The following is a 63,089-nucleotide window of genomic DNA, read 5'->3' on the forward strand; positions in this document are numbered from 1 at the left end:
ACTGTTCTCACCAGCTGAGAAACACACAAAATGTGTATTTCTTATTTCTATTGTGTGAATAGTCTAATAATCATGTAACTTATATTGTTAAAAGAAATAGGCCTTTGAGTTATAATATGCCTTAGCTTCATAATTCTTCTTATTAATGGTAGTGTTTGTGATGTTTGAATAAAATTCATAATTCAGTTCATGAAGGCTACACTTAAGATTTGTTTTCCATGTATTGATTTTGTGTGTAAAATTCTGCACACTCAAACATCCATCACTTTAAATACTACTACCCCTAATAATTATAATGTCTGAAACGTCTAAAAACTACATGAACATGTTTCTCATATCTGAACTGACAGTGTTACCTCTGTTCCACTGTCACATGGTGATATTGTGTTTGCCAGGTGAGAGGCTGGCCCGACTAATCAGTAAAGGCAGAGTAATTTGCCTGCAGACATGTTCCAGAGCACAACTCCCTGGTGCATTGCTCAACCTGCTATACCAGGTGGCTTCAATGCTTGAATGCCCCTTTTACCTGCTCCAAACGACATGGCCAGAAAAAAGAAAAGAAAATGAAGAAAAACACACGTCATAACAGGAAACAGGAACAGGAAAGAGACTTGGCGAACTCTGCAGAGGCCAGGTGCAAAGTTTGGCTTGACTCCCCCTCTGCTCTCTGGCTCTGCAGGCAGGAGGGTGTTTGCTGGTAGCAGAGGCTAAGCTTCTTTATCAAACCCCTGGGTCTAGTTTGTTCTCCTGTTGCTTTCTGTTTCTTGGTGGGTTGCCGTTATAAATTAGAGTGCAGGAGATGTCGGGGAGCTCCCAGGCGGATCGCTGCCTGACAACTGCTCACACAGAAGGTCAAGTGAAATATTAGCTACACCGTTCATTTTTTTAATTACAAGGAGCCAGCTCGTAAAAGTAGCCTCATGAGCCAGGGTGGTACCGTTTTCTCTTTTTGTGTTTTTCTCCATATCTTGCCTCCCTTGCTGTTTGCTGTGTCTTTCCAGACTTGCATTGCTCAAGGATCTTTAATCACCATGTTGAAGGGAAAATGATGGTTTGTGTAACTTCAATTTATTTGACCCATCACAGGAGGCACACTCACTAATGATTCCTTCTAAGATCTCCTTCATCCTTTCCGAGCTTACTCTTGGAAATTTACTGCTCGAGTTCACTGTCTGTACAGCGAAGGGAACAAATTAATTTACAGTCATGCTAACCAGTTTAGAACATGATGACGTTTGGGGGAAAGAATTAATTTTAGCTTGCCCCTAAAAACCACACTGTAAAACAGTGTGAAAGATCACATACTAAAATTGCTCATTCTAAAATTCGCCAACATCTAATGCTGAGTTGTTTTTTTTTTTAAATATGAAGATGCATTTATTGAGAATATTAACTCTAAAAGGTATGCACAATTAATTATTTGCATCCCCAGTAAGAGGGTGTTGTTTTTGTTTATTTTTGTTTGAGTGGTTGTCGGCTAAGTTCGTCATTCAGAGCCCTTGTGGCCACCTGGGTGGCCGTGGCCCATGCCAAAGATGCCCCCGCCGTGTTTAATCTTTGACATTTATTTGTTTGCTTTGTGAATGAATATGCAAGCTGGAAAAATCTATTAGTTCTAGTGCATCCTCATTACAGGGGGCCGTTCATTCAGCTAGACTGTGGTTGGTCAGGCAGCCGTTCCTCCAAACCAATGTCCAGACACCGCATGGCAACCTCGCCTTTAGCCCGTGTCCATTCACTTCTCACTCTCCGTGTCCATATACCGTCTGGCAACCGCCGGCACAACGGGGCTCAGCTTGAAGCCACACTGGCATCACAGCAGCAAACGGAGCCTAAAATTAGTTCAATGTTGTTCAATCAACATTTAAAAAATCCCAAAACTGAAAATTTCAATAAACCACCTAAATAGAGAAGGGGTTGTGATGCTTTTAAATATTTACTTTTTTATTTGAACATTTGTTGTTGTCTTTCATAACAGTTCGAGCGGCTATTGCTTGTTTGTGAATGCATGTGTGTGTTGCTTGTCTGTAGCATCCACTAGGCCTCTAGGAGCTGGCCTCATCTCATCTGGCAGGCATTACCTGCACACATGCTCCTGTCTGAAGGTTGATCTGCTGGGTTAAACAAATCCAGGCAGCACGGCCCGCTAGGAATCAGCTCCATATATCAGCTGTGGAATAGCCAACATGACAGGGTTAGAGTTGGCTACCGTTAGCCGCACACTATCACTGATCTCCCAACGCCAAATGTGCTTGAAAACGACAAACTCAGTTTAGTTCAGGTGCTGGATGCGGCGATCAAATATACTAAGATATGTGGCTTCTGCTGAGGGTTTTGAAGGAGGGAAAAGGCTCTGGAGTTTCCTTCTGGAAAGATGTGACACGTATCATTTCTTATGTATGAAGTTCCAAACTAAACAGGCATACAGTATAGTCTCGGTGTTGAATGTGGAATTCGGTAATTATCTGCAGCAATATGCTTTATCCAGCATTTTGGTGTGAGGCGAGGCATAAATGCATAACTGTCTCTCAGCGTGGACGGCACGGAATTGACAATTCAACCAAGTTTGTGGAGTCTGATTCAATTCCGTGCCCAATCAAAAGTGCTTGAGATTCCATTTATGTTTATTACATTTCCTGTTTCTCACTTCATCACGTCGGAATTGAAACTGACAGGGTAATTATCATTTCATCCTAAATTGATCCCAATCCATGTGGGCTGGCTCCAAACATAGAGACACGAGAGGGGGAAAAGGAGAGATGGAGGAAAGAGAAAAAAGAAGGATTTTGGGAGCATTTGGCGATGGTTCAGTCATCTGTAAGACGTATCGCTTCAAGGGTGGGGAGAGATGGAGGGAGAGAAGCAGGGAGGGAGAACAGGGAAGGGGAGACGTTTGGAGATTGCGTTGCGGGTGTTCTCTTGATGTCCCCCTGACAGGAACCAGATTTGGAGGCGCGCTGCGTCGGCGCTTTGGCTTTTTATTTGTCTGGCTCCACCGGGTTTTTCCTGGCCTGAGCAGGCTTGGTTCGGAGACACTGTGGCCCACTCGTGGAGCCAGCCTGTAGTTTAAGTGAGAATAACAAATGCTAGAAAAAATCATAGGCGTGCAAAAAGGAAAAGAGACAAGCAGCACAATCCTACTATTGTTCTTGGTAGCTAGGCAGAAAGCACAGTCGAGCCACGTCTTTGGGACATTTTACTGGCTATAATAAAGAGTGTGTGGTCCCTGTTTCGGAGGGGTCTGCCAGACTGACAGACATGCTCTACAGTAGTATTGGATGGTTCTGTATCATGTATTTTGAGTTGTGTTACTTGGCACAGCTCAGATGAGACATGTCATTCACCATGCTTTTGCCAAGCTGAAAGTAGTGTTCTGAGTTGCTTATGATGGCATAGAGAGTAAGATGTTGAATAAGAAATTTTAAAGGTGGTTGTGGATAGTGGCAGACTAGGTGATTTCACCTCCACCTCTAAGAACTAACACGTAAAATGACAAAAATCCTCCAATTTGAGTGGCCTGTTTAACTTAAAGCAATGGTTATGAAGACAAAAATTCATATACACGTCACAGAAATAAAGTTATTTAGAGTAGACTGAAAGTATATATACTCAGCATCAAAGATTTTATTGATTATATGTAATGTGTAGCTTAGCAGCCGGGGGTACGCAGTTTAACACTAAACATATTTGTGTGGATTTATTTCAGAGAATGTAAAAGCAATAAACTTTGAGTCTTCACCCTTTTTTTAAATTGCTGTGTCGCCGTACTGCATTTAGATTATTCTCCATTCTTTAGCGTTTTAGTGTTTAATATTATTCAGCGTTAATTCCTGGATATGTAGCACGCACATGCGCTCATGTTCCTGGCTTCTTCTGTGTGGGGTACAGGAACACAGTTTGGTCTGTGCTTAATCAGTTCTGTTTTTTAAGTGTTCTCTGCTTGGTTTTCCAGCACAGCCTTGTGAAAGAAAAACGTCTGGTCGTGGGTGGCTGAGCTGGGTCACTGAGCCCACAGAGTAGAGCATTTCATAAGAAAGAGCCCACTTAATTCTGAACCATACATCGCATTAGCTGATTTACATGTGGACAGCTATCATTTTGTGAGAAGTTTGACATTGATAAATGAGGTGTTTTACCTAATAGGTAATAAAAACAAATTACAGGTCTTAAGAGAAAGGATGTTCTTCATTTGGTTCTGTTTTCTGTCTCTTGGAGGGCAAGGGCCAGATTGTTTCCATATGATTGTAGCCTTCATTTGTTAAGTCCACAGACAGAGATTAATAACGGCATTTTCTGATGACCAATCCATACTTCTCCTTGGGGTTACTGAAAAAGAAAAATGGTAGGAACAACTGGACATTCAGGATAAATGATTGTTTTCATTCGCACACTTGCAGATTTTTTGAAGTTACTATTAGTAGTACATTTGGACTGTTGATGAAGTAGGTTATTATTTCACTCCCTCTAATTTGCAGTCTTTAAATCGCCTTTTACACTGTTTGCACAAATTACATTTTATTAATTACAGGAAAGTGAAATCCCCCATCGCCACTATAAAAACGTGAAATTAACACATAACGGATATTTATAACCCCCAGCTGTATGTTACACACAATAAACATTTCTCTGATTAGCAGGGCACAAATGGTTAAAAAGCCATGATGTTTTCACTATAAGCCTGTTAATTATGGAGGGTATAAATGCCTCGTTGCAGTGATTATATGGCTGCTGCTCTTGTCCATGATCCATCAAATACCCTGAATTCAAATTAGTGAAACCATAAACAATCTACTTATGGTCAGTGGGGATTCACAGCGTTTTCACAGAGGGCGAAATGCTGACATACAATGTGAAATGACAAATGACAGTCCAGAGACGAGAACAAATCAGTGCTCTGACCAGAGGTTTTTTTTCCAATGAAAAAATATTAGCCCAAACAGTACTTAGTAGGTGAGGGTGTGTTATTCTTAACCAGTTTGAATCACTACTGGACTCTGCGGGTCCCACAGAGCTCGTATATAAGCTCTCTCTAGTTTCTTCAGCTAGGCGTGAAAAGGCTTCCCTTCTGGTGTAATGCAAGCCTGACAGAGGACAAGTCTGCCTCTATTCCCCATCCCGGCAGAGTCAAACACAACCCAAAAGGATGAGGCCGACACATCCACAGTCAGGCCATAATTTTCCACAACCTAAAAGATCTTACATTGTGAAAGCCATTCAGGCAGGTGTGATTCTTCACCATAGTGTACATCTGCGGGTGGCAATAAATTAGCTTAATGCACTGTGGAACTTAAAATAAAATCAAAATACATTTAAATCGGTTATCAAAAACTCCACTCATGTACAGGTATGATATGTAATGAATACAATATATATTTGCCATATTGTAAAATGGAAAATCCATATGTGCATGTTCAGTTTTAGAGGCCAGAGACAACGAATTTAACCTTGAAATTAGAGTTATGTTTTGTCACAATCCTGCAATTATCGTATAGAAAAACAAAGACGATACTTTCCACGTGAATTGAATTTTGCCGTACCGTCTTGCTTGTAAATGATGCAGGCGTACGTAATGACTGCGCAGTCAGACCAAGGTAATTTCAAGTGCCACATCCAATCAGCACTATCACCACAAAGCATCACAGCTTGGAGTGCAGTCATTCTCTCTGCAGGGCCCTCAGCTGAGGTGATACTCAACCGCTGAAACACAGTAAAAGTCACCGATATGGAGCAAAAAAGAAAGGGTGAGGAAAGAGAAGGGGGCAAGAGGGATCGGGGGTGGAGGGGGTGAAAGAGTCTTGGATCCTGTGGTAAGTGCCAGAGGGACACATTTTGTTGGAACACAGAGTGTGTTGAGTGATGGGAGAACGGCTACAGCAGTGTTTAGAAACACCAGTCGGCCAGTCTATTGCCTAGGAGCCTGGGTGTCTGCGCTGAGCTCTCCCCCCACCGCTCTAAGTAGGATGGTACATGCAGCCTCACTGCATACCGCTCTGCGCGCCGCTAAAATTAGCCCCCCTGGAACCAGATGGAATCCTAAACAGAATAAACTTTTCTTGACTTGATTATATTGAGCCTTTCCAAGCTCCGACATTAAAAAGAAAAAGAGAAGGCAAAGAACCAGGGGGAACCTTAGAAGCTAATTGCCGTGGGTCTGGCGTGCACATTGGGCATTGTGTTGAGTCGAGACGCTGCAGTAATACCGGAGCCTTTCCCCGGGCCGTGTCTCCCAAAGGGGGAACTGTCACATCTTCCATGCGTTTGCGGTGGGCTTGCAGCTCCACACGGAGTGCATGTGAAGCCGCTAATTAAAAGCAAGCGATCCGTAACTGTCTGGCTCACCAGGCCGTGCTCATCCATGTGGCCCCCATTGGCTCCCGGGGCCCCCCTGGCCCCTGACGAAGGCTGTTCGGCCTCTGTGTGGGAGTGATTTTCAGAAAACTTTACATGACTCCCTTCTAAAGCAACACTGGCAGTATTATGAACTTAAACTTTTAATGTTGTGGTATTTATTTACCCATCTGGTCTGACCCTGTATTTTTAATCAATGTTGTCGTCTTTGTACTGTATGTCAACTTCTTCGCTACTGCAGCAAAACTAATCGCCCCTCGGGGACAAATAAAGGTCTTGAACTTGAACTTATATTGTACTCATGAGCTACAATTAGAAGGATTCTGTCGCCAACCTCACCTATGTCATGGTACAAAAACATTTTAACAGATTTAACTAAATTTGGTAACCAACTAATTTTTTTTACATGAATGAAAGAGTCTTTCATTAGTCCAAATTAAAGCACAGCTGGTGATTTTTACACAATTTTCAAAACAGTTTTCTCTCACATAACGTAAACCATGAACTCATGAGATTTAAAAATAAAAAAAATAAAAAGAACTTGTAAGGCAGACAATAGCTGTAACCTAACATAGATTTGTAAACAGAGGAAGCTAAAGAGCACTTAGAATACAATATATATATTCCTTTAATGAAACAACCCATGGTATGAAAACAAGATGGAATGGTACTTCGACTCGCTCCAAACAGTGACTTTGATTCCCAAGATTAGTTTGTTTCCACAAAATGACAGCTAAAACCCCAAGTCCTTCTCTAAACCAAAGTCTCGCTCCACTCCATCTCAGCCCAGTGGTTGGCCACCTACAGAACAACAAGAAAAGAAAAAAAAGACTAGGGGAAAACCCCTTTGTATCAAAGACTATCTTCTGGTGACTCCCTGGCCTGTGTTTATTGAACGCTGATTTTAATGCTCCATTTTTATCATGGCGATTAGCATTGTTTAGTAATCAGTCAAACCGAGACTTCCCCTTGTCCGTGCGAGTGTAAACACTTGTCTTTTCAAAACAGCTTCATTTGGATAAAAGAGGACAGCAATGTGAATGTGTATGTTTTGTATTGTTTGCTAAAGCAGAAGCATATGATGCAATGCTAGTGTTTATGGTTGGAAAAGCTGTAATTTTAGCATCAGTCATATGTGAGCCCTGACACATACGTATGACCACCATGAATTGGCCTTTCCTCTTTGAAATCCGTCCCATCACAGTTTTTCCAGCACTGGCTGGCTTAGTCTCTGCCACATATTTTACATGATCCTCTTTTTCAATAACCTCAGTTTGCTTTGATTACTTTAATCACTTTTGAATATAATCAATTTTCTGAGTTGGTAGTATCTCTTCCCGTGCCTACTTGGTGGCGTGTGTGTGATTGGGGAGTGACACCGAGCATCGCTGCAGTAGCTCATTTGAGCAGGAGCTGAGGAGTTTCCTCGACAGTAGGAAGGAAAACCTTTGCGAGAGGGGGGTGGATGGAGGTAATGTGAAGGGAACAGTGAGGGAGCGACCCAGACGGTGACTTGGCTGGGGTCAGGTGTAAACATATGCACAGCTGGCAAGCAGATGTGCTCAGACGAAAGCCAGTGACCATGTCTTTGGTTCCTTCCTCCCTGCTCACCTGATGTTCAGCTAATTCAGCGAGGAGAAGCAAAGAGTGAGCCGCAAAAAGAAATTCACGCACATGTAAAATCATGTGCAGACATTTTGAAAATACGCACAATGGGTCAGTAAAGGTGGGGGGGGATCAAAAGCTCTGGTTACTCCAGAAGTGGACTCTGCTACTCTGTTCCTTAGCTAGTCCAGCGAGTGTGTGGTCGATGAGAGAGAAAGTATAACATTTCCCATTTTCTACTTTACTAGAGTAGTCTGGGAGACGCATCGGATGGGATTTTAAAAAGATCCTTCAGTGCACCGACATCCATGAACACGCCATGATTACATTCCTTTCACCCATCGCTTTCTTTTTTTTCCTGCCTTTATTCGCTATGTGCCAGGCCAAAAAGGACAGACAATTTTGTGCATTTTTGTGGATTTTCTGAGACCCCTAATCAAAGTTTCAAAGAAATGATCTCATGATGTAATGGACTGAAGAGATGCAAGCAACAACAAAACAAAACTCTCCTCTACTGCTACAGCAATAACCAAATGTTTACACCCCGGCAAACAGTTTAAATATTTACCAACCTTAGTAAAACAGTCGGGGATTATCCTGTATTGTTATAACACTGAGAAAAGACCCTCATACTTTCCATATTTTCTGCTGATTCCATGAAGCTGAAAACAAGGAGAGGGATCAGATTAAAATCTCTTTGTACATAAACTACCCATTGACTCACGGTCTTCCTGTCGGAAGGAGCAATTAGCTCTCCGAGACAAAGATCTCAGACATGTTAAACGGCTGAAAATAAATAAATGTGGGTATTGCCGTTAGGCCCTGTTTCAATTAGAGCAGAGGCCGTGGTCTGTGTCTCTCCCTGAGCTGCTGGCTCCTTCAAGCTCTGCTTCTATGGGGACTTTTTAATTGCTATGTTTTAGCTGAGAGGGAAACAGAGGGGGGAAATGTACTGTATTCATCTTGGCCTCCCACTATGCTTCACTCAAGAAGGCCTGGGGTGATTTGTCTCTTTAACGCGGAATGCCGTACAGTGAAGTACAGTGCTGCTCAGACAATGCATTCATTCTTCCCATCATGAATGGAGATTTTCTTCCACAGGTCTTTTTCTTTTTCTTTTTTCTTTTCAGCGGATTGATTCATGTGACATAATTTATTATGACCATCTACCCAAGCGCCTTCAATTTCAAGAGGTAAAATGATCTGGAGATTTGCTAAAATCACAACACCTTCAATTTAAAAGCTTTTGACAAAGTCTGCACTTGATATTCATCATTAGATTAGTGGTTGGCATCTGTTAAGCCTTATATAACTGATAAAAGTAGTCTGTGGCTCTTATTTTAAGGATTGCATTCCTTTTCAAACATTCCACACAATCTGGTGAAGTTGGTTACACTTTCGATGGAGCGTAAGATTTCAAACTCCTCAGTCTTTTGCTTTTTCCATATCCAGCTGATGGCAGCCATGTCAACTATCAAAAAGAAGAGCCTGCTTACAGATATGACTGATGAGCGATGGTAGCCAGATCTGCGTGTGTGCTCTCTCACAGCATCCAGACATGTGGGGCATAGAGAGAGACCAGATACACACCTCCTGATCTCGCTGCTGTCAGATCAACACTTTTTGTCAGCACATCTGTGTTGCTCTCTCTCTGTGCTGCTCTCACACTCTATCTATCCTGTCTTTTCACTGTCCTCAGGCATCCCATCAATCATTCTGGTTCTGCGCTTCACAACCCCAAATCTCTCTTTGCGACTGCACCGCGCCGGGACAAGAATGTTTAAAGGTCTCTTTGTCCCTTTGAGTGTGGGAACAACGTGAATTTTCTTTCTCAGATGCGATAATATGATGACGGTCACGCTATTTTCGGGGACGCCGCAGTCTCTTATTTGTGTCTCTCAACACTCATAATAAGCAGCGTGTGCCTTCCGTGGCGACGGTTATACCTTTCACCCTCCCCTCTCTCTGTGCGTTGCGTGATTACACACAGACAGATGGTTTGAGTTTGTGCTCTGCCGCTGCGCGCTAATATCAGACATGCTTTGAATTTATCTCACATCTTAATGGACGACAGGGTAGACAGGCAGTTTGCAAACTGCCGAGCCATTCCTCTCGCCCTCTGTTTATTACCGTATTTATTTGACTGGATTCAAGGAATGAGGAAAATTGGCCCCTGTGAGAAAGAGACAGAGAAAGTGAGAGGAGTAGGAGCTCTACAATGAATGGTCGGACATTTAACTGTTAAGACTGCGGTCATGAGAGCTGTCAAATGCCTGATAATAAACCTCATTACAGAGTGATCCGAACAATCAAACCATCACATTTCCTCTTAGACAACTTGGGCCTCTCCCTCAGGTACCGAAATCTCTTCCTGCGTCATGCAATATTGGATCAAAGTACTTTTTTCTCAAGCGTCCAGGCTGATAGTGATTCATGATTTTCATCAGCCCCAGGCCTCTGTTAAAGAACATCTTCACACAGTGCTTGACCCCAATGGCCACAGGAACACATTGAGATACTTGTGGTCATTTTTATTTTTATGTCGGGCCTCTGCAGTAGTTGTAGTATCACATTTCACTACAGTGGCCCACTCACTTACTGAAAGATAAACTCCTTTTGTTGATTTAAAGTGCTTTGCTTACGCTTCATCAATCGGTCGGTTGGTCAAGCAGTAGTTTTGGGAGGGGAGGGGAGGCGGAGGCGGAGGCGGAGGTGAAGGCGAACGGCTCCGCAGAAGTGGCAGGGGGAACAAAGACTGGTTTATGGCGTGTGGCCATCAGACAGGCTACATAAACACTGTTCGTCAGGGCCCAAGAATAGTGCAGAGGGCTGAATCAGCCTAGCAGCAGTTACCCACAGCAAGGGGAAGAGAAGGAGAAATGTGTGTGTGCTTGGCCAGATGCAAAGGGAACGAAAAAGGAGAAAGGGGGGGGAGAGAAAACAACCCAAGGTTCTTGTTAAAATGGGATTGTTAAGGTTTCCTGCTGTGGGATTTACTTTTTTTGTCATCCACCGTTTGACTCCATGACTCCACTCCTGACCCTGTAGCACACAAACACAAAATGGGAAATTTGGCCTCTATAAAGGCCCTGTTTACTGGAAATGTTGCTCACTAGGGTCAATAAAGACTTATGATGCATACAAGGCTCCTGCCGACTTTTGCTGTCGTGGCCTAATGTAACTCCCATACCCACAAATGCATGTGTATAATGCACACACCAAAAGAAAGAGAAAAAGGTAGTAAACAACATACGCATGACTTTTATAACTAGATAGAAAGAGCAAACGTTTACTGTCCTTTAATGACGGCAGGAATGAAAATTTTGTCGGTTCAAGGGTTCAGTAAAAACCCACATTAAACGTTCAGGGAATAGGATTAGGTGCAGATACAGAAAAAGGTATACCTATCATAATAGAACCATGTAAACACAAAATTTATGGAGCTACTGTTAACTGCAAGAGGACCCGGCGTTGTCATCGACCTAACACTTAGGGCGTTGGAGGGACGAGCTGTTTATTTTGTTTATCACTTCACTCTATCGACTGCATATGCAGCATGTATGTGCGTGTGCACGTGCACTTTCATTTGGAAGTGATCTCCTGTGTTTTTCCTGTTGCAGAGCACAGAAGCGTGTGGTGTGGAAGCTCAAAGCTCTCGCCCACATCAAGAGAAACCATCCGGCCTTACAGCCACAAGCCCTCCCTCTTCTCCCCCCTCTCAGGCGTAATAACAGAGCCATCAAATAGCCATATTTATAATCTCCGAACGGGCCAATTTTAAAGTGGTCAACTCCAGAGGTATAGGAATTGTTGAGAGCAATTTGCGGTTTTCATTCTTAAAGAGGCACCATCCCAGTGGCAAATGAAATAAAGTCAGTATCCTTTTTTTCCCCATTTGTCAATATTAAAGCTGGGTTCAATTATATCTTTGGCTTTATTCTGATATCACTTCAAAATGATTTATTTAAATTGGGTTAGGCAAAAAGTATTTTATTATAATAATGCTCCGCGTTTGTGTAACACAGAAATTAGAGCATACAGTATATCATATTCTAAAATGCAATGACGAGATTGCGCCAGTCTGGTACAGCACGCTGTGCATGGTACTAATATAAGAGAAGTTACTGTATATCTTTACTAGAAAGTACTGTGTGTAGCAGTATTTGTTATCATTCATCTTGAATTTAGATGGTAAATGGACTGATTCACTCATACAAACATCTTCTCAACAAACCTTTGCATTTACAATGTTCATCAGTGTTAAAACAGCAGTTTTCAGAGGCGGAAAAAAAAGGTTGAATGCAAGCAAATAGCATCTGGTTTAGCAACATATTGTGAGCAGAACCAGCAGCAGATCAGCATACATGAATACATTTCATCTGGTCATTACTGTGCAGTTATGGAGCCAAGCACTCCAGCCAGTTTCCAGCCTCCTGTCACTTGCCGGTATCTGACACTGATGAAAAATGCAGTGTGTTTCGATCACCACAACATTACCATTCTGTTTTCTCTATATGTTGAGATCAGATGACTCCCAAGTGTTGATCTAGTATGATAAATGTAGTGCTGTGTAACAGACGACTGACTTTTTTTGTGTCTGCATTTATGGCTCATTATAGTAGATGTGTGACCTACCATAAACCAATCATTTAAATATTGGAAGATTTAACCAATTAGAAATTAAGTTCATTTATACTTAAACACTGTACACATACTGTAGCTGTAGCTTGATAAAGAGTTCTGGATTACCAACTCGGAGGCTCCAGGAGAAAAAAACAGCAGCGGGGCCCCCATTCAGATCCCTGAGATAGTTTGTAATTGGTGGTGATCATTTAATTACACACAAACTTCTCAAATAGTTACAAATAAACTCAGTTTGGTACATATTAGCAAACAAATTGAATTAGATCCAATTACCACAAACTAGGCCTAAATGTCACACAGTGCACCTGGGGCGTTTGAGAACCCTGTTGTCTGGGGCCCTGGGTGCCCTTGGTAGTAAAAACATGGACTCTTGAACAATTAACAAGTTAAATAAGAATATAAACTTCTATCATTGAAACTGCTCTTTAAAAAGAAGTGTGTTTGTGTGTGTGTGTGTGTGTGTGTGTGTGTGTGTGTGTGTATGTGTGTGTGTGTGCGCTTCTGTCTTTGAAATATCTCATGAGACCTTCATCGAATCTACTTTACATTTGGTTTCCTGGGTACCCAATGAACTTGGGGTTTGGAGTATTTGGAGCAATTTGGACAGCATTGGATATTAAAAACTGGGAAGAAAACTAAACGGCCGAACAATAAACTGCTGGCACAGCACGCTGTTGACCCGCTCTGGACCGAAACGGGGGTGGGGGAGGTCCACTGGCTTGGACTGCGGTTCAATTTTTGGTGCTTCTAGTGTAACATGATTGCTGGATATACCAAATACACTTTTCCTGCAACTTGAATGGATAGCTGACAGGAAAAATCGCACCTTTTGTGTTGAATAAGGTTGAGAAAAAAGGCGCTACGTAACGCTGACTTTTCCGTGTCTATTATTTGGCTAAGAGGAAACTCAATAAAAAGCCATTTCCCAACACTAAATATAAAAAAAAATCCAGACACTATATTGTCTTAAGTTGAGCTGTATATTCACCACTTCTAAACAGTTGCAGAACAACCTAATCTTGGAGCATTTTCCTCCACAGCGCTATTCAGCGCTATCCATCACTACACGTTGATTGACACATTGAATGCCCCTCCACCTTTTATTTTCAGACACACGCACACAAACACAACTACTAGTACTACTACTCGGTTCTGGGGGTTGATTAAAGCAGATTTTTTGCTGATTGGCTCCCATAACGAGCCGGATGGGTAGCACACTGCCTTGAGTCCATGAGGCAAATGTCTGATTCCTCCACATTTTATTTGTGGTATTTTGTGATTAAAACATGAATCTGCCACGTTCTCTGTCAAGTAAATGTAGTAGTACAATGTAGTCATTTGATGTAGAAGTACACTATAAGTCAGTAGTAGTCAGTGTACAATGGGGTTGCATATTAAGTGGTCATTTTGGGGTAAAATTTGGTTCTGGAGAATTCTACAAGCAGCACTACCACAGGCCAAGCAATCGGCCCATCCAATCAGGCATATTTTGAACTGGCACCAGATAAATAAATGAGGAGATTGGGTTAATATTACTGCAAAGCAATGCGACAAACTACTAGGATGAATATCTTGGGGGCCCCGGGGCCAATGGTTGCATCACATTCTACATCATCAACCTACAGTCCCTGGTTCTGGTTCTGCTGGGGAACTTAGTTTCCTGTCACACCCCTCTCTCTCATTTGTTTCCTATCAGATTCACAATGGTCTGTCCAATACAAAAGAGTGCTCATAAAAATTAAAATTAAAAGATGAATATCTGTCTATATTATTTATGAGTGTGACTGGGGTCCGCGTGTGCAGTACACCCAACACAGTCTGACACAGAAAAACTCAAATTTTCCAAATACTAAAAAGGTTGTTGAAAGGTTTTCCATTTCTCTGGCCTATTGACCATTTTTCTCTAAATATATTATATACTGCGTATTATTTTGGAAAGCAACACAGCCAGTGTATTTTGGAAACACAGACATCTGCAGTTTCAAACTACACTAAAATCCACATCTAAAGGCTCCACGGAATAAAGGAGCAGATGCTTTTGACCCTAACGGCTAATTATTCAATTTTTTTCCCCCCTGACTTGAAAATGACGGAACTACTGAATATTGTAACCGTCTTAATCGCATTGTTTACCGATGCTGTACCCTCACAGACCTCTGTGCGTTTTGAATGTGATATGCAATGCCAGACCCATCGCTATTAACTCCAGCCTCCTTTCATCTTTCTCTCCTTTCTTTTTGCGCTCTGCCCCTGAAGGGTTGTGCTCACGCATGCCACCCTCATAATCAGCCATTCTGATATTCAAATAAGTACAGAAAAACATCATTCGAACATGACCAGAATACATCAAGGGACAGCTGGCATGAAAATGGCCTCACATACTGTATATATATATTTTTTTACTTTTTAAAGGTGGCGATTAAAGTGGATAGAAGTGAGGCATAAGGAAGAAATATTAGGGAAAAGAGGCCAAACACAGGGAGCTGTAGAGCTGTTAAAACATAGCTAAATTACACCACTGTCTGAGCAGGAAGGAAACCAGGCTTTATACACTCCTCAATAACTTCCTGTTAAACATCCGCAAATCACAAACTCACAAAAGGATTTAAAAAAAAAAGTATACCAGAGACCTAGTGTCATCTAAACACTGGTTGTGTATTTATGTGACTCCACTTGTAGGAAGTTGACCACCACCAGGTTCCTCTGAGTGTGTGAGTGCATGTGCTGGATGGGATGTGTGTGTATCGTATAGGGGAGGATGTTATCAACATTGCAGTGATGAGAGATGAATGGCGTCCCACGGGGCCGGCTAAAGCCCCTGCACATGTGCACAGCACTACCACCCACTAAAAATATGACTCCTGGATACTTTTCCGACTTCTGGCTCTGTTCATAAATCAGCAGTCGGACATGGGGACTTGAACTTGGCAGAGTATCAGACGAGTCTCCAGTGACTAGGCCTGTCCGTCATCCTGCCACTGCTGCCTCAAGCTGCTTAATTAATGTGGCAATTGAATGCCGCATATCATAATGAACACACAGCACCCTCTATCTGAGCCTTCCTGGGCTTGTTATTCTTGGTCCCCGTTAAGGACACGTCCCTGTGTATGTTTGGATATTTATAGGTAATGGATCTATTAAAATGCATGAGAACGAATTAAAAAACAAATAAATGCAAAGGTGCTCAAACGAGCTTGGAATGTTTGGGAAAAAATATTTTAGGTTTGATGTGTTTTCACAGCGTAGATGTCAAATTTATCACTTTCACTTTTGTTGGTGTTACTTCGCAGCCTCATTTTATCATGAAGAACACACAGGCCGGGCCTGATGTAGAGATTTTTTCATTTGAATGAGGATTCCTACTCTTTGCGGTGTAAAATATGCTCAGGAAGCTCACTTAAAAAAGTTACATAATCTCTCCAACAGCCTATTTTCAGAGAAAGGAAATTAAAAAGGTTTACTGTAAACAATCAAGTGATGGCAGAGAGCTTAATGTAGCTCTATTACACTACTGAATAACCATATAGAATATCTAACCTTGATGCAGGGTTAGAACCCTGAATCTGATCGCTCAGCCTCAGATGATTGTGTCGTTTTAGAAAACTGTATCAGTCGGACAGACACGGGTAGAGGTTAATGCCTCTCCATTTGTAACACTCTGCAGTGTGTAATGCCACCTCCCATGGTAGTAATGACTTCATAAATCACGTGCGTTAATCTTCTGCAATTCTAAAACTACAGACAGGTTGATTTACGGCTATATCTTCGAGCAAGCTTCTCATCCTTTATCCTCCTGTTTTGCCCCCCCACCCCTTCTATGCTGAAGCAGATATTCCCTTAACTCTCTTTTTTACTCTCTCCCCTCCAGGTGTCTGGACTCTGACTTAGCACCACAGCTAGGCAACACACACACACACACAAAGGATCTACTTCCAGGGAGGGCTAATAGGATGTGACATAATTTATGGTAGAATGGGGGTAATGTGTGACATGTCTACTCTCTACGGTGGGATGTTTTTCAGTGAAATTTTTCAAACCTGCCACAGAGCAGAGTTTAAAATAAACCTGAATTACACCGCAGTGCAGTTTCAAATAGCAGCAATGCAACAAACTTGAAGGTCAGAGTGCGTGCGCCCCATATGGGGTTTATCTCTGCCTGGTTGCTGACAGTGGAAGATCTCCCTCTGTCACAAATCACATGCATTTTGATCAGGTAGCTCCTGGCCTGTGCTGGGGAAGGGGGCTTCTATACATGTATATTCTGCCTTTTTCCCTCTGAAGTATGACCCGGAGCTTTGAATGGATACTTAGCTGCATGCTCATGACGCACTTTCCAGATAAGTAGAAATAATTCAACATACTGTGTGTCGAGTCCCACACTTGAGGGGTATTTAGGGGGCTTTAATTTGCAAATTTGAGGTACCTGCTGACATTATATGCCTCTGAAATACTAATACAGCTCTTGTGCTTTCATAGATTTCTAGACCAGTAACCAGTCAAAGACTAAGTCAGACACTTGGTGTTTTTTTTGTTTCAGGCCATATGCTATTTGTCAAGCTTCACTGTTCTTGTTGTACTGGGAAAAACTTCAATAAGTCGACTTTGAACCCCAATCCAATTTCACTGTGCAACTCAAAACCATAATGAACAATTTTTTAGGAGTCTTTGTTTCGGTCACTGAAGACAGGAAGCCGTCTTTCTTGGATATGTTTGTACTCAAAATAGTGGCCCTTTTGTTTTAAAAGACTTTCATTCGTTATGGCTTCATGTCTCTATTTCTGCTGGTGAGTTGGGTTAAAATGTAGTCTCTGTTAGCCTTAGACTGTGTATGCAATCGTGCGTCTCTTTGTCCAAAGCTTTTGAGAAAGCTCACTCTTTTTAATCCTTAGTACAGCAGGAGAAAAGGGGGCAACCCCAATTATCTTGTTTGACAGTTGGGAGCAGGGGCATTAAGGCAATAGTGTCCCACAATGCAACTGAAAAAACAAACAGCCTGTGAGTATGTGAAGAGGAGTAGGAGTTGCTTTTCACCACATTCTAGAGCAACGTATACATACTCTACATGCAAACTCCTAACAGGCCTTGCGTGTGTCAAACTTTAATTCAGTTTACTTCACACGTGTATTATGACAAGTATAACCTCTATGTGTCCCGATTTCTCTCGTTTTCTCTCTGTTGTTCTTTTTGTGCAGGCCCAGGGCTTCTAATCCTGTTAAGACCTGTCAGGTCTAATACAACGACAGGTCAAACCATCACCACTACCCCACCACCGCCACTCCAAAGATCAGGAAAAGGGCGACTGTGTTTGCCTCTTTAATGGTTACCGCCAAACCATCGTGAAGCATTCCTGAATATACGGAAAGTGGGGGAATCATGCATAGAGAACCAAAAGGCCTATTTGTTCTGTATCAAGATGGCATTATGTGGCTAATCCTGTACTGCAACATTTGAATCAGTTTTTGTTAATTCTGGAACGACTTTGACGTGCAAATGCGTATTTTATTCTAAACACATGTAATCAGCAGTGAAATCTGCTTCCTCTTCTGCTGTGTTTCTGTCCCTCACCAGTGATAAATGTACTTTCTGCAAACTTTGCAGAGCTTGGTAGTTGCTTCAAGTTGCATTATACAGAAGCACATTTTCTTTAAACACCGTTCTGCATCAGACCAACACCAACCACACACGCTGACACACCAGTTAATAAGACAAACTGAAAGCTGATATCCGTAACTTTCCCTCCCATTGTCAGCACCCACATTCAAGGAATTTACAGCTGTTGTTATGGAAGGTTGTGTGGTACCTAAAACATGTAGTATATCAGATTGAAAAATGAAAAACTATAATGTAGACCAGCTCCTGCAGCACAGTACGATAACAGTGGGGCTTGGGGTGTTGATTTTAACGCAGGGAAAATAAACATGGTGTGAAAAGTATCACCTCCAAAGGTACGAGCCGACAAGCCATGACCACGCGATACACACTCAGCAAATCACAACACTACCTTCATGCACCATAATCATGAGGGGTTGTGTGATTTACAATACTGTACCACACATATGAACATTTTAATGATTTTTTAATTTAAAAAGATAATACTAACTATAGAATACCATCTGTTTTACACATTATGAACAAAAACATGTCCATATAATTACTTTGATTCATTTTTACACAAATACATTTCAAACCTTTTGCAATCAATGCACTTTCAGACACATCAAAAACAACAAAGGCAATTTTGTACACACTGATATTTATATTTTAAATTATCTTTGTATTTTAGTGTATTCTCTGTCAAGCTTTCTACTGACTTCAAAGCTCAAATGGGCTCTAACAGACGAGTCTCTACTGCGTAATTTATAAAAAATAAAGACTTTTTTGCACTTGCCTCTCTAGTGTTCAGCTTCGTGGTCAAACTTTACCACATTGTGCAGCAGTGTGGCCCTGTTTGGCCTAACTTAACAAACCTCATTTTCAGACAAGGGAATCTCTTTATGACAAATAAAGCTAACTAATGCCTAATTCTAACTAATGGCTCACTCGGCTGGCTGGACATGGCTGGACACGTAATGCTTTCAACAGCAGTGAACCAGCACTGCCCAGCCTTGTGAGCTGTTAAACAGATACACAATGTGAGGGGAACATATGCGTGCGTTCATGTAGAAGGGTCTGCCATTATTGGATCTTCAGGACATAGTATGTTGACCCATGGGACGGGGGTTCACGCCGACGCACACGCTGCAACACACAAACACGCGCTGTGGTTTCTCCTGCGGCCACTCAGCTCATTCAGGCTCTGACCACCATCAGCAGCCCCTCTGCCTCGCCGGCTCCCCATCCCCGGGGATCACACAGCGTCGCTGGGCACTCACATCCTCGGCTGTGGGAAGAGAGCCAGCAGCTGGGGTTGAGGCTGGGGGGGACGCATAAAGGGCAGAGAGAAATCTGAGAAGAGGATTCATGGAGGAAAGAAAAAAGCTGGATGTAAAGAGGCAGGGGAAAGAGGGAAAGAGGAAAAGGTGGAGGGGAGGTTGGTCGGGGTTACCTATCACATACTTTATCATATACAAAAGTTCCAAGTGTGCCTGTCATCCCGGAGACTGAAGTAGGAGAGCTGAAGAGAAAACGTCTGTGTGTTGATGGAGATGAGGCGATGGGGACATAGGCTACACTGTGGCTATTGTATGAAAGCTTTGGAGAAGTTATAGCCTATCTTCAGGATGATCTCTTAATGTAAATTAAATACATTCAACATGAATGTTATTAAACTTGTAATAAAGACATATTATCCTAACAAAACAACTAAAAATATTTACTCACGCTTAACTATTTTAACCACAATGAAATGTGCTTGTATTCAATCTTTATGTCTGAAAACTATTATTCTAGCAAAAATGTCTGTGATTCAGCTTTGTCCACTATTGTTCTGGGCTCCCATCAAGGAAAAGAAAAAGCTGTGTCATCACGGATCACGGGGGAGGTAGTAGAGGGAAGGGTGGGGGGGTGTAGTAAAGTGGGAAATCTGGCTGGTTCACAGGCTTGCTCTCTAGGCCTGTTAATGCCTTCTTTTCCTGGACACACATCAGCATATTCAGGGTGTGAGAAAAGAGGAAAGGGAGGAGGCAAATAAGGGACTGAAAAAGGGAGACACTGAGCAAGGACAGAGACGGAACAATAGCAATAAGAGTAGCCTGTCAGGAGATCAGAGAAAGAGAAGCATTCCCAGCAACAAGTCTGACTTCCTCAGCATCCTTTCCTCAGTTTAGGCACTGCCAGCCCCACATAAACACCGTGAACATGTGGAAAGTTTCCCTCCTCTCTGGAGGGTCCCCTTGCCTCCTTGCTCATTTTATATCTGTCTATCTGGCCCTTGATTTTCCTGTCTTGTTTAAGGAAAATTCCGCTGGTAGTAGTGGTGTACTAACGTCTTCCATGTGACCATCACGGAGGAAAATTTCCATTTTGTGTTTTTTTTAGGCAAACAGATCAGTTGCCCCTTCTTCCATCTAGTTCTAGTCCTCTTTGTACCGGAAGATGACGCTCTACCAGACACTCGCGTGGGCTCTGTAAAGCCCAAGAAACCCCACCCCCACGTCAACCCGTCACCTCCCTCCGTGAGCTGCCCTTTACTTTCAACACACTGTGACAAAGTCTTCGATATAAGGCTTTAGGCCAAGAGGGAAAGGGAGATGGAGACAGGTAGAGATTTGCATAGGCTTGTTAAAAGTCACAAATTAGGAAAAAGGCCTCACACATAGTGGTTTGGGTTTTGCAAGGGCATAATCTCAAATCAGGACAACATCGCCATCTGCAGGAGAGCAGCAGGATTGAAACCAATGAAATAATCTGCCACATCTCAGTGCTACTAAAACAATACAATTACTACAAAATGAGAAGTAATATATTGTATTATATCAGCAGGCTCTATTTTAGTCCCGACACCACAGTTTAGGAAAAGTCAATATATAAGTCTTGCTTCGGCTTCCTCAGCCGCAGGCGGCGCTCTGATTCCATTCCCTGTTCATGATTGCGGTAAGAGCTGGATGATGGCCTTGTTTGTTTAGCCAACAGTGTTAACGCCCACCCACAGGTGCCAAAGGTATAGTGAGTACTGTGCCAGCTGTTTGCAAGCCACAGCAGCCCCTGTACTGCTTGGCTTCACCCTGCTTGACTGCCTGATCTCACAGGAAGGGAGGAAGTGGTTGAGTTACCCAGCAGCAAATTTGAGGTTTATAAAGGGAGAAAGTCATAAAAAGAATCTGAGTGCAGTTTCCTTTAACACAGCAGCAAGCCAGGATGAGGTACTTTGTCTTAATCTGTAATTCTTTCATTGTCATTAGTCATTGTTAGGATTGCCCTCAACACACAACCAGAGATAATGGAGACGTAACGTAAAACACTGCCGTTTAGTTCATTGGCTTGCTTAAGTCAAGAAACTAAAGCCAGGAGTTCCAATTTCATGGAAGCCTGATTGCCTTGTAAAGTTAGATTCATTACACTATTAATCTGTTGTTACCTGTGTCACACCAGGGAACCACCCACAGCGACCACAGGCAGGCACACGCTCAGTGCGAGCCCAATAATCAAAAAATGTTGCTCATGACATCGCTCATTGCTCTGGCTAGCTAGCAAATAGCACAAAACATAGTCTAACTGCAGGAGGAAATACCTTTGCATTTCTCATGATAGCATGAAGCTGCATTTTATCTGAGATGTGAAATCAGTTAGGCATGTCTAGCATTTGGATTTAATGAAATCTTACCTTAGCATGGTTGTGTCTTTGCCAAGACGTAATGGTAAGGGGTTAAAGTAGAGAGAACTTGCGGCTTTTTCTGGCTTGTTATTGCCAATACAACGAAGCTCAGTTCACACTCAGATTTAGAAAACTTCAAGCAAAGCAGCAAGAAAAAAAAAAAAAGCTTTTAAATCAGTTTCCCTCTCCAGTAAATTACAACCCTGCATTTTTAATTTCCTCTCTCCATACAATGTTATTCATTGGCATCCAAGCCAAACATGGGCCCCTGCAGCTAGCGTAGCTCTGCAGGACAAACTGTCCTCTCATGCAGTCGCTACCTGTCAGGAGTGCAGGGGCGTGACAAAAAAAAGCATTCCTTGATGTAGAGCTGAGAGGTGTGTGAGTTTGAAGGACAAACTGAAAAAATAACATAGAAAGTAAACCGCTAAGTGTAGATTCAATCTACAAAAATGGTTACGTTTACGAGTTTACATCAAAAGTGGTCTAAATCTGATCACTGATAGCAAATATCTTAATATGTTTGTCAAAATGAATACTGTGGTCAAGAGGTGTTTGCACTGATTTTAAGAAGATCCAGAAGTAGAACTTATTGAGACTCCAAATTAAAATGTAACAAAAGTCATGCAACATATTGAAGATACAAACGGCTGCCATGTCAAATGCTGAATTCGTGGACTTTGCATACCAATATTTCATGGCAATAATATCGCAATTACACGGTAAGAAGAGAATGTGCTTACACAAACATGTTTAGTCCATGCCTCAGGGAACTGTGTAAGCTCCCTTTACCACTAGAAAGAGACAGACTTGGCTGCTGAAATAACATTAAGAGCCTGTTACAATAATAGAAAAGCCTCATTTGTTAGCATTACATATCTAAATACCATCTGAAAACCATGGCTCATTCTGATTGAGCAAGGTCTTGTAACAGTGTAACATTTCAAAGAGTTTCTACACCCACTGGTGTGTACGGTAGGCCCCATTACAGTATATCTCCTGTTTGCAACCAAGCGACCTTCCAGGCTGAAGTTAAGTTTCATGTTGCATGAGCAGATGTGTTATCAAGTCTAAAACGGATTTCGTTTTAGCATTTTGCAGGAACAATATCATTTATAAAGGTATTTTACCATCACATTATATCTGCTTTTGTCATCAGGTCGGAATACTGTGGGGATGTTTGACAGAGACGTCGAGCAGGTTTCAAACATGAAAGAGGATGAGAGATCTCTTCAGTGCACCAGACAGCCAAGAATTGGCAAGGTTCTGCTAATTCAGCTGTTTCTATGCCACACAAAGCGATAGGATAAGGCACCTGGCTTTTGCTTAAACAGGCCTTGCATGTCTATGTAATCCAGTGAGACAGCGAGGGCAGACCTCGAACTTCTTGTTAGATTTAGCCCAGATCACAACAACATAATCATGTCATTACCCTTGGGCCATTCTGCTACATTGTTGTTGCGGGTGGGAGACACTGGATTTGATTTCAGCAGACTTAGCTGACCCTTGCTTCATGGCCCACCAGAACAGGGGAACTACAGCAGGCCGGGCTCCACGCTGGCACTCAGCCTAGCCAAACATTTTAACTTTCATAGACAAAAACAAAACCGTTTTGCCTTTCTTTCCCCCCCATTTCTCCCAGTTCTAAAATATTTTGTATAAAGCATTTAGAGGACATGTTATTACTAACATTTTAGTCTTGCAATTTTCTGCTGCTGTTGCAAAATTCTGCCAAAATTCCTCCGCACACCCCCTCCATCTTTCTGCTCCAGTGTTGATTATATTGCTTTTTAGTCTTTTCTTTCCTCTTAAATGTGTTATTCATCCTGTTCCGTGTGTCTCCAGGCACACTTTAGAACTGGATATAAAATAAACAGTCGCATTTTCACCCCTCTCACTAAGCCTTGACTGCATATACCTTTAACAATAAACAGCTGGGTTTCTGGGCTTGTTTATACTCATCTCTAGCCGTTTGGGGACAGAGGCACAACAGGAACTAGACTGTGTGTATGGATTTGCTAGGCAGACGCCCACTACGAAGCATAGGGTTGGTGGATGCTACTAGACCATGATAGAGCTGAGGCTGCTGGCAGGTAGTGTGCACTCCGTCTGGCAGAGCTGAGGTTTACCTTGGAGTGACACCAACCATCTGCATGCTATAAGGACTAAATTGCCAGCTTGATGTCCAGCAAGCGAGACAAAACCGTTCCACATACATGAGAGTGTGTGTTTGTGTGACTTTGTGTATGTGTGTGCGTGGCTCTTTAAGAGAACCAGAAAGAGACAGAAATACTAAAACGGAGTATTGTAAGCCATTGCTGAACAGTAGCCATCTCATTCTATATGTGTAAATGTTTGTCATTTTTCATTTTACTGACTTGATTTGAGTTCACGTTGCTCAACATTTTTGTAAGAACAGTGCATGAAATTACTAATTAGAATGTGAAAGGGATCACTTATGGTGATGAACCACAGAGGTTTATCGCAGGCTTTGGAGTTCTTCCCCAAGCCTGTAGCCTTTCAGAGGTTTTCAGGCTATAGAGCACTTCGCAGATTGAGAACGAGCACTTAGAAGATAAAAACATGACAGAAGAGCCCAAAACGGTGGCATATTTTTCCACAGGAGTAGGTGAAGACCAACACAACTAACGTGAGACTTTTTTTGTAACTTCTCCAAGAGGCAACATCAGTTTTGACTGGTATCTTGAAAGAACTGTTGAAAGACCAACCTTTTACACCAAAACTTAAGGCAAAACTTACCTTGCACACAAAAATCCATCTCCAAGTACTTGTGCAAACAGCGCAAACAACCCACTCAGCGTCTGTTGAGAAGCTACTGGCAGCTATGGGCGTGGTTAGGGTGTGTGTGACGGCCACATCTCTACATTCAAAATAACACTGACGGAATGATAGACATGGTTCCTCCAATCACCAGTCGGGTATTTTCTCATAGAGATTGCTGTTCTCTATGAATGAACTGAAAGTAGTCTCACATGAGACTACTTACATTTCATTCATAGAGATGGTTGAATCTGACGCTGAAGTAAAAGTCTAAACGTATGTTGTAGGTATCTACAGTGAGACTGTTAACAGTAACTCACCGCGTTGACTATAAATCCAGTTTTATGTCACTGACCTCTTTCACACGATGCGTCTTGCACCAGGCTCAGGCACACGGGAAATGCTGTTTGGAGTCCAGCTCCTTTGTTCTATTTCATCATCTTTTCTGTTGATCCTCTCTGTATCAATAAAGAAGATATGTCCGTTAAGTAATCATTCAATAAAAGTGTACACTATGGACAGACATGTGACAAGGAAACACTGATGGAAATGCAGCTACGAGAATTGTCAGTCTGTACTATAAAGTGTCACTAAATGTAGGAATATGAGTTGGCCCACACACAAGCGTCATGGTTGTCTCAGGTATGCAGTAAAAACTTCATACATAATCTTCGCAGCGTCTCAAGACACAACACGCCGGAAAGACGCCTTTACTTCAGTTGACAAGAAAATTTAAAGCATTCATTACAGTGAAGTCATCTAGGGGAAACAAACTTTAACAACTCAGATTCACAGAATGAATGTCGTCTGGCCAATCCCCGGCCAGCTCTGGGGTTCTGATTAGTTTAACAGAAGGATGTGGGGCTCACAAGTGTGGCAGCTGCTTAAAATAAAGTGACAATATTTAATGGGGTTTCAAACCTCAGCGAGTCACTGCAACCTGCCAAGACCCTAGTAAGGGCATCCATCCAAAACCCAGTTTTATCGAACAGGACATGGAGGAGTGAGCTTGTTCCCTCAGCTCAGTGCCATTAGGAGGCCTGGATGCAGTCAACCATTTTCAAGAGTTGCATTTCCCATTAGCACAAGCTTTTTATATGTGCACTTACGTGAGAAAGGTAAATGAAAGATAAATGCTCTCCTGACAATCAATGACATCAACCAGTCCTATGAAGTCAAGTTAGACCTAATAGGGTCAAGTCAATTTGTGAGGCCTTTGCAAATCATTTGTCGTTATGATGATGAAATCCTAATGAAAAACATTCTCTAAAAATGTTTCACTACATGTGTGACTACTGGCACACATTATATGGTAATGTGTGCAATGGCACCTCATCTCTTTTGACTGTCTGTATTACACTTAGTTCAGTCTACGCTGTGATCAAGGGCAGCTAAAAGAGGTGTTCAGTGTCACACACACACACACACACATATATAGATAGAGAGAAACTCTGAGACTAAGAGGAAATGCAATTACTGTCTGTCTGGCGGCAGCATTCCTTAGCAGTATGGCCAATTTCACAGCAATTTTAGTGAGTCAACAGGTTGTAAGTAATCATAATGAGCACCTTAATGTTTTCACACGGAGCAGAGCACCCCTTTGTGGTTTAATTCCTTGACCATTTAATCCTTCTAATCATCAACAAGCTATTTAAACTGTACACAGGAGCTGCCAGCGCGTACAAGTCCCAAGAGGAGGCCCACCACCTCTGTGTTTGCGGAATACTGTCATTTAAACACTGTGTCAACAGAGATCGGGTTCCTAACATGGTTTCTCTTTTGCTCATAGGCTGGCAGCATACAGTAGAAGTGGACATTGCGCTGACAGTGTGCTGTCGGGGCCTCAGCTAGCAGTGAGGGGATAATTCATATAGTAGGTCATAATGGCACCCCACTTTTGTGTCTGACAGGTTATGGTTAGTGCTTTGTTGGAGACTGTGCTGCAAATGACATTAATAACAGCTTTATCATAAAAGGCTAAAGGGTAGATATTATACCTTTGAAGTGTTGCCACCCTTAAACAGACATCTACTCCTAGTGAAATAAGATCTAGGATCAAATGTTGTCAAAGCATTTCTGAGATAACTGCAATGAAGCTGCTACTTTACACACACAAATATGCTCATTTTAATATTTGATGGCAAACGTTGCCCTCAGGACTTGCCCATGACTTTTCATCTAGCCCAGCGCCATCATAAGGTCAAAAATTCAGCCTCTTCAATACTTTAGTTTATGAATAAATACCTGCTAAACGGATAGCTTTTCCAACATTCCCAGTTTGTACTGAGGCTGGTGCCAATCAGCAAATGTAAGCGTGCTTACACACTAAACTAAGATTCTGAACATTGTAAACATTATACCTGATTAACACCAGCATGCTGGCAAAGTCATTGGCTGAATTTCATTTCTCTATCTTACCCCTACCCCTTACCCTTTCCCCTAGGTTTTGCGCGTTCACGTGAGACCTAGTGGTGTCCCAATAATCTTTTTGATAGAGGGCTAGGGCTAAGATCAAGGGGTGTGTACCCCCTTGAAACCAAGTGAGGACAACAGCTTACTTGTAAACAAGCAATATTGTACAGCAAGCAATAATGGCTGCTATATCGACCTGAGAGACTCATAAATGTACGTATTTTCAGCTTAAATAATTGATTTAAAAACTACAACAGTCTTGTTTTGTGGCCTATACAGTCCTGTGCATATATACTTGCAACCATGTTCTCCATTGAAACATTTTTTAAATCGCTAGCGTGCGGATAATGTAAGCTTTGCATAAAGTAGTACACAACTTGCTTTGGATATATTGATACATGCTGTGCATTACATTCCCAACATTGAATTTTGTTGTCCCAGTCCAGCCCTGCCATGTGCTTAGTTCTGCTGAGCGTTGGCACCTTGTACGGCAGCCTTGGCCACAGCGTATGAACGTGTGTGAATGGTTCCTGTGCTATAAGTAGTCGTTAAGACAAAAAAAGCGCTATACAAAATACTGCACATTACTCTTGTCGCCGCTGGTAACGTAGCAGCCAGCTAGCGGCGATGCTTGGTGATGTAACCACAATCAAGTGGGGTATGTTTTCAACCCTAGCCCTTACCCCTTAAGATGGAGGAAATGGGATTCAGCCATGATCATTCAGCATGTTAGCATTTAGCTAAAAGCGCAGACTGTTGATTGACTGTCTTGTTGATTTAGCCGTTGTCTCAGACATGTCACAATCCATAGTAGTTTCTGAAATCGGATCAACCATATCGTATTGACAATCTCTCTTTTCTGCCGCTTTTTCTCAGATTAAATTCAAATAGAACCAGAAAATACTAATTGTTATAGCTGCATGCATACATATACAGTAGATGCAGACATACAACTGCATTGAAGGAACACACACATGTTCACAGAAACATGTACACTGATACCACAGAAGCAGCGGCTGTGAGTCCAGGTTGTCTGTGCATACCTCTGTCCGTGCCAAAATGATTAAACAAATACCCCCTTTGTGCGCAGCAGCCTTGATTAAGCGGAGTTCTGTGTATCCTGTGAAAAAGAAATACAGGAAAGTGCCTTTGGTGGTGCCAAAATTCACTTGCCCTGTTAAAACATCGCTGCTGTCAAAGTTGTTTTTACTCCCTCACATGGAAACTAAATTTATCATGCCTCTCCTGAGCATTTTTTTTTAAAAACAGAATGAGTGTGATTATTTATGCAAAAAATAAACATTGAAACTTTATCTGCATTAGTGGTCACAGAATGCTGACACCAATACATTTGCGCAAGAGATTATTTACATTACAAGTACATTAGGATTGTTTTGGTATACGTTGTGGGTTCTCTAACTTGATACAACATGAGTTAGGTTCTGACAAATTACACACTGTTTCAGACAATTCAAAAGAAAATTTGTCTTCATTTCTTGTTATTTTGAATATTTAGAATTATTTGCATGTAAGGTTCTACAACATTTATCTTTATGTCAGATTGACTGATGTCTGAATAAAGGAGCAGACTGGAGGAAAGTACAATTTTTAGAGCAACATTAAATCTATAACTGCCTCAAATATATAAGTCAGAAGTATCATACAGTAAAATTGTACATGATATGTACTTTGAGTGAAAGCAATGACTGAAATGAGCAATCCTGCTCTCTAGTGGTGATATTCTGCACTGCAACTTAATGACTATCATTCTTTTCCTACATGAATTCTACTCTATAGTTAAATTAAGAGCTAAAATATTTGGTCAATTTATTAATTATCAGAAAATGAAGTAGCACCAATTTGGACGATCTAATGAACCGTATTATATTTTTTTACGCAGAAACACCTAAAATAATAACCTAGAACGACATAAACTAACAACTTCTCAAATCCGAATTTTTGGCGGTTTCCATAGTCTTCAATGTTGGTAAGTCGAATTTCTTTAAGGATTTGGACTGTTGGTCCGATCAAACAAGACATTTGAAGATGTCACTTTTTGTTTTGGGATATTTTATAGACCAAGGGATTAACTGATTAATAAATAATGAAAAATAAAGTTTGCTACAGCCCTAGTTCATTTTGATTAAGAAAAAGTTTCTAAAGCTTAGAGGTCATAAATGCTTAAACGTCTCTGTATTGCTCGAAAGTTAAAGAAAAAGGAGGTAGATTTCTGCTCTATATGCCCTTAAACAAACTTTTAGATACCATATAAAGCTCCTGGAAAACGAGGGCTGATTGTCTTATTGTCTCACATTACACTTGATCTCATGCGGGCTGTATTGTTTAGAAATCCGAATAAGCAGCAACTCCTCATCATTTACCCCCGACAAATTCAGACTAAGCCTTTCTCTAGCTCAGTGTCTCTGAGTGTTTGAGACGACAGATCACTGAATTATGAATGACCTTCTTTAAGGATTCTTTTGATTTTATATTCTTATAGTGACTTTAACTCCCCACACGGAGCTCTTGATACATTATGCCGAGGCCTCCACAAGATCCTGCATTATTAAAGTGAGGTTTTGCTTAAAATCATGTTCTCTGCTGCTCTAGCAGAGACAAGTGTGCACCATTGCACATACCAAGGCCCTCTGACAAATGAAATGCTGTCTTAAATGTATCATTCATAAGAAATGGTTGTGAGGTGAGGTTGCACTGCTCTACCTGTCTTCCTTTCTTGCTGTTTTTTTCAGTGCTACCTGACAAGACTTAGAAAAAAGGCTTGTCCTTGTCAACATCTTGTATTGGCATTGAAGCAGGTCTTTTTTTAAATTAGCAGATCAATAAAATCTGATTACTGTGTTCATCATGAACAGGCACAGCAGAGCACACCGTGTACAATCAAGTCTCTACTGGAACACTATAGGACTTCTTGAACTCATAAGAGGATCTCAGCTATATTATATTTGAATTGGATTTTAGAGGTTTGCAGTTGTACAAAAATAAAAACAAACAGATCAATAATCTCACCTCACATTAAATTTGAGACTGTTGAGTAGCCCAGTGTTCATCCTGCCAAGGAAAGAGAAATCATTATGTGAAGCATGACAGGACAATGATGCTGTCCACGATGGTGCCAGTTGTAGAAATTATACAGTAAGTTTAAAGATATACACCACTGTTTGTTGAAATAAGGCTTATCTAGGTCTCCCTAGCTGTAGATAAAAATACATTTTTTGAAATACATCCTTTTATCCATTTATTTCAGAAAGTATTCTTTGTACGTATATTGAAGCTGTATTTTCTCAATCTGGGGAGATTGAGTTTGGAGGATTTGATGCTAGGGAGTGTGGCAAACTGGTTTAGCCAAGGCCAAATTACAGGTGTTGGCAATGAGAGGGCATGCAACAGCAAGGGGGGGAACCCGCTATAAGACTTTGAGCCATGAAATGTTAGGTCTCAGTTCAGGGACGTTTTAGCCTTGTTACTCCATTTCCTACTGTAGCTAACAATAACGTTAGCTGCTGCCTAACATGTTATTATGTTTACTAGCGTGACATGTAGCGATGTATCTGTTGCCTCTAACGTCTGTTTTGGAGCCTCAGAGAGCAACGCAGACATTTAGGTGGCATCGTATGAGGTCCCGAAATCCGCCTTGATATTTTGTCTAGTAGATAACGGGCACGCAACATACAACTTCAACATTTTTTAAGACTGTCCTATCACTTTTACTGTTTAATTATTTGATTAGGACGATGCATATTAATCAACATTTCTGTAAATGTGCCAGTGTTAGCCGGTTGGCTAATTTTCAACTGTAGATACCCAGCATGCATGTCTTTATGGTGGAAAGAAACCAGAGCATCCGGAGGAAACCCACACAAACATGGGGAGAACATGCAAACTCCACACAGAAAGGCCCGGAACGACCTGGATTTGAACACAGAACCTTCTTGCTGAGAGGCAGAAGTACTTTAATGGTCAGGCAGAGCAGAGTACACCGTATTGTGTGCAATCGAGTCATAGAAACTGCTGGAACACTAGAAGACCTCTTAAACTCGTAAGAGGATCTCAGCGATAAAAATAATTGCGAATTGGATATTAGAGGTTCGCAGTTGTTTTAAAATAAAAACAAACTGATCAATAATCTCACCTCACATTCAATTTGAGACTGTTGCGAAGCCCAGTGTTCATCCTGTCAAGAAAAAGAAATCTCTGTCATTATCTGAAGCACGACAGGACAATGATGCTGTCCACGATGGTAGCAGTTGCAGAATTCATACAGTAAGATTAACCTCGTAGCCTAACCTCCTCCCTGATAGTTTTTTAAGACCTTTCTCATCACTTTCAATGGTCAGTAGGATGTAGGCAATGTAAAGCCGAGGTTGCATGGGGATACAGCCCACTGCTTAGCATGTAAACAAGTGAGCAGGGGAAGTAACACAATGACTTGCCCTATATCACCACTATATCTCTTTAGCTCTTAAAGATGAACTTTGCCAGTTTCCACAATTCATACATGCTATTCCTATGGTCTAAGACAGTGCAAAATTATTAGTAAACATAAGCAACTCTCTCACAAATCTAGTGCTTAAACTCTAGTTTGTGATGTCATCCTGTATAAAGTCTGGAACTGCTCCATAGACAATGAATTAGGTAAGATGTTATTACAATCCCCTAAAGCCTAATATCAGCAAAACTAGTAAGCTAGTGGTGGGCACCCAGAAGGCATCCTGGGTGTTATCCATGGAGAGGAAGTGAAAAGAGTGTCCTCATAAGAGTACCTTCCAAATCAATAAAACTGGACTGGACTCACAAACAGTGCCGGAAAGGGGCTGGAACTCAAAACGTACTGAGTAACACTACAAGAATAACGATTACACTTTCCAGACCATGGAAATAAGATATTGGAACTCTTAATGTAGAGTAGGTGAGACAGATTATCAGTGGGTGGAAACTAACCTCATTTCATGAGAAATGCAATGATTCCTTAAGAAAAAAGAATGAATGATAATATTGTCATGTGTAAACCTGATGCATTGCGTCTTTCATTTAACGTAGTGTGCAGCACTAGATGGCGATGTCACTGCAGAAATTCAATACCTACCTATACGCCTGTGTCCCAATACAATGTTACAATACACAATACCTACTGTTGTAGCTATGCAGCTTTGACAATCAAGCTCAATTTAAATTACTTCTTCTAGTCATTAAAAAAACTAGTTTCATTATACAATATGAAGACATTAAGATATTAGGATTTGTTTCCATCAACTATACTATGTATTTTTGAATGACAATATAGCTGAGAGACAGTCTAAACTGAGAATAGACTGATGATAAATACAGAGGGGATACACAGTACGTGTTATTTTCTTTCCATATACTCCAAGAAGATAAAGAACTTTACATTCATATCTAGAGATCTATTGTTGATATCAATGTGAAGCTATTTACATAGCCTCTGGTCTTTGGAATAGGCCCTCAAGATTACCTAACAGTTACAATGTTTAAAGACGAGGTATGTAGTAATAATCCCTCAATGTCTCACTGTGAACTCTTTTTTTCACGCCTGTCATTCCTGTTATTGATCCCTATTCTGACAGAAAATGTGTTAAAAGAACAAACTCATTAAATATTTGTCACACCTTTTTGCTATAGACTATCAGAACTGACTTTCGCTTACAGCCTGCGTCCCATCCAATATCGCATCATATCATTTGTATTACCTCTCTTTGCAGCCCCATGTGCTTCCACTTGTTCTACATGCTATTGATGCATCTTTCTATAAGAATATGAGTAGTCAGCTAAATGTAAACCAATGCTGTGGTTCTGGATAAAAGAAATGAAAGGGTTGCAGCTTCAGTTGCCATGCCTACAGCAGTTGCTAGCTGGCCGTGGTTAATTGAGCTGATGCCTGCTGTTCCTTCTCTTCAAATGATTGTATTTAAAATTACATCAGAGAGTGTATTGTTGCCATTTAGTAATCAATCATCTTCCCCCATACTGCATAAGCCCTTGGCAAATATTTGTAAAAGTATGATTATTCAGTAGATAGGTTTTTAAATATCTACATATGTGGATTACAATTTGAAAAGAGATAATGACATAAACTTAACAGAGGTCATTTTATGCTTACTTACTGTCAATTAATACTGTACATTACAGCCGTTTGAATATAACACATTGACAGATGGATTTCTAAATCATAAAAAGAAATTGTTTAACCATATTGCAAAAAATTGAAAAATAACTTTCTTTTGAATCATTTTAATCGTGTATTTTGTTTTATCTTGGTCAGTATTGGATGTAGTGCAAAATCCTGAACCCTTAGGCGTACCCGCACTTAGCCCAGTTAAACCGTGCCTGAGCACATGTGAACCCAAAGTCTGGATCATTTGACTAGTGTGGTCTGCGTACCAGGCACAGTAGTTAATTATGATTATTAATGCAACTGTTTAATTACAAACATCATGGCAGCAGGGGAATACTTTGTCTATGGCAGAAGTGCAGTGTTAATTGGAAATAAGGGCAGACGAGAGTATACAGGAACAACTGGATAAAACCCACAAGAACTCAGATATTTTGATAAATTCAAAACTATCTACATGCTCATGGGTGTAAAAGTTGGATGTGCTGACGTTTACAGTAAGCATGTTGTCTCATTTCCGGTGGTCCAATCTCACAGAAGCTACTTTTCTGCTCCAGCAAAAAACAAATTCAACACGGCTTTATTGCTTACATCTGGTGGCTAAATGCCTGATTGTATGTAAACACTCATTATAGTCAAGCACTTATAGTTTCATTATATTACAGTGACTCCCTTGCTGTTAGCCACTCCAGCTTAGCCATTAGCAATGGATCATTCCTGTCCCTATCCTGCTCTCTCTTGCTCTTTGTGTCAAATGTTTAGCTATTCCTCTGCCTCCTGTAGTGATGGTGGTACATGTAATAAATGTAGTATATTCTCTGCTCTGGATGCGAGGCTTAGTGAATTTGAGGCACGGCGCCGCACCATGGAATCCAAATCATATGCTTCCGTAGCTAGCCAGCGCCAAGTAGCGTGTATGTGGTGGGGGCCAACATACTGCAGCTTCTGTTAGCAGCCCCTTTGACAAACTGAGCTCCTCTCTACTTTCTTGTTCCATTTGTGTGCATCCATGTCCCAGAAATGCCTGGTACTAACCTAGCTCTGGGGAGTCATTCTCCGGAGTCCTTGTGTTCTTTTTCCACCAGCATGTTCCCTTGGATTAGGGAGGCTGTCGCCGTGGTCCTGCTACATGTCCTGTGAGGCCCTGTTACATCCTGCTACGCTCTGCGGTGCAGTCTCCTGCTATGCCAAGGATATAGCAGAGCTGCAGTCAGAGTGTGTAGACAAGCCTGATGCTGATGTTTTCCAAGAACTACTCACAAAGAAGGCAGAATGTAACATTCTGGCCTCCAATGAAGATGGCAGAGTCCCTTTTAAAAACACGTCATAATTACTATGAATTTGGAGATAAAACAAGTAAATTGCTTGCTCACCAACTTTGACAGCCCTCCTCTGCCGGGCACATCAACTGAGAGCCTGAAAAGCAAAACACAACACACACACATCAGGGGTTGTTTAACTTTTCCAAGGTCAAATTCAATTACTTTTCAAGAACTTTCCAGGTCCATTTTAAAGCTTTTTCCAGCACCTTACACCACCGTGAACTGCATACCAATACATGGTCAAAATCATTATTTAGTGTTTTTATCACATTAAAAGACATAATGCTATAAACAGCCACAATTGTGTTTCGTAATAGCAGAAGGATCACATATTTAAGCAAAATACAAGTTTTATTTTCAAAATGTATCACTCTCTGAGTTTGCTTGCTATCTAACCTAATAAAATATTAATATTTTAAAGGCCTTGGTTTTGGGACACGTTCTTGATATATACAAGGTTTGATCAAAATCTGAGACAGTAACAACAACCTGGAATTCCATTCCACTCTGACGGCGTACTGGCACCTGCCTTAAAAATAGCCTATATTAATGAACCAATACATGTATCTACAGGAATGGAGCAGTGTAAATATTATATGAGGCCATACTCAACCTTACAGTGGGCAACTAGCTACGTAGCTAGTAATGTTCACTTAGCGTTTAGTTGTTAAACTGTGTGTAAAAAGAGCGGTGCTGTTAAATTACCGGTTTAAGGTACGTACGGTACCGTCTGGATGGTTTCAAGGTAATAAAAAATCTGATAAAATCTAGAGGAAACTCTGCAATAATAACATTACACTGTCACACCAAGCAAGGTTGCATTAAAAATGTCATGTGCCTTGGGCAACAAGACTTAAGACTCTCCCTGAATCCGCAGCCTCCGCTTCCTCCCTGCCATCTCCATCTTCTTCCTCCTGATCACTCTCTACCTCTGTCCCTCTCTCTGAATCTGCAGCCTCCTCTTCCTCCCTGCCATCTCCATCTTCTTCCTCCTGATCACTCTCTACCTCTGTCCCTCTCTCTGAATCTGCAGCCTCCTCTTCCTCCCTGCCATCTCCATCTTCTTCCTCCTGATCACTCTCTACCTCTGTCCCTCTCTCTGAATCTGCAGCCTCCTCTTCCTCCCTGCCATCTCCATCTTCTTCCTCCTGATCACTCTCTACCTCTGTCCCTCTCTCTGAATCTGCAGCCTCCTCTTCCTCCCTGCCATCTCCATCTTCTTCCTCCTGATCACTCTCTACCTCTGTCCCTCTCTCTGAATCTGCAGCCTCCTCTTCCTCCCTGTCATTTCCATCTTCCTCCTCCTGATCCTTCTCTACCTCTGTCCCTCTCTGAATCTGCAGACTCCTCTTCATCCCTCACATCTTCCCCTTTTCTCTTTCACTTATTTCTGCATCGCCTTCTGTGGTGTTCTCCTGCTCTAACCCGCCTGGTCTCTCCAATTTCCTGCCGTCTCCTTCTTCATTTCCTTCCTCCTCTTCCAATGCCAGTTTGTAATATTTTGTATTATCAAAACTAATCGTAGGGCAGAATACAAGAGTATTGCTCCTTTGTGATTTGTTCTTACAAATCACAAAGGACCAATTTGACTTTTGGCCAACGTAATAGACGTGCTGCTGTTCAAACATGCCACGTTGTTTATCAACAATTGTTTCTGTGTATAGTATGAATATATTGTGCATATATTAGTGTGTATTTTTTGTTTTGGTTGTTTTGCATGTGTGAGCACAGTGTGAGTAACGATGCTCCAAAGAAAAAATCCTCGTATGTGTCCTCATACCTGGCAAATAGAGCTGATTCTGATAAAGCTGATTCTGATATACTCCATACATTAGTTCCAGTAAAACAGGAAGGAGAATAATGCACAGGTTGGATTTTCAAATCTCCCGGGGGACAGGGGGTCATGGTGCAACAATAAATGTAGACAATCATGAACACCATCAGAATATTAATTATCTTCCCATGAGCCTTTGCCCTGCTGCAGTCGAGAACAGTGGAATGACCCCACCCCTCTCATACAGAAACTTACCATCCTTGGTTATCTCTGCTTTGTGTGATCTGTGCACTGCACACTTCAGCTGATTATTACAAACAACTAACGTGATTTAAAAATGAATGTGGTTTTGAACAAAACATGAAAGAATAAGTAGTGACTACTTAAAAGTTTAAAACTGGGTTTACAGAACATCCAGTATATTTACACCTTTAACCGCAGCTTGTTGTGTCACTGTGACATGAAGAGTGTGATGCTTGTCTGTGGCCATCTAGTGGTTGAATTACATTTTCAACCACAACTCGTTTACCTTCAACATTTCAAGAGAATGGGATCTGATTCTTATTATACATCTGCTAGTAAATAAGGACAAAAACTGTATTAGATTCATCAGCATTTATTGAAGTCCAGACAAAATGCAGATTGGTGGGTAATTTAGAGATTCAATTTAGGCTGCATGTCTTTGGAAAGTGGGAAACCGGAGCACCCGGGGGAAAACCCAACATTTTAATGTAAATGGGGCCCTAATTTGCTAAATAACATTATGGTGTATTGAAGAAGTATTAAAACTATTGATTGAGAGCATAAAGTCAATATTAAAATGTTGACTAAGGTAAAAAATCAAGTGAGAAATAGAGTGATTATAGACTTCTTTTCGGAGCCAGTGGCGTCGCCCCCTGTTGGAATTGAGATAGAATGCAGTTTTAAGCCACATCATCATTGGCTTTGCTGTCTGGTTTGTAGAGGAATGGCCTTAATGTTTAATCTTTGTGCTAAATTAGTGTCCGATGTGAAACAATTGTGTAACAGCGCAGTTTCCTGGAATGTCGAGACACTTACACATCCTTTTTAAAAGTGAGCATTCATCTTGGAAACTGACCCATGTCATTATAAAGTTTCCAAGATGAAGGCTGGTTACCCTGTGATCCTCGGCTGATGCAGGAGGTGAAGGGCTTCTTCAGAATCCTGGCCACGGCAGAGAACATCCCGATGATGGCGGGGCACTTCTGTTTCTTCTGATGCCGGGGTGTCGATTCACTCTTCAGGAGAGACACTTGACTGTTGAATGTGTCAACTTCACACGCAGGAGCAACTTTGTTGTTTTTTCTCCTGAATCTCCTCCTCACATTTTTAACAAAGCTGTTTTTTTTATGTGTAGCTTTCTGCTGCGGCACTCTCAATTCCCTGGCAACCGCCTCCTCAAAGGCCATTCCTTCACATGTGATGACAGCTTGCAGCAGCTTTGTGGCTCCAAACTCCACACAAAGCTTCTTAAAGATGGTACAGTGGAGGTTTCCATCAGTTTGGGGGAGAGTAAAACCTGTTTATTTAGCAATCCTCCTCAGATTTGTCAGAATTTCATCAAAGTTCAAGTCCATAACTGATGTCTCGGTGGAGTGGGCAGTTGATTGGCGCTGGATGGAAGTTGGAGCAATTACTTCCTTTTTTCTGGAGTGATCACTTCCTGTTGTCTTCAAAACCAAAACAGTTGCATAACATCTACATGACGTAAGCGTGCTTTGGCCCTGAATGTTCATAGCAGTGTAAGTGCAGGCCAGCAGGGCACAATCGTGCTCGGGCATGGTATGGCAAAGTATAAATCCCCCTTAATTGCTAACAGACACCTTCAATTTAGTGAATCAATATGCATAAACACGCTCAGGGATACAGAAACACTCAAACCGCTTATTACTGCCTCACGGCTACATTCCTCCGGCAACCGGTCAAGTTGCAATTTACATCCATGTTGGCCTAGATGCATGTAATATACGTAGTGAAAATTTTAAAGGAATTTAACAAAAAGGTATTGAGTGTATTTTTATTTTTGTATTTGTTATAACTATATTGACATCCAGTGAATAAATTCTAGTGAGTAACATGTTGTCTTCACTATTTTTACAGTGAAGTACTATCAGAGAGTTAGGCATCATGTTGCAATGAGAATCCGCTGAAGCTTAGTCTAATATCAGCAAAACCAAGAGCTAGGGGTGGACTCCCAGATGAACAGATTACCAAAACTTAAAGCTTATGAATACATCCAAGACACATGTGATGATCATGTAATGCAACAGCTGAGTTAAAGTACCAACACCTTTTTTGGTCCAATTCAGGCTCTGCGCCCAACAGTAAAGCCCTCTTCCGGTAGGGTTAGAGCAGACGGAAGCAGTGGCAGAGAGGAGGACAAGAGACAAAATCAAAGCCATCTTGGATAGCCCTTCTCACCCTCTCTGCAAGCTGTGGCAGATTGATAGCTTGTTGCAAATAGAGGGATGAAGAACAAGATCAAAGTAAGTTGGACTGTCGAGGTTTGAATAACGGCCAACATTATTTCTATAGGACAGTTAAAGATATGAAAGAGAGAGAGGAAACGTCATGCAGCAAAGGGTCGCAGGGCAGAGCCGAACCCACGGCCGCCACATCTAGGCTTGCCTTACCAGGTGGAAGTCTGATGATTGGTTAAACCTAGCGCCAAAAACAAATCCCATGTGGACTTTTTAATTTATTTACTTTTCTAAAATAGAAATACCCCACAACCAGACCAGGCCCGAGTACGACTCTACAAGTGGACCTTTGTCCCTCAAGCCACAATGTTCCTAAGATATTGAGCTCGCTATAAAGGAACGGCTAGGCAAACAGACAGCCTGAGACATAATGCCCCTGGCCACGGCTGCCTCCGGCCACAGTTGTCCCTGGAGTGGAGGAATAAAAAAAAAAGACCGTGGGACAATGCACAACTGATAAAACTCCTATTCTGGGCTGTTTGACTTCTATAAGCTGTTTGATGCCTAGAATCTTTTCTCACTGGTACTAACAATGGCACAAATAAAACATAATACCTATGGCCACAGCTGTCGCCAGCGTAGACGCGTAACAAAAAAAACGTGGTGTTCTGGACGGTTTGACATGAATCAGATTCTGTTTGCTGTCCAGCATCTTTTCTCACTGGGACTAAGAAAGGCACTTCATCCAACAATACTATGAACCTGGAACAATGCAAACATATGCGTAGACAGAGCAAACCCTCTTCTAATCTCCTTTCACTCTCCATATGGCTGAGTGTATAATCTCATAAACCAAAATCACAAATATCCCTAAACCACCCACATTTAGCAACGAAAAATTATAACTATCAATAAAAACTTACTGTTACCCTGATGAAAAAGTCCATCTAATATGTTGCTATATTGGTGGCTGATCAGTCACACAATGTTTTCACATGTCAGTTTCCCCTCTCGGATGTTCTCAGCACCAGTGGGAAATTTTGTAACTAAGTCTAAATCAATGACGAGGATATTTCCAGTGCCGCTGGATGTGTTGGCATTCTATATCTGGTTAACGGCTCCTCAGAGCTGTATCACGACTAAAACAACTTTTGAACGTGCACATGTTCCACAAAAACAAGTTCCTTACTGAAGCTATTGTGCAGAGGCACCTTTGCTGCATCCGGCACTCTCGAGCCCAAGACGATTATGATTGGTTTAAAGAAATGCCAATAAACCAGAGCACATTTTTTGCCTATCCAGGAATGTTGTGTGGACCATCCGGACCTTCCACCGCAGTGCTGTGGAGAAAGGTCTGGCAATTAGGGTTGAGTACCAAACTCAGTACTTTTTATAGGTACCGACCATATTACGTCGGAATACTACCAAGGACGATTCACTTTAAGTCAAACGGTGCCTAATTTCGGTACCTGGGAGTGCGTGCATATAGATGTCTATATCTATATAAATATATATATATATAGATATTATATATATAATATCTATAGCCAGGCTAGAATAGAATAAGATACAAACACAAGAAAAAAAAGAAATCATTAATTAGAAATTAATTAGAAATTAGAATAATTAAAATTTAGAAATTTTGTAGGGACAGGTTAGGAAAAGAAGAGGGAGTTGTTCTGGCATGTAAAATCTTCAAAATAAATAAAATGTTCTAAGTTATTAGGATATATAGGTTTGAAATAATTTTTACGACTGAAATATTTTTTCCGTTGAGAGCGAAAGTACCAAGAAAAGGTAACGTTGGGTATCTGAACCAAATTATAGGTACCTTTACACCTTTACAGTAGGCACCAATGCATTTTTCCTCCTCGGTCCCCCTAAAGGTCGGGAGCAGAATTGTCCATTACTGTTACCATTACCATTATTCTTATGTCTCATTTAAACAAGGTAATGAACCACTGAAACAATGTTGGAAACGTTTTTTGAAGGTACAAAAAGAATCTTTGGTGTTGGATCGACCAAACACTGAATTCATTCAATATCAATAAAATAAGGTCACTGTTATATTACTGTGCTGCAAAGTGGGATGTAATCAATGACAAAACGATGCCTTGGGACGGAAAAAAAATTGTATTATGTTTACTGAGTATAACTGTCTCACTCTCAGCTCCGTAAATAAATACTCTGTGAGAATGATTTGTTCCATTTTCTCACACTATTCTGCTACTGCATAGGCCATTACGACACCCTACATGATCCCAGCCGTTACACCCTTAACTAAAAACAGCTTTTTACTTAACAGACCGTATGTGATCTCTGAGGTTTTCACAGCTCTTTTCACACATCAAGAGGTGCAAAGATCTCTCGGATAAATGTGGAGAGGGTGCAAGATTAAGAAGCTCCAAGCTGTATTAACAAGCGGCAAGTGTGCCATTATCCCTGGAGTCAGTAGGCTACAAAAGACTTTAAAATGTCCTCAAAACATGAAGGGAATTAGGAATATGCTGTTTGTATACAGCTTGCTAATGTTAGATTAGATAATACTTTATTCATCCCACAAACAACATTTAAAACAGATAGAACAGTTAATATTGCTATTAAATTGTAAATTCAATATTATACACATACAGCCTAGTGCTTGAAAGATAACAAAAAAAATCTTTATCTACAAAAAGCACATTGTAATCCATGTTGACCACATGCACTAAAATGAACCCCCACACATGAGATTATGTACACATTATATTCGTTGACAGACAACGCTCTGGTTTGTCCCATAAATCCCAGCGGGTAAGATATTAATCCCATTTGATTGAGTCCTCAAGTCAATCTTCAATTGAAAGCAGACAATAAAGCTTTTGTCCCTACTTTACTTTCATTATTATCATTATTATTCTTATTATTATTATTATTATTATAAAAATGCTGCTGTATAGCCTAATTTAGTTTTAAGGCATTTGATTCATTAATGAATGAAACAGATAAGAAGCTTTCTTTTGATGAATCACATCTGTGTGTGTGTGTGGGTGTGTGTGTTTGTGTGCGTGCATGCATGCGTGCGTGTGTGTGAGTGTACATGTGTGTAAGTGTAAGTCAGGTGCATGTAGAGGGTTACTGACGGTATAATAGGTGCCAGCTGCTACATCGCACCCAAAGAATGTGAGAGTGAACTGACAAGGCTTTCAAAAATTCAAGGACCTGTTCAAATTATTATTATTTTTCTGCTGGAAGTGGCACTGAGTAGACAAACATGGATGATAAATACGTGTCCAAACTGTCACCTACTGTTGATTTTTGTGCAGGGATGTACCTGGTGATAATTGGTAAGTACATTGCCTACTTATTGACATCAGGGGTGGGAAAAATAATCAATTCTTAAATGCATCGCGGTTCTCCCTAGAACGATTCAATGCTTGATTCTGATTTTTTTTTTGAATGTGTTGATTTTTATTGAAAACTTACTGTCTCAAGACATGTACAAATCAGAAAACAGAGTAAATGAAAGATGATGGGATAATGGACAACAACTTAGAGTTAGGCAAGAGTGCAGAAAAAACAAAATGGCCAAAAGGAAAAAAATAAGTTTTGTATATATACACATGATCTAATGAGACATACATGAAAAACAGATATAGTTTGTTCATCTACTTTATCACATTACATGTGAGCACCTCATGTTTCATGTTCTAAGAAGCCAATTCTCCACCTTTAAAACTGAGCCTCTGACATGGAAGATGACTGTGAGAGAAGGTGACTTTCACAAGCATGTTTAAGGCTTAAGCATGGAATGACCAAAAATGTAATTCAAACTTGTGTGTGACAAATATATGTCACAATCTAACAAACTCAGATTTACATGCATATATTTTAAATTCATGCATGGAAATGTACATAAAAAACATGGTGTGCTGAGAGATTCCCACACCTAATTGACATGTATCCTAAGCTCAATATTTTAAGCATAGCATAGATGTATTTTAGGATTCTGATAAAGTGGCACTTGTTTAAAATAGCTGCAAGTTAGAAGCTAAGACGCATAAATCACTTATTAGGAACATGCACTTTATTACAGGGTTTCTGCAGGTTTCAACAAGTCACATTTAAGACTTTTTAAGACAGTTTGAGGACCTTTATGAATGATATTTAAGACCTATACGACATCAAAGTACAACAAAATGCGGAGTCACAAAAGTACTTGCAAAGTAAATAAATTGAATAAACCAACACAGTAATAATCTGTACATGTACACCGAATTATATTTGGACTATCAAGAACTAAGAAAGAACTAAAACACTACAAGATTTAAAAAAATGTCAATAACATCAGAGGTAGCGTTACATGGACGTAGAAAAATTAAGATCTTTTTTAAAATTATTTAAGACACATTAAAACACAATACTTCATTGAATTTAAAGACTTCAATTAAAGTGCTCATATTAGGCTCCTTTTCAGGTTTATTATTGTATTTCAGGTTTATAACAGAATAGGTTTTCAAAAACACCATATTTTTGTTGTACTGCACATTTCTGCAGCTCCTCTTTTCACCTCTTGTGTTTAGGTCTCTGTTTAAGCTACAGAGTAGACATCTCACTTCTATTCCATCTTTGTTGGTCTTACATGCGCAGTAGATAGGTAAGGACCATTACAGAAGCAGAGTATGAAGTTGTGCCATGCTAGCAGCTAGGTAAGCATTACAACATGTGTTACAAAGTGACGCACATTCATTACGGACGTAAAGGCTACACTACAAGAGAGATGTTTGGAGCAGTTTGTTACAGTGTTTCCTGTTGTTGGTAAGCCCCTTTGGGTTGGAGTTTGGACTTTTTCACTTTGTAAACCTATAACCATATCCATGCTCAGCTAGCATCTCTGACTGCAAGTCTTGGCTCTATCAGCTCTGATGTGAATAACCTAAAAAGCACCGTGGAAAGCAATGCAAGTATTCTTGACAGTCATTGCCACGCTTTTCAAGAGCTGGTGGTGAAGCTAGCAGACATGGAGTATAGAAACCGGAGATGCAACATCCACATCGTCGGGCTGAGAGAGGGGCTAGAAGGTGCTAATGCTATCCAGCATCTCTCGCGCTTCCTGCCTAAATGGTACCCAAATCTAGCAGATGTTCACATAGAGATTATGAGAGCCCACCAAATTACAGTGATAACCCAAAAAAGAAGAACACCATTACTAATCGCACGTTGATTTTTAATGTCCTCTGCTACACAACCAGGCAGGCGATCCTACAAGCTGCGCGGAGATCTCCGCTCGTCATTCAGGGCCAGAAAATTCGCTTCTCCCCAGTTTATAGCAACTTTACGGTCAACCGGCAGCAAGTCATCTATTAAACCATGGACTCAGCACGGGTCAAGGATCTGGATTTTTTTCCTGCTTTATCTGCCACCACTGAAGATCAGAGATGGGGCCCAGTACAGATCATTCACCTCCGCCGGGGATGCTGAGGACTATGTGAACTGGGCCGCGCCCCGTCCTCCTCCTTCTTCTGCTACGGCGGGGAACTGACGCTTCGGATCCAGACACGGAGGGCACCTTGAAGGAGGATCAGGACTGAAACAACTGCCTGATGAACATGGATCATTGGTTTGTCTTGCTCTCTTAATGCGTCCTGACTTTTGTAGCACTATTGATTGATTACAGAGACTGTGTTTCTGAATGCTATGTCGACCTAGCTTAATAAGGCCTACTCTCCATAGGTTAGCTGGGACACTGCTAGACTAGAGTTTCCTTTCCAAGGTGTTTTGTGTTTTTTGTTTCCAGTTTCCCCCCCTTCTCTTCCTTCTGTACCAATGTCTCAATGGCTCAGCCACGCAAAAACAGCGAGCAAAACCAGTATCGCCAACTCTTTTCCAATGTAAATAGCTAGCACTAGCTAAACGTGATGGTGCTGCTCATTTCCTATGTGTGACATCGTTCCATAATTTGCATAAAACGTAGTGGTTAATTCAGCTGACTGCCTGCTTCCCACAGTACAAGAGGAGAGGGAGAGAGACCCTGTGCTGTTGGCAGAAATTACTCTGATGCATGGAAATGATTTACAATATAATACATATCTCGCTTTTTTCCCTGAAGTCGCTTAATTTGTTGATAGTTGCTTTTTAGAAAAAGTCGCTAAAAGCAGTGCTGGAAATGTGGCTGTACACACTGGTATTATGACTGTGTCTAAATGGGTTCATCTTCTCATGTCAAAGAAGCTTTAGACAACCTCTCAGTCTAGAGTTGGGTGGTCATGTACATTTAAAGGGTTGTAAATATACTTCTTCAAGTAAATTGTATCACAGCATAGTTAACTTTAATCTAATAAAATGTTCCCATAAAATACTGGCTAGTGAAAATGCTGCATGGCTTGGTAAACCACTAGCCAGAGCAAAAACATTCATGTAAAGCCCTGAATGCATGAAACAAAATGCATATAATAATACATTTGAAGTGCTATATTACCAAGATATGCATATAAATATAAATATATCCACGACAGATGTGATGATTATATAATGCAACTGCTGAATTAAGGTAGCCTACAGGCACCTTTTTTTGGTCCAACTCTGCAAAATGCCGGGGTCATATGCAAGCATTACTTTTAGTGGAGCAAGATTAAGCTCAAGATTAACTTTACTGTCCTACAAGGTGGGAAATTCGTCATGGGCACTTGGGCAGAGCTGGTGGAATAACAAGCATTGAGTAGAGTGTCCGCGATCAGATGCACCCAGTGGAAATTCAATATCTCTAGTTCAAGCAAAAATATGCAACACATAACAAAATTATTATTATTTATTATTTGTGTATAGGTTACATATTTTTAATTAAACATCTGTAGTGCCTTATCTATGAAATCTGGGTTGCGTAAACATTTTTATTGGATATTTTCATGATTATTTTTATTAACAAAATAATATTTTCCCTATTACCTAGAATTAAGCTGAATTATTTGGCAACTACAACCAGTTATCGTTAACCCTTTTAAGTCTTTTGCACTGTTTCATATATTTTTAAGATACTGCAATCCAAGAAGCTATTTACAATTCCTCACATGGAAAAGCTTCTCCATGTCGTTGAATTTGAAAAAAAAAAGCAGTCTTACTTTCTAATAAGAATTTTGTTTGTGCAAGATATCCCAATTTCACTGTCCAGATTGATTTAATCCACTTGCTGTTAATGATACATTCTTTCTGCAGCTACATTTGTACTAAATGTCCATGCAGTTGAGATAACAGTACCTTAGATACTAAAACCTGCAGAAAACAATATTTTTGAGATATTGACATTGAATCAAGTACTCAAAAAACACATTGTGTAATGGGAAAGAGTTCTCATAGCACGGAAATCACAGCTCTATGACTCTATGGAACTTCTTTCAATACATTGTACTGGTTTTAGTCTGTAATGACTTGAAATCACTTACCTAACACCCGATGCTGGCAAGTCACAGTTTTCCCGCATGGTACTTCAGTTATTGCACGCCACAACCTCCTGATGAACCCATGTAGCACATGTCTACAAAAAAGAAAGAAAAAAAGGGGGGGAAGATATCATTAAATTCAGCTGCTATTAACTATCTCTTGCTAACTGCACTTTTTTGGTCCCAACTCAAGCACTGATATGTAGATAGGTAATTCATCTGCAAAGACAAAACCTAAATTAAGAACTGTAACTTTATGGCAAATAAATATAAAAATCTGTAAACATGCCCATATAGATCAATGAACACTGTAAGTTACCTTTAATTGATATTTTGTATACTCTTAGGTAGCTAACGTTAACATTACCAGTAAAGCAAACAGAAACAAAGCTAACAAAATGTTCCGTCTAAATATAGCCTAATATATAATTATTTCAGTATACTGTGATAACGTTTACGTTACACTTAACATACTTCACTAAAAGTACAGTACAGTAAATTTAGACATAGGTTAACCTAAGTTATACATTTTTGACACCTACAACAGCTAACGTTAGCTAACACTTTTACTAAGCTAGCTTGAGGAACGTTCATGTTAGCTAACATTAACGTTCCTCAATGGGGCGTGCTGCTATCATTCAAAAAACATGCAAAAAAACGAATGTCGTCCTTAGCAAGTGTTCATACACCTAACTCACAAACACATAATTAAGTTATTATTAACAGGGATGAAGGCCATACCTGAAAAACGGAGTTCTTTTCCAGAAAATGTTTCTAATTGAAGGAAGCTGCGTTCGCCCAATGCAGCTCAAAAGCTAGCGTTAGCTAGTTAAATGAGCTCTCCCTTGTGGAGACATTTGGTAACAACTCTTCCGCTGCTGGCAAACACGGTATGAAGCATAACATATCATTAATAAGAAAAAAATACTAGCTACAACACTTTTTGCCAAACAATGGTAATACATAATTTCCTCTATTGTACTGTATATGCAGCAGTATCCAGCAAAACAATTGATAAACCCACATGTAGGCTAAAGCTGGCCATCAGCAGATACAACAAGGGGAGGTTTAGTCTTGCTGAAAACCCAGACAATTTGGGCCAGATTAAAACTGAACTAAAACTAGTGTAAGTAACGGAGTTACAGTCATAATGTCAGAAAAACAACTGCAAATTAATGCTAAAATACCGTTCAAAATGGTTGGAACAGGCCAACTGCTTGCACTTTGGTATTTCTTGTAGCTTTCTCCAAAAACCATTTTAGCTACAAAAATATGTATTACATATGATCCCATGGCACATGCAACCCTTATAGCTAAGAGGCCTCCTGACTTAGGCCTATAAGGAAAATATTACTACTACTACATTTACCTATCTACTGAGTAACAACGTTGCAAAATTAGATTTTACAAAAAAAGCTTGTAAAACAACACATTTTCCAAAAACGTAACGTGGATGGTTCGCAACAACGCTCCTCACAAGTTAAATAAATAGTCAGTTCACTACTTTTTATTGAATTTGTGTGTTTTTTGTCAATTTTATAGCATTTGGAGAAAAAACTATTGATAAAGAACTTTTAAAAAAAAAGTGTAAAAAAAGAGGAAAATGTCAAATAAAGTGACAAAAATATGAAAGAAATTATCCGATCGTGCTTCATGGAAGGGATGAAATGTTTGCTTGGTATATCCAGCAATCATGTAATGTTCAAAACAGCAAAAGTAAACCCCAGGCGCCCAGATAGCTCAGGGTTTGACTCCGACCTGCAGCCCTTTGCTGCATGTCATTCCCCCCTGTCCTTTCATGTCTTCAGCTTTCGTAATGTTACCCATCGCATTAGCCATCTGGTCAGTGTACCTGGTCAGCATGTTGGGATTAGTATATAACATATTTAGTTGACAGTCACATTTAGCATAGGTGCTACCAGAAAGGAGCAATATAAGTTCTACAGTCCAGCTTACAGACATTATTATTCCATCCCCATACCATACCTTTAATGTGACATAGTGCTCTTTAGATGCTTTTAAATAGACCTTACTGGTTCCCTAATACCATATCTGAAGTCTAGTTGTTTGTGATTGATGTCCATTCCTAATGATTGTTGCTTACATCAATACCACAAAGCCTCTTTTTGTTCCCTGTGGAGCTCCTTCACCACCCATCATTTGCTACATCATCCTGATATGATTGAAGCCAAATAAAGGAGTGAATATTTGCAGAGTGACTCACACATACGCATGATTAGCATATGTCCAAAGCCTTCAAGATAAAAGGCATGGATTTAAAACACAGCATCTGTAAATCCACTGGTGTTGTACATCATGGTGCATTTGGTTTCCATTGACTTTATAATCAAGTATTTAACCTTTTCTTCACCAATTGATTTTTTAAATGAATTAAGCCTATGTGGCCTATGAATTAAGCCATCAGTGGTCACCGCTTGTGAGATGTGCAAAACAACAAGTGCCAAGAGGAGCAACTTAATCATGAAAAAAAGAGGAGGCATGACTTTGAGCCAGGAATTGAGGCAGTGAACTATGGATGAGATGACAGGGTGTAAGAGAACAGAGAAGAGGCACCAATGGAAATTATGAATGTGGCTGATTGAATTTTTCATTTCACAAGATGAAAGTGGCCTGGAAATCCAGACCCAAATCCAAAGGGATTAAGGTTCTGGCACTGAGTAATGAAAGTCGCCATGTCAAGGGGCAGCACCAAGCGTGCATTTGAAAAGGTCATTGCACACAATTGGATGACACTGCGACCAATCACAACAATACATGGGGTGACGTATACAGAGCCTCATGCGCTAAGCTACTAGCAAAGCTAACTGGCAGATTAGACTGTTGCCTCTGGCCCGCCTACATCAGACACACCGCTGTGATTGGTGCAGCTCGGCTTCAAGGGTATAGTTAATGAGCAGCATTACCTGATGCCAGAGTAACTCGCTGAGCAAATTCATCTGCAAATGCATTGCAAAAGGCTGTTGAAATTTCAGAGTTAAAGAAAAATATCTTGAAAATATCGCTCCGTTTTTGCGGGCTAACTCTTTGAAGCGGCTGTTCTCAATGGTCAAAATATTAATATAGCAGCAGTATTCAATAAATATTTGCTAAGTAAAAATATATTGGAGTAATGGCATCCTGAGCAGAGAAGGAATTAACTTGTAGTCCAATCTCTGTTCTGTGTAAGTTGGTGTGGACGCATGTGCATGTGGCCATGAAGCAACGTTGGTATTTCCCTGCCTGCAATCCCAGCCTGCTATTGTTTTTTTTTTATACATGTATATATACGGCATATGAAATATATAGTATAGTTGTGACAATAAAACCGTGCAGAAATCCTGATGGCTCATTTAAAAGCACAGTTTCTGAATGCTGGCGGTGTGCTTTTCTCTTTGGACCACATGTGCATTTTAAATTACTTACACAGTCTTTATAATACCTCAACCTGATTTGTATTAAATATCTAAAAGATATGGAAATAACACTTTTTACAAGAGGGGACCTGTTAGAAACTGGAGCACAGCAATGCCTGACTATCATCGTATTTGGTAGCCAAATGTATTTTTGTGGATAAGGGCATATGTGTGAACTATTTTTTTCAACAATTTTCTGCGAGTTTCTTGTGAGTTCAAGTCTGCTATGATAAATCGAGCCTATAGTAAGTTCAGTCAGGGGGACTATCTTATGTTACTCACTCATTCTCATTCACTTCACTCTCCCCCTCCTCCTGCTTCTCGTTGTCGGCTGAATAGAACACGATGGGGTCTAATCACTAAAGACCTTTCTCAGTTATCATTTCAGTTCCTGCCAATGAATAATTGTTCACTCAAAAGGAAGTCTCTCCTGATTGAAATGTCTATGCCGTATATTTAACTACAAGGATACAAATCACATTCAGCGTGAACCAGGAACATTTCCAATAAAGATTCTTAGCATTTAAAGTCTGCTGCTCAAAGCACTTATTCATGTACATAATCATTGTCTGGTAATGTACCAGATTCAGATTGAGATGTTCTGAAGAGAACACGAAAATGACACTGGCATCAGGGATTATATTGTATAGTGTTTCAATCAGCTACAGCCACAATGTGCCATCTCACTGGGAGGCGAGGCCCCCTTGTGGTGGAAATGTGGACCACAGCTTACAAAATGAATTTAACACCCAATAAAAGGCCCTCATAAAACAACGTACACATACCAACTATTCAAAATATACATCATTAAACCACATAATTTGACCACACATTGCTGGGTGTCACAATAACAGAAGAGAAATATGAGTAGAAACATGCACTGATGTCTTTTTGTCTTTTATTGACAGAAGGTTGAATACAGTGTGAATCCAGAGCACTTGTGGAAAGGTCTCTCTGCGAGAGAAAAATCCATTAGGGACAAAAACCTAACACGCTTTGTCACAGATTAAAAAGACTGTTTAAAAAAGGAATGCATCAGCATGTTGTGTCAATCAAATTTCCATAAGCTTATGTAAAAGAGACATATGACGTAAAGCAGGTGCCACCAAGAACACATCAACCAATCTCTAATGAAGTAGACATTATTATGTTATCACAGCAGCAAAATGTAGTAAACACTTTTTTACAATCACATGCACTGTAAGAATTGTGTTGCACAGGGGTAAAATAGACATATAGGCCTAGTTTTTAACATGTGTTACGTGTCACATATTATGGTTTGCCTGCTTAAAATTGTAGATTAGATTTACTACACATGTATGGAACCCGGTGATCTAATCAGATCGTCTTCCCATTTCTTTGTACACATTATCACTATGTGGTTAAACCACTTAATAATGAAATTGTCTGTATCTGTGAATTCCATATAATGTTTTTCCTTTTTTTTCCCCCCTTATGTTTATCATGACATCGTGGAGAAAGCACTTTAATCACATGCGCTTGACATCAGTCCTGATCCACATACGTCATTGCATCCTCATTGTACAAAGACACTTTGCACAATGAGGCTAACATTTTCCAATAAGCTAAATATTACTTGTTTTGGTCCGAACCCAAGCTTGTGTGCTGCACTTAAGATCTCACCTGTTGTCAAATCTGGACACAAATCTACATGTGATGTGGTAAATTTATGAAAATTCCCATTTTCCATGACTGTTTCAACTTCTATCTTAAGCATTATAACCTATAAGGCACTTTTATTTAACAGATGTGTATTGATTGCATTATTTGGGATCTGTTTCATGTATGGTTGTTTTTCTGTAGACTATGAATCTGTTGTCTTTTACGCATCACAAAGCTATGAAGTGAGTTAAAGGAGAAGATTTATATATCGATATGTCCGGAGTGGTATTGATCTTTCCATCCATCATTCAGCACAAAAAGCAATTTAACACACTTACCTAAATGTCTACTGTGTAAACTTTTCCTTTAATTGGGTGTTATAATATCAGAATTTATGCAATAGCCTAATCAAGTGCAGAGGTTCGGATAAAAGTGATCAGCAAAATTATACAGATGCTATATATCTTATAAATATCGAAAGTTTTTTTTTAGCATGAGTAGCTGAATGATGTGTTAGTTGTGTCATGGACCCATATACAATCTTAGGCTGTACTCTGTGATTAAGTATTATTTGTCTTTGTTGTTTTTTGTCTTTTTCATGTTCTCACGCTATTTGTTTGTCAATCAAACTATGTCAATGTCATAACAGCTTTTTAATCTTTCTTATTTTGTTTCGTTGTCATCATTTTTAATTTTTTCGTCTATTTTATCTGGCGGGGTGGTAGTAGCTCAGTCCGTATGGACCAAAGTACGGAGTGTGGATTGGTAGCTGGAGAGACTGGCAACTTCACCTCCTGGGCATTGCCAGGTGCCAATGAGCAAAGCACGGTACCCCCCCACTGTACTATATTTTACAGCTGTTACTGTTATTGTGGCTTTTACATCTATTTAATTAAATTCCAAATATAGAAGACAGCAGAAAGCGGTTGTTCCCCGGTCTGTGCATGGAATGTAAGCATGTCATGATCACTAGAGAATTCTACGCCATGCTCTCATGATTTCTGATCTTTGTTGTGAAAGGGGGGATAAAGCTCCATCAGATTTTTCAAGTTAATGTATTCTTTAAGAACCACAATGAATCTCCTTGGATCAACGGGTGATCATCCACTTGCTCAGTGATCATCCTCATTGCTACATATGTAAATCACTGTTGAAGGGGTTTGATCTGATTACTGAGGCACATTCACTCGCTGTGATCAAGCAAATCTCCCTACAGGGATAGGTTATTTATTTTAAATGTTGTCTTGTCTTTTTGTTCCTCCATCCTATTCTTTCCCGCAGCCATCCTGTCTATCTTTGGGAATGCAGCCGTCCTGGTCAGCGCAGGTCGTCGTCAAGCCCTGCTCAAAGCTCCCGAGCTGCTGACAGTGAACTTGGCCGTAACAGACATCGGCATGGCCCTCTGCATGTACCCTCTGTCCATTTCTTCTGCTTTTAACCACGCCTGGATTGGAGGCGACACATCTTGCCTTTACTACGGCCTGATGGGCATGATCTTCAGCTTAACCAGCATCTTGACTCTGGCTGTGATGGGGATGATCAGATACCTGGTAACAGGAAGTCCACCTAAGAGAGGTAATGTAATCTCAAATAGGATTTATAGGGGAACATTGCCGTTTTTAATAAATCAATCAATCGTACAAAGGCCACTGGGATTTACCTTCTGATGTGACATCAAATGGTAAACAGAGCCTTTTAATCTTGTAAAAAAAACACGTCCTAAATCCTTTCAGATTATCATCAAGCGTACACCTTGCTGGTGTTTTGAAAGGAATTATTGATGGGGTTGAAAACACTTTACAAGAAAAGTAATATTGATCTTCTGTGGTTTGACGTACTCCCGGTCAAATCGTAGCTAAGCTCGATGAACAAGCTTTATGGGGCGATTGAAGCCACTCACTGAGGGCTTCATTCTTGTCCGGAAGTTGGTTTTGAAAGGATTCCAAGCGAGCAGTACGTGCAGCATAGTTTGCTGAATAATAGATGCAACCAATGCCGTGACTGACATTTACACTGATGTCCATTTGTTCTTGTCAACAAGTAATGTTGAACCGTATACATGGGATATTCTGTAAGGTCCTTGCTGGGAGCAAATTGTCAAAACTGTCAAATCAAGTTTTCATGCCTCTTATCTCTTACCAAGAAAGCATTGTAGCTCTAGTAAAGGTCGGTTTGTAGCAATAGGAACCCATGAGACAAGGCTAGTGTCCACACAACCCGTGTATATTGTAGCAGCCTACATTGCTGTATTAGTCTGTATGTTGTGAAAGGATAATAACAGAATGAAGTAAGGAGTTTTTTTTCCAACCAAAAAAACATAAAATGCTGAGAATTCCTGCAAGTTTAGCCATAATTCTTACACTTGCAGATAATAGATAATGTCAAAGATGCTAAATTAAGTTAAATGAAGCTAGACATTGATTTGATAGCATAGCATACAGGTAATTAAGTGGGCAAGACCCAAATAGGGGACAAGATGCTCTAGTGACAATTTTTTGCATACAATTACAGTGAAAGGGAGGTTTGAGCACTCCAAATAAGCATGGAATATAGCCACAGTGTATCACAATAGTCACATCAAAGTACCTTCACAAGGGGTTGACATCCAAATGTCGCTGTTTCTGACTTTCATATACCACGTCGTTATCTAGTATACATGTATACAGCATAAGATGCAGATAGGTTCCCTTTGAGCTTTCAGGACATAGAGATATAAAAACAACATCGTGAAAGGATTCATGAAATACACAATCATGCTTACATAAGAGCATGTCAGGATAATTGACCCAACATGGAAAAAGGCAGAAGAACTGTCAGTGCCAGTTTGCATTTTGAGTGCATGGGAAACGGCAGCTGGACAGCTGGAGATGAAGTCTTAATTATAAGTGTACATCGATATGGATGTAGTTGATTAGTACAGTGGAGGCAAGTCGAAAGCTAATGCCAACACACAAGGAAGCTTTTTACCAAGAGTTATTTAGACAATTGATTATTGTAAATGCATTGTAGATGATCGAGTGCTTCTAGCCTTATCTTGGGTGGTCATATGTTTCACAGGTGTCCTGGAATAGTCTCCCCTATGTGCATGTGAGCTTTGAGCAGCTACCTTAATTGAGATGTTATGTTTTGGAGGAGTATCAATGGGGTTTAGCGTTAGTTCAGGCAGAGCGCTACAGTCACAGTTGCATCATCTTTCATTAGCATAAGCTGATGGACAGCTGTTTCATTCATGCTTCACAATCAGTTGCTCGCTTACCAGCTGTTTGGCTACCAGCTGACTAGTAACTTCCAGTCAAATTCATGCAGATCTACAGTATGGCCATTACAAAGCAGCCTAGTATCCCAAGGACCTGCACCTAGGCCAACATGCACGGGGGATATGTTTGCGTGGCGGTTTTTTTTATGCTTGTAGGTAGTATGTTTACTATGTTTGTCTAATTTTGGGATCCACCTCCCAACAGGAATGGAATCAACCAATCAACTTGCTTGACGCACACATGCGTCCACACAACACATTGTCGAGATTTGGAAGGTGTGCACATCGGCTCCTCTACTAGTCTCTCTGTGACCTACTGTTACACACAACACTCTTTTCTGCATAGATCAGTAGGCGTGCCAGTGCATTGTAACAAGGTGGGATGGAAGGGTCAAAGACCTGCAACTAACATTCACCTCATTGTACATCTTAACCTAAATCATTCCCTAACCATGACCAAGAACACAAGTCACCTAAGCTTAGCTAAAATCATTTATTTGCAATAAACACAATCTTTCTCCAACTGTAACCACACCCCATATGCCATGTAAGGATATCGTACAATTGCATTTTCACTCAAAAAGCAAAATTCTTTGAGTGAATTTCTTGATGTGTCTCTGACTGACTTATGATGGCTGCACATTGTTGTCTTTTCATACTCCTCATTACATATTGTGCCAGTGAAGTTGGTGATGTTGCTGCCTAGTTGATTATCATGCTTTGTGGCGTAAAAGCCACAGAAAAAGAAATAGCAAGGACTGAAGTGCAAAGTAGTAATACGCAATAGTATCATGTAATCAACGTACAAAACTGAATTTAAAATTCTGCTTGTGCACAGGTGTCAAGTTCCAGAGGAGGAGCATCAGTGCTGTGATCGGTGTGATCTGGCTGTATGCCACCCTGTGGGCCTTGTTGCCTCTGATGGGCTGGGGCAGTTATGGGCCAGAGCCGTTTGGACTTGCCTGCTCGATAGACTGGACCGGCTACGGGGAGTCCCTGAACCACTCCACCTTCATCATGGCTCTGTCTGTACTCTGCACATTCATCCCCTGTCTGGTCATTTTCTTCAGCTATTTTGGTATTGCCTGGAAGCTGCACAGGGTCTACCACTCCATGCAGAGCTATGAGGTTCAAAATGGCAACGTTGAGAAAAAAATCACTCTTGTAAGTACAAGACCATCAATTCTGTCTTGACTCTGTCCCCGCAGAGATTAAAAGGCTGTAGTCCTTAACTGTAATTAAAGACAACATTTGTGTGTATATAATATAACAGCACAAGAATAAATGCTAAAACCAAAGCAAAAATAAGTGAAAACACGAAAGGAAATACTTTCACTTTGCTTTTTTCTTAATATTCGTGCCAACTTAAATGAAATAACATGACGCAAAAACAAGTTTTAACACTCTAATTGTAATAAGAAATCATATCAACAAAACAAAAATAAAAAATCAGGGCCTAAAGAAATCTGAAAATTGAATATTTGCCTTTACAATCAAATCCTATTGTTATATTGTTGCCAACCATATGATAAATTACAACCATGATCCATCCCTTCAGTTATGTAAATTTATATTCTTTATCACTCAAATCTCCCCATGAAAAACTTCATAGCAGCAGCCCTGTTTGTGCTTTCTAGTTGAATATTTTGACAAAGATGAATATTTACAGACATGATGTCGCACTAACATATGTCAGTAACTATATCAGTGTTCAGGTTAAATCTGGGCAGAGCATGTGTTTGACAGGCACAAGTCTATTGGAACAACGTTGACATAAAATGGATTTTCAGTAAGCAGGATCATTCTTGAGGATCAACATTGACATAGCAAATGGATTGAGTACACAGTTAATAATCACCTTAACTCCTGGTTCCCCTCCTTCTCTCACATTTCAAATACAAGCAAGACAAATGAAGAGCAAAGTAAAGCTTTGCATGTGGATGTCCCTGGCAATGGGGGCTCAAAGGATGTGGCCAGCCTTGCTTTGTGTTTTTCTTATTGCTCATCCACCTCAGCCAGCCTCCATTGAAACTGGTGATTAAATAACCCCTTGACTCAACTGCGATGAGGGTTGTGGATGAATAATGGATATGGAAGCCAGCTTTTATTTCTGTGCTGCTGTTTGTTGACTGGACTGAACAAGACAGATACTGGTCAGCTATGTGATTGCATATAATGATACAATTTAGCACTGTAAAATGCACCACAATTACCCACTACACTTCATGGTAGCATTTCACTCCATGTGTGTACAGAGAATGCAATTGTATGCATTTGCTGCATGTGTGTCAAGGGCTGAATTTACATAAATAGATAGATAGATAGATAGATAGATAGATGCTTTAGTCATCCCAAAGGAAATTTTAGGCATCCAGTAACAAGACAACCATGACACTACAAAAACATACACACACAATATAACACATACCTACGAATAAAATGAGAATCAAGATTAAAATGAAATAAAAAATAAAAAATAAAAAATAAAAAATAAAAAATAAAAAATAAAAAATAAAAAATAAAAAATAAAAAATAAAAAATAAAAAATAAAAAATAAAAAATAAAAAATAAAAAATAAAAAATAAAAAATAAAAAATAAAAAATAAAAAATAAAAAATAAAAAATTAAAAAATTAAAATTAAATATTAAAAATTAAAAAATAAAAAATTAAAATAAAAAATTAAAACAATTAAATTAAATTAAATTGATAAAATTAAAAATTAATAAAAAAAATAAAAATTTAAATAAAAAAATTAAATCTCTCCCAGAAATGCAATGACCATAATAAGGTGAGATACTATGGTAGACTGTGTGTAATGAAGTTAATTCTGCAACACACTGCAAAAGGGAAGAAGTGAACAGTGCGGGGATTGAACAGTGCAAAAGATCATGATAAAACATTAACTGTTATATAAATGTTCCTTTACAAATTATGTCAACTTCACAGCTGACAGTTCCATTAACCTTCTGAACGAGGGCACCCAGGAGCCAAAGCTCAAGATGATGTTAACCTGTAATGGATTAGATTGACAAATCTCTCGCCAATGTTTAAATAACAGCTCTCATGTGTCCATGCTAAAAGGACGCTAGAGCCAGCAGGCAATTAGGTTAGCTTAGCGGGAAACAGCTAGCCTGGTTATTTCCAATTAAAAAAGGATGCCAGCAAGCCTTTCCTCAAAATGTCAATCAATATGTAATATCTTCCAGCTGCTACTAGCATCTTGTCATCACTGGTAGATGCTAGGCAACCAGTGAAAACTCCAGGAAGTCAATGGATTGGTCAAGGAAAGAATCCTTAAAACCACAACATGACATTTCTGTGTGTGTATGAATTTATAAAACAATTTAATTTAATTTAACAAAGCTAATTAGGGAATTTTAGATATTTTTGTTTCACTTAAGACAGAGCCAAGGTGGCTGTTTACTCATATGTAACCTGTACTATGATCATTACATCTACATCTTACATCCTGTAACGTATTCCCTGTTACGTAATGTTCTTATTCCTAATCGGTCAGGCAGTTTATAGGTTATTACACACAGTCTACCAAAGTATCTCACCTTATCATGGTCACTGCATTTCTATGAGTGATTTTCAATTTTTAATTCTATTTTTATTCTTAGGTATGTGTGATATAGTGTATGTGTTGATATGGTTGTCTTGTTACTGAACGCCTAAAATTTCCTTTGGGATGAATAACGTATCCATCTATCTATCTATCTATCTATCTATCTATCTATCTATCTATCTATCTATCTATCTATCTATCTATCCATCCATTTCCCCTGCTTTCAGTCTAAACACTAATTTAAGCTAATTTCCCAATGGCTGGCTTTAATGAGTAATTATGGCAAATGGATGATGTACTGTATGGAGGATAGACAAAAGTAGCATGGAATAATTATGAATAATGAACAGTGCAATTTGTCTAATTTTTCAATTTCTTTTCTTAGTCTTTTAATAGTTTTTAATTTCCAAAAGAGGTCTGTGGCACGACGTACAACTTACATCCAGATCTGGCCATTTGATATTAGGATAAAGTTTTGGTATTATGTAACCTTTTCATAGGATTTTAATACACGATAAATGTAAAACATGACCAGATGTATTATTTAATTCACTTGTGACGTTGTGTGTTCCAGCAAATGCCATGTGGCTGTAGGGAGTGTGTGAGTGAGTGAGTGAGTGATTGTTTTTTGAAACCTTTTCTTACTTTTTTTTGTCTCTGTTTACACTTTTGACGCTTTTTTCAATGTTCAACACTAAGTAACACTAACTTATTAACCTTAGTTTTACAGTTAATTTTGAAATTTAAGGCCAATAAACCTGATTTATAGGAAATTATTCCTGATGTTTGAGTTAGAAAAGCAGAAATTAGGAATTATTTAGACTAAAATTAAAAGGAATGGATGTTGATGGATAATTGCAGACTGGAATATGTCAACTTTTACTCAATACTGTTTCAAAACCACTTCAATTCGTTTATAAATGACACAAAATTGAATAAGACGCCCCGAAATTTATGAAACTAGAGATTTGTACTTGGCAAAGAGCGTTGTGTGGAATCAATCATGTTATTTTGGGTGATAAAAATAACATTGATATAGGAAAACAGGTCAATTTGACGGGTTAAACACATCTTTTTGAAGATTTTGACAAAAAATACTCAAGACATGAGCCAAAGATTTAATATGCAACAGCATCCTTTTAAAACCCTTTGTGCTGTTTTAGCCTGTGTGTCTTTTAGACCTGAATACTGAGAGACATAAAGATGTAATATGTTTAAATTGTTCCTGATAATTGATGATTGACACACTGCCTAACACGCTCTGTCATGTGACTTTACCGGTTCACACCAATCATTTGACTGTTACCTGTTGATCATGTGATCCCTGGCCAATGGGCCGTATACAATGCAGCTCAAATGCAGACATGTTGCCTTCATGGTCTTAACGCGTTGGTGTGTTTTAATGACTATCTATTCTGCTTTTCCGTATTTTCTGTCATATCTACAATGTTAAAATGTTGGATTTTGATATAATGAGGTAAACATATTTTTAGAGAAATCCCCAAGAGCTAAAACGTTTAATAATTTGGATTTCCAACTGTTCTTAATGTCCATGCCCGGCGAATTGTATAATCCTTTCCACTGTTTCTCTGCAATGCACTCTACTAAAGGTCAAACTATAATTTTATGATTTTCTCCAATCAGCAAGTGGCACATTTTGGTGAAAATGAGTATTTTTCCCCTCCATTCTTGTTCCGCCATCTTCCCTCCTTTACTGTTCAGGCACCCCTCGGGTTTTCTTTTCTTCATCCCTCCCTGCCCTCCCATGTTCTTTTATCTGCTCTTCTTATTCCAGATGGCTGTGATGATCAGTTCAGGTTTCCTTATTGCCTGGACCCCCTACGTGGCTGTAAGCTTCTGGAGCATGTTTCACTCTCAGAACCAGGACCACATGGCTCCAATCATCACCATGTTACCTTGCCTCTTTGCTAAGAGCTCCACCGTGTACGACCCTTTAATATACTTCATCTTCCAGGGAACCCACCGGCACAAGCTCTTCCACCTCCACAAACTCATGTGTTGTTGCTCTCATCGGGCTAATCCATCTGCTGAAGGACAGATGCTCGGGGGCAAAATGGTCAAAGGTTTGGACTGCACCAGTTTTGAAAAAGAAACCGGTGAAACCTATGTAGGTCCAATCGGAGCTCCAGACAAACAGTCTGGGAGTCAGATAATAACTCTGGGCTAATGCATGCAATGGAGTCTCCATTCTTATTGAATCCCTGTCTTTCAATTGTCATTGAAGGAATTTCATGTTCATACGGTAAAAATAGAATAGAGTACAGACATCTACGCTCATACATGACTTAATGCATAAATTAAGGCGTTTCAGTCATCATCATTTCTGAAGTCTTTTGTTTAGTAAGATGACAGAAGATGGAATAAAAGTAGTAATGTGGAGCTAGACCAAGGCTTGGGAGACCCGGCCTAGCTTGGGAGAAAGACTTTTAACAGGGAGGAACTAGCTTTCTCTTTCCAAACCTAACCTTTTAGGCGCAAAGATTAAAACACTGTATCTTTTACGTTTATTTTTTACAAAAACAGAATGCTATGGGTGCTAGTTAACCACTTCGGGGGCTGTTGTGTCGATAGACTGCTGCTGGAATGTCCAACGCTACACCCCCTGTATTTATTACAATCCATTTCATTCATTACTCGGCAGATGATTCGTTTGATTTGAATTATTTGATTTGAATTCTGATTTTTTTTTTTTTTTTTTTTTTACTGGAATATTGTAGGAATATTGTTGCTTCTTTACTTTTCTTGTTGGGAGTTTTTTTCGGCATTTTTTTCCCCTTAATGTAGCAAAAATGAGCCGAACCGTGACTTCGAAATACTGGGAGTACTGGGATTTTTGTGGTAAATTTCTTTGACATTTGTATTAAAGGAATGTGCTGACTTATTGAGACATAAGCTCATTCACTGTATCCCCTCAGAGTTATATAAGTCCATATATACCCTTCTCATCTCTGCGTGTCATAACTCAGTCCGACGCACCCGCCGCTAGCCTAGCTTAGCACAGATGCTGGAGGTAACTGGCTCCATCTTGCCCACTGCTCCCACTAAGTGACAATATAAGCCCAATATATTCCTATTTACATGCTGTGATTTGTCACAGCGTGTACATTTAACAAAGTCGCATGAGACACAGCCATCTTCCAACTGTGTACATACTGGGAACTATTCTCCACAGAAGGCAAAGCACTGCTACTTCTGTTACTTGGGCGGAGTGACTTGCTCGCAGCACCTGGGTTAGGGAAATCAGCTGCTTTTTAAGGTGTATGTGGAGAATAGTTCCCAGTATGTACACTCTTCAATCTACATTGCTCTGCCATTAACTTGTATTGGCTCATCAGAGCTAACTGAAGATGAGGCCAAAAGGCCAGGCTCACATTGTTGGAGGTAGATGGAGGTAATTATTATAAAGTAAATAGATTGCGCTTTTCTAGTCTTTTCCACCTCTCATATACCTCTCTCCACTAGCTACAGTTACCATTCACCACCTCCACACACTGGTAGACAAGGCTGCCAGCAGACAAGGTGTTACTGCTCATAAGATAAACATTCACACACATTCACAATTTGGAGCAAGAGGAGAACTGATTTCATGTGGAGGAAAACATAAAGTACATATTCAGTGCCACAGATTATTATGTTAGATGTTGTATCATAACCCAAAGAACAAGATCCAGGGTATGAGCGGCCAAAATGGATTTCCTCAGGAGGGGGGGCCTGCGTCTTTCTTAGAGATAGGGTGAGAAGCTCAGTCGTCCGTGAGGAGCTCGGAGTAGAGCCGCTGCTCCTTCATGTCAGAAGGAGCCAGTTGAGGTGGTTCGGGCATCTGGTAAGGAGGCCTCCTGGGGGACTCTTTGCTGGGAGGAGGCCTCGGGGAAGATCCAGGCCTAGGTGAAGGGAGGTCCAGCTGGGAGGAGGCCTCGGGGAAGACCCAGCACTAGGTGGAGAGATTACATCTCCAACCTGGCCTGGGGACGCCTCGTGATCCCCCAGTTGGAGCTGGTTAATGTGGAGGTTAGGGGTCTCCTGGTGGAGCTGCTGCCCCCGCAACCCAATACTGGAAAAGCAGACGAAGATGGATGGATGGAGATATCATTGTGTGCTATTAAAATTTAATGAGGGAAACTGCAGCAACACTGGGAAAAAAAGAGGGGATTTCTTTCAAACCAATTTTCATAACCTGGAGAAATAAAGGCAAAACTATCAGTATTATAGATAAAAGTAGGTTATCTAAACAGTATCTCTAGTAGTCAAAAAGCCCCACATGGTACCTTTAATAACAGAACAAATGATGATTTTTTCTCAACAGAGAAAGAAACTAAATCAACACTACTGTAGGCAAGACTGCAGTTGGTTGTTGGGTCAAAGGTAATGAATAATAAATTCCTTTTCCTTTCTACCTATGAGCAAATCAAAGGTGAGTGCGGGAATGTGAAGGGATTGTTATGATATGGATATAAAAGAATAAACCCCACACCTCTGGGCCCACCTTGCCTTATCTGGATGTTGTAATGGGATGTGGTCTGAAAGAAGACCTCCCTGGTGGATTCCTTACATTTCTTTCTTTTCAATGATGGGGATCATAATGAGTCTCTACAGAAAAGCTTCATTCATGCTTATGACTGGCTGGGGTATTGTAGAGAATGAAAGGACCTTTTGTCCTTTATCTATCTATCTATCTATCTATCTATCTATCTATCTATCTATCTATCTATACGTATACATATAGAGTTAGAATTATTTCATTATCAAGAAGAGAGAAGAGACCCCTGAAGTTGTATCAAAGTTCATTTTTACTTACTTACTTTGTACACAAGGAGACATTTTCTACACTACAGAATATAACAGAAATAACTAACTGGAATCTCTCAGCCGCTCATTTACACAAAGTGGATATTAATACAAAGTCAGAACAAAGTTGATTTCAGTTAATCTCATTCGGCTATATGGTTATCTTGTTAAGATTGTCTATATCAGTATAATATGCTATTCTTATGCAAACAGATTTATAATAATCATAGAAAAAGTACTGTATGTATCATCACTTTTCTGACATATATATATATATAT

At 40.2% G+C, this 63,089-nt stretch overlaps 1 protein-coding gene across 1 annotated transcript; it reads left to right on the top strand.

The window, feature by feature from the left end:
• The first annotated feature begins 41,891 nt into the window (after positions 1 to 41,891).
• opn8a (opsin 8, group member a) lies at positions 41,892 to 60,405 on the top strand. Its single transcript, XM_034900622.1, has 4 exons — positions 41,892 to 42,054; positions 52,461 to 52,754; positions 55,274 to 55,599; positions 59,800 to 60,405. Exons 1-4 carry the CDS (start codon positions 41,982 to 41,984, stop codon positions 60,190 to 60,192), a joined length of 1,086 nt encoding a protein of 361 aa, XP_034756513.1. The 5' UTR covers positions 41,892 to 41,981; the 3' UTR covers positions 60,193 to 60,405.
• The last annotated feature ends 2,684 nt before the right edge of the window (positions 60,406 to 63,089 follow it).

This window comes from Etheostoma cragini, chromosome 18, assembly GCF_013103735.1.
Source record: "Etheostoma cragini isolate CJK2018 chromosome 18, CSU_Ecrag_1.0, whole genome shotgun sequence".
Classification (NCBI taxonomy): Eukaryota; Metazoa; Chordata; class Actinopteri; order Perciformes; family Percidae; genus Etheostoma; species Etheostoma cragini.

Excerpts from the sequence above, each read along its gene's own strand:
- opn8a (XM_034900622.1), top strand. The coding sequence starts at position 41,982 with ATGGATGATAAATACGTGTCCAAACTGTCACCTACTGTTGATTTTTGT. Across the intron at positions 42,055-52,460 it reads GATGTACCTGGTGATAATTG|CCATCCTGTCTATCTTTGGG; the intron begins GTAAGTACATTG and ends TCTTTCCCGCAG. Across the intron at positions 52,755-55,273 it reads AGGAAGTCCACCTAAGAGAG|GTGTCAAGTTCCAGAGGAGG; the intron begins GTAATGTAATCT and ends GCTTGTGCACAG.